This window comes from Pinus tabuliformis, chromosome J (genome assembly GCF_031772625.1).
Source record: "Pinus tabuliformis cultivar Carrire ecotype Pingquan chromosome J, CPIR1, whole genome shotgun sequence".
In the NCBI taxonomy this organism is placed as follows: Eukaryota; Viridiplantae; Streptophyta; class Pinopsida; order Pinales; family Pinaceae; genus Pinus; species Pinus tabuliformis.
In genome coordinates, this window is record NC_142295.1 from 515,044,248 (window position 1) to 515,116,336 (window position 72,089).

Here is a 72,089-nt window from a genome sequence, read left to right on the forward strand (position 1 = left end):
CTTCTCAGACCAGAACTTGCTACAGACCAAACACATTATAAATTTTTCTATTTATGTCAAACAAAAATCAACAATAAGGAATCTCCTATACATTTAATGCACATGGTAATAGGTGTAGGGATTTTAGGGATATTGTATCCCTTTGAATGGGAATCTACTTCATTCATCATCGTTAAAAACATAAAAATGTCTATCATTATATTGTCATGCATCAATAGAACTGTTCAATCATGAAATAAAACTATATTAGGTTCTAATACATATATTTATCATGGACATAACATGTCAGCATCAGTTATTTCATCATCACATATGGACATGACCTCAAATTTTCATCAAGGGTTAGACTCATATGATTAGCATAGTTTTCAAATTTTTATCATACTTTAAGGATCATAATCACTTATTTTACATTTATTCAATCATCAAAACAAGGCATCCAATTTTATCATATGTCATAATTACTAAGACAAGGACAACAAGGAGATCTTGAGAAATAATATTATTGATACAATTCCATAATCATTCTTATCACAAACACTATCAATAGTATCAAGCTACCATATATAAGAATCAATGTGCTATAGCCCCAAGGGTTAGCTCAACTGGTCAAGTCTCCATTGTTAAGTACCTTGCCGATCAGGAGGTCACAGGGTCAATTCTCCTTGATGCTCTTGGGGTTAGGCCTTGCTAGTCTAGCCGATGGGATTTAAAAGATTCACTTCAAGGTTGATCTACCTAGATTTTTCCAAGGGAAAAAAAAGGAATCAATGTGCTATCCACCATGTCTAAAATGAAATATGCTTTCCAAATATCAAGAGCACCAATATATCAAAAATCAATGTTTCTAAGTAGCTTTTCCATGACTTAATAGAATGTAAGATACTTATTTAATACTAAGTGCACCATCTCATCACAAGTATCGTGAATCAAACTTTCATATGTATGATCCACGGGTGAAGGTGACATTCCCATCATACCATAGGGCTTACCTTGCCATCCAATATTGCATCTTAAACATAACATTGAAATAAAGCACCATACATACCTTGTAGTATTCAAATATCTATGCACCTTCTTATTTGACATAGGCAGCTCTTGCACTTTGTCGACTTTTCATCAAGTGCCTCTTTTCATTTTCCAATGATAGTTCTTCTCTTCTTTCACTAGTCATGATCCTCAAGAAGGATCCACTAATCACAACTCATCAAGAGCTTATAAGTATCCAAATACTCAAATATACATGCAGGAAGTATAAGTAATAATTAAAGAAATAAACTCAAACAGGAATAGAACCACAAAGAGGTAACATAAATCTAAAAGAACTTATATTCAATGAGAGGTGATCATATTTCTCTTGAACCAACCTCCAAGAAATGTGACTATCCATTGACCATATAACATTGATGCCTTCAATCTATTCATCAACTTCAACAATAATCAAGCCTAGATAAGACTATCCCATCTAAGGCTACATCAAACCTATCACAAGTGCTTGAACATCTTCATGTTGAACATGTTAGGGTTTCTAGAGTGCATATCTCAAACCTTTATCATAATCTAGGGTTTCTTCCAAACCCTAACCTTATAATATCCATCAAACCCTAATACACAAATTGCCTAGGGTTTCCTTCAAACCCTAGTATTCTTTTAGGTCTCCACCATCTTCTCTTGCTTCCATCAATGGTGTCTTCATAGGGGTGATCATCTATGTCTTTTCTTCATCCCAAATTTGATACCATGTTAATTTTTTCTTAGGGCTATATTTTTCTTTTCTTTGATAAATGCATTTCATCATTTACATATAGAATTCACCCTATAACATCATAACATTATTCAGATTTATAACATTATTTAGCAGCATATGCAATTATATAGAAATCAATGCAGCAGAATATAAAGGAACAATAGAAGAAAATAATTCACACATAGAGACACCAAGGTTAGTCGAAGACCAGGGAAAAACTCACTACAAGGAAAACCCTTTCAAATTCTTCTTCTTATCTAATTGTGATTGAATGATTCAACAAAAGAGAGTCAAATGATCCATATCTTCAATCATAATCCTATCCAACAAAAATAAACTAAACAACATCATGAGATGCCCAACAATTTTAATAATCACAACCCTCTTCAGAAGCCTCCAATCAACTATCATTATCTACGGTCAACTGCCAAACCCTGTAGTCAATGAGTAAAATATGTGGTCCACTGATAAAAACAAACCCTAGATCCCAACCACACAAATGATGTGATAAGTGTGCAGCTAAAAGGCTTCAGCAACATGGATGAGCCAACCTGCATGCGGTCGTAGCTAAAAATTGCATGTGAGAAGCCTATAGTTGTGACCCAAAAACCCTAGACATAAGCGAGCTTCAGACCCTAAAATTTCGGACCTGTGCGATCCAATCTCTATGAACTGCCTCAAACCTGTGCGAGCCAAAACCAAAGAAGAGAATAGAAGAGTTCTTCATGATGATCTCAAATAAGGGGCACTTGACTTGTATTTATAGCCATCCATGGGTGTTTAATTTATCTTTTTGGCTAACCTAATCAAATATGCACATGTGGGGCTTAATTCAAAAATACACTTTCCTTTGTCGAAATTGAGCACTTCAATAGTCAAAATTGTTCCTCTCAAAAAGAGGAATCTCGACCCATGGTTGGAATTTGTCACCGATCTGCTAAATTAACACCATTACCAATCATATCTATAGAATCGTAAAAGACTCGAGATTTAAATATTGATTGATCAATCATTAACATTATACAACCATAAGAATAAGACTAAAAAAATGGACAACAAGGGGCTCCCAAAAATAGCTTCAAAATCTAGCCAAAACAAATAATGCCTTTAGTGAGGATGGCATAAATATGTCAAGTCTTAGCTATATCATTGAGGAATAAAGGAAGAAGTCATTTTTTAGAATACCAATACTAATAAAAATATTATTACAAATAAATTTGAGAAGAATATATGGTGATTTAAAAAATTAGAGGATTAAAAAAAACTAAGATATTATAAGGAGTGGTCATCCCTAATTTACATGATCAAAAGGATCTCTCTATTTTAGCTGGTTTAAAAGAAGAAAATCAATATTGAAGAAAAAATTCTCATGAGCTACATAGTGATGCTAGGCATTGAAAATTCCCAAAACATTATGGGATGAAAGAACCTATCATCTTTGTGACACTAAGAGGATTGAATATGAAAACCACTTTATCTAAAAGTTCTCCGGGTATACTCAAATTGAATCACAATTTAAAAATATTTCTCACAACATCAGCTAACCAAACCTTATAAGTTAGCAATGTTATAATGATATTGGAATTTTATATTTTTTGAACACATAAATAACATTGTAAATAAATCCAAGTTACTATGTTACATTTCTTAAGAGTTGATACGCAAATTCTGAGGTCATTGAACATCATCATTGTTGTCATCATCATATATATGGTAAGTTCTTTTGGACATAAGGATCTTCTTAAAAAAACTTAGTGCCATTTTTTATTTGCAAAAACATATATTATAGGTGGTAGTATATGTTGATTTTCTTGGATGTTTATGATTGTCGAATTACTTTGAATTCTAGCAAATAAATGCATGGAGTGTAATTTTCTATTCTTGAAATATTGGTTGTGTAAAATAAAGTAGCTAAAATTAATCCATCACACTTGTGAGAAAATACAAAATATAAAGGAAAGAGTGCATAAATGACTCCATTAAAAAAAAAAGAGCGAGCAATTACATAAAACCTTGGCTTGAAAATGGGTTAGAGAAAGGTGAAATATGATGAGATTAAACTATAGGACTAAGTTTGACCAAAATCCTACAAAGGAAATTTTGGAAAATTTCCCCATAACATTTGAGGTCAAGAAATAATGAGTATTATGTTGTAACTCTTATTTAATGTGAGTAGAGCCTGTGCTTTAGATTGTATACAAGATATTATTATAAAATTTCCCTTGAAATTCATCATGATCTATGTATCTCTTTTGATTAGCTTATATAATGGTGTACTAAGACAAGAGGACTTGTACAAAGACGAACTTGTGATTATGTCACACTAGCTCGTTCCAAAATTAAGTAATATAAATACTAAGGAAACACGCATTTGGTATAAATATTGAATCAATAATTATGGTGAATCTAAGATCTCAACGTCTAAGGGTCTCTAAATAGGAAACAATATCTACTGCAAATATCATAATAGACTAGACGAGAAAATACACTAGTCAAAAGGTTTGTAACGGTTACTATTCATACTTGGTGTTTAAGAAGATACTCTACATTGCCAAAGACGAGAATGAAGGATATGAGAATGTTGACTCCTCAAATATATTTAAGATAGGATGGAATCATTATCAATACAAAGATAAGAATAGTAATACTAATGAAGTTTAAGAGGAAGTTATTTTATTGATTAATCCAAGTATGCATTTTATATGCTTTATTACCCTTCTCCATAATTACTTTGTGTATATCTCTTTTATTTTCCCTAGGATTAGTGACACGTATAGTAAATGGTGTAATATTTTTAACCTATGGGTTAAAGGAGTGCATAAGATTATTAACTTTTGCATACTAAGAGTGTCATTGATTGCGCTTACTAGATCCATGAAAGACTAAAATGCAATAAAATAATATCTCTACATGCCTAGACTATAATAAGCTAGGAAACAAAGATGGTGATGGAAGGAGTTGATGTGAAATAATACCCTCCAAAAAAAGAGGTTAAACCTCAAACCTTTCAAATCAATAGCATGAGGGACTAACCTCTTTGCTTTGATTAATTTAGAGAAGATAAGGACTCTCTCAATGCATGACCATTTGTTTATCAAGATATAATATAGAAAATCACATCCATATAGTAGATTTAATGATAGAACTTACTGGAAAGATTGATCCTATACCTGGTAGTATAAAATTAAAGATAAAAATATCATCTCTCTAGCCGGGCTTATGTGAAATAACCCTTGTTGATGAAAATAAAACTGAATTTAACTATATAATATGACAGGGAGATGATTTCAAGAGAATATGGGTGTCTATCACCTAGGCATAAGTGGAAACAAGCTCACAATCATGATAGCATGTAAGAGGGAGTTGAAGAGACGCCAAGTACCATTACAATTCAACCCTTCCATCCAATGAATATTTTCACACTTAGCATGGTAATTAAACACTACCCTATTGGAATGATGAATTCACATGGGTGAGGTCCTATGAACGACAAGTAGACTATTAAATACCTAAAGAGGAATCCTATTCAAACCCATTAACTTTAGTAAAGTTCATTTTATTTTGTATCTCTCGTGTGTTTCCTCTATGCTTTTCCAATTCCTTTCAAGTAGAGAATAGACCTCCTTAAGCATTATCAATAGGTGCAAGGGTTGGCTTGAAGCTTTCTCACCACATCTTAGCCATACCCATTTGAATTCTATGTCCATTGGCATGGTAGGAGAAAATCCCATCTCCTCTAGTTTTATGGAGTTGAGGATAATACTCTTCTTATTATATTAGGGTCAACTACACATTAGTATGTGACTAATAGAGCGGTAGAAGGAAATCCTCATTTCCTATTCCTTTCAGTTTTGTGGATAGAAGGTTGATCGATAGGGAGTTTGTTTGGAGTTAGCTCATTTGAACATTGTTGAACTTATATTCTTCAACTTATGGTAATGAAAATGGAAAAAGGCATATAGTTAACATGAAAAAGCATTGGAGAAAGGAAGAATATAGTTGATGGTAGCAAAGACAAGTGTAGTTAGAAGGAGAAGGCATGAAGCCTATAAATTAATTAATGAGAGGGCCCCTCCACATAAGCACACCCATGCAAAAATGGAGGAAATGGAGGTTGTAGAGATATATAATAGGAAGTTTCCAACTTTAGTTAATGAGGAGGCGTGGTCAAGGAAAAGTGGAAATGCCTCCTCTGAACCCATAAATAATGAATCTCTATATTAGATTCCAAACACAAGGTTCTCCCACATTAAAGGCACTAAATACTTCAAGATTGCATAATTATATTGGCATAATAAATCTTTCATTTCATAAATGGTGTAGGAATGAGTGACTTGACACTAAACTATCTTGGAGAAACTAAACTTCATAGACCATAAGTATGAACCTCTAGTCAAATCCATCTACGGATTTGAAGCTATGGTGGAGGAATAAACCTTGAGGACTAGATCAAGCACCCACTCAATTGGTCTACATCTATGTGGACTCAACTTTAGAGGTTGAGGATTAGAAACTTCATTGCATTGTTTTGGTCCCTTTCATCCATATTTTATGATAATTTCATCATAGGATCTATCTTACCTAATTTCATAGAGAAATCCTATGCTTAGAAAAATTAAATGTTATGGATTGTTTATGTTATGGAGTTATAGTGTTGTATCAGAGACTATGAGGATAGATTATTTTGTTAATAACACAATTAACTCTATTAGTCATTTTGAATATCATAGATAAAACCATCATAAATGCAAAATATAACATGAAAAGCATAAGCCTTTTATATATCATTAATGAACGAATAATAAAATTATTTAAAGAGAAAAAAATAAAAACAAAAAATGGACAATAAACAAGCAAACAAGCAAAAACTAAACAAGAAAGACAAACAAACAAAACACAATTCAAATTTGTGATTTCATTCCAATATATATATATATATATAGATAGATATCTATATATATAGAGATAGATAGATATAACAAATTAAGAAAATATTAAAATAAAATAAAATAAATATATTTAAAAATAAAATATTAATATTATACTAGAGGGCAACTCAATTGATGATTGGAGTAGTGTGAGTTTATGGTAACTAAGAGATTCAAGGTTCAAATCCCCCGATTTCAACTCAGTTTACCCAAAGGACAAGTCATAGACCCAAAAGTTTAAGTGTAGCTTATTGTAGCTTGTATCACACAAGTTGCCAAGTTCCTCTAGGTTAAAAAAAAAATAATAATAATATTATAAAATAATACATTACCTGCCAAGTTTCTTTGAGTTACAATAAAAATATTATTACATAATAAAATAAATAAATAATATTATTATAATAAAATAATACTTTACTCAAAAATTTATATATAACTTGTATCACAAAAATGAGTAAACATTATTATTATAAAATAAAATAAATAAATATTATTATTATAATAAAATAATACTTTACCCAAAAATTTATATATACCGTATACCAAAATATAAAATATCATTACCATAAAATAATATTTTTTTATAAAAAAATAATTAAACTTTATTTATCAACTTAAATTAATATAATTTATTATTAATCTATTATTTAATTAAAAATAATATAATTCATTATTAATAATTTATTTTATTAAAATATTATTTTATTTTGTTATAATAATAATAAATTTTAAAATATTATAATAACTTTATAAATTATATTAAAATAAATATTCAAAAATTATATGACAACTTCTCGATATTTAAATATTTATAACCCTTTTTGCCTTATCCCCAGCCAGTGATCAAAACATTGTTTAAAAAATTATTAACTTTTATTTTTTAATTATGTGTTTTGGTAAGAGGTTTAGTGGTAGCTTGTGTCACACAAGCTGTCAAATTCTTATGAGTTATATATATATATATATATATAAAATAATATTTTAAATTTTTTTATTAATTTAAATTAATATAATTTATTATTTAATTAAAAATAATATAATTTATTACTAATTATTTGATTAATTAAAATAGTATTTATATTGATTATAATAATAATAAATTTTAAAATAAATTATATTAAAATAAATATTCAAAATATTATTTTATATTGGTTATAATAATAATAAATTTTTAAATAGATTATATTAAAATACATATTCAAAAATTATATGACAACTTCTCGATATTTAAATATCTATAACTCTTTTTGCCTTATCCTCAACCAAAGAATATTTATAATCATAATATTGTTTAATAAAAATAGACTTTTATTTTTTAATTATGTGTTTTTGATAACTATATGCTTGAAGATTTTTTTGAATTGTGTTTTGTTTGTTTGTCTTTCTTACTTTGTTTTTACTGGTTTGCTTGTCACATACATCTAGTACAAATATTCTATACATCACATACACCTATTACAAATAGCAGTCATTTCCTAACTATGGTTTGGTTATTTCAGAGTATATTTTGTTCTATATTTATATGTTGTTTTTTTAAATGCAGTTGGTCGACAAGCATAAAAGTTGACTAGTATTTTATGGAAATTATATTATATAAGGTAAAATCAATTTTTTAAATTTATAAAAGTTATTAATAAAGTTTATGGAAATTAATACAATATCATAAGAAATCTTCAGTTGCACTGCATTTTAAGGAGGGATAAAATAATGGTCATTTAAGATAATATATATAAAACTACTAAATTTTTTATCTTAAAGTTTTTAAGTCAATCATCTATCCATATTATTAAATTCATCATAATTTTCAACTATTTGATACATAATATAAAACTCTCTCGTATGTACAATGGCATTAACACATTATTATTATAATAATTATTGTTGGAATGTGTGCCAGTTATGTAATTGTTTTCAATAGTCAATATTGTTATGTTTAATATAATAATTATATAATGAATTTTCATAAAATATTGTTGCTCTTTTTTCATTTTTATTTTGCAAATATAAAATTATGGAAAAGGTGTAATATTTATAAAAAGTCAAAGTTAATATTTTAATAGATTTAAATGATTGTGTGGATTTTTAATTAATAAGGTATCAAATTATATAAAATATTTTTCGATATTTATATAGTTTCTATTACACCAAAATGCAATAAAATATGTGCTGTAGTGAATATCTTGGTTATTTCAAGAGCTATTTTGGGTGAGCTAGACATAGTAGTTGAATTTCTTCACTCAAGGAAGAATGTAGGGTATATTTGGAGTAATTTAGAGTACTTTGGAAGAATATGGTCAAGATTTGACATGGAACTCAACCATTTTCTCTTTTAGGAAATTATGGAAATGAAGAGATTTTCGAACTCAACCATTTTCTCTTTTACGAAATTATGGAAATGAAGGGATTTTCTTAAGAAGTTCAATGAGAGTAAGGTTATGTTGCATTATTTTAATTTTAAAATGTTAAGCTTACTTGCTTGAATTCATCTCATTTTTCTTTGTGAATGATTGTGTTTTCAAAATTTTCCATCTATTATTAATTGCATAAGGGGAAATGCTTCTCAACTCATTCCCAAAATAATGAGAAAATCATAAAGAGAATAGAACCCCCCAACAAGAGAGATGGGAGGTCATTTCCATCGCTCCTTCAATGTGAAAGATGTTAACTTTCATCTTGTTCTTTCAATTGATGTTCACGCAAACTATTGTCTCTTTCCTTGAAAATATTTTTCAAATGGTTCGCATATGTCTTATTCTAATATGTACCAGTTATTTGGTTGATTAACCTTGATGTAGAATCGTACTTTTAGTCTTTGTTTCCGTTGTTTATGGGTTTATTGAGAAGATTCTTCATTTAAATCCCTCTAATTTTTCTCCATAACAAAGCCAACTCGCCAAGCAGCTTCTATCAAGGTTTGTTTCACCTTTCTTCATTGATTAGTTGATGTTTGGGAAAAAGTTTTAGTTTTCTTTGCTTACTTGCACATCTCACACATTTTAATTTATCTCTATATTAATAGATCCATCCTATTTATTAGTGCTCTTTAGTCACAATGTGCACCTAAGCTGTATACATCATAATAGAAACCATGTCGGGGAAGAAATCTTGAACCTTTTGTTAGATTTTGTACCTTTCCCTTATCATTCATTGCTTTCTAATAGTCAAACATAAACTATATGTTTTTATTTTTCCCAAACACATAATTATGAAGAATGTGAATTTCAAATATTTAGTTTTTACATGGTCTCAAAAAATGCATCTATTGAAGTTGTTTCTGAATAGCTACATGGGTCATGATTAACAGAGTCAAGTACTTTGGGAGTTGTGTTGCATAGTGCATGCAAGTGTACAGTCTGTGCTTTGTCTAACAATCTATACCACCAAGTTAATTTTAAAATTGGGTTTCTCGAGACTTCCTACTTGTTGGGAAGGTTATATATAATAACATAATTTTTTCTAGAATTGTTGATTTCTTCATTTTTGTTTACTTTCTTAAAATTGCAGCAAGATAAATCATCAGAATTGATAAAAGAAGAATGTGTGTACTTCTAAGAACGTATTATTTTTCTCATTTCCTTTCAAGCAATTTTTCAAGTTTATTAACTACAAATCACTTTTTGCACGCCAAAGTTGCCAAATTAATATCAAGTAATCTTATAAGTTACTCATAATATAATATGTACTTGAGTGGTTATTTAAATAAATAATTAATTTATGGCCCCTACATTGGTATCAACTCACAAGATGGTGCATTGAAAACAAGGCTATCAAATCTCATTGAACAACACCCATAATTAGATTATAGTAGGAATTTTGAGTTAGGCACCCAAATAATACTCTAAATTTGTAAAGGTTTGAAACATAGAAGTTATCATAGAGAGCTTGAAAGTCCTTTCTAATTAGTGTGATTTACTAGCACAAAGAGCGTGACATTTTTTTGGTGTTAATGTTTAGGTTGGACTAATGGATTCATGCAAGTTTTCCAACTCATTCAAATGTATGTATTTCTTAACCCAAGAGGTCGATAACCCCTTTTCCACAAATTGCAAATAGACATCACAATGGCTACTCTCATGTTTATCATGAAGTCACTTTCTCATGGCATTACAAGGGCACCCACTATAGATAATGAGAGACTCCTTAGATTTCATCACCACTCTTTGAGACATGTTGATGCAGGAGCATCCTTGGTCTCAGGCAATCCTCATCAACAAAAAACAAGTTTCTATTGAGTTTGTAATAACGTTTTTTACTCTTATATATATTTTAAAGTTATTGATATACCTAATAAGTTAGTTGTTAATACATCCAACTAGTGGTTGTTTCTACTACTATAAATATAGTTTATCAAATAGACGACAGCTCTCGAGTTTCTAACACTCCCAGGGTTGCATGTTGATACTACTCCTGCGCAAAGTTGTTTATGCATTCAAACTTGACAGTTATTTAGCTACGTTGATATAGGACAAACCCTACAAGATGCACTGCCAAAACAAGTCATAAGTTACAAAAGCGATTTGTCCACAAGCTGGAAGGAGGTCAATCAGATTAGTTTTTGAAGATGAAGAGTTCAGCAACATGGGAAGTGATTTGTTTCAGTTGGAATGAAAAGGTCAACATCGTGAAGATAAATTGCGAGAATAATGAAGTAAAGTAACTTGTTTCTCACATTCATCCTTTTTCTTTTGCCTCTTGACTCTTAGACATTTGGTAGTTGGATTGTTCGAATTGGTTGGTTATTGCATGAATTTCATAGAGTGTGATTGGCTACTATGTGAATCAGGAAGGTGTCTAGTTGCTATGCATGGTGTTGTTGTCTAACAACGTAGGAAATTCAAGTGATCTGATGGTGTTTCTCTCTAACCTGAATTCTTTTTTGTAACAACACATTTGAATGAATAAAATATTTGAAATCCTTTTCTTTTTCTTATGAGTAGACTCAAATTATTCTCTTTGGTGTATTATGTGATTTTGTCATTTGAATTAATTAAATTAGTAGCCAAACTCCAATGCCCTGGGTTGTGCACTTTATTTCAGTGATCTAGTTTATGTAGGTGCTGTGAAAGCTGCAAAACTTGGACAGTGTAAAGTGGTATCAAAGTGGGATTCATTTTTGGATTTGCACCTTGAATTTCTTTGTGTAATAGTGTACTAGGAAACCTTGTCAGTGGTTTCACAATTGGAGTGTTGAAGGTACAAGCTGGGTCACAAAACTTGGCTTGAGGTATGTGGATGTTGGTGAGACATTTATAGCTTGTAAGAATGCCACCAAGGAGAATAGGAGTAATATGAGGAGATGCAGGAAATCGAGAGCTAGAAGAATTAAGACAAAGAATAGAAGATTTGGAGCATATAATAAATGGAGATACAAAGGTAGATTCAGAGCATGAAGAATAAATTGATGAAGAACAAGAGGTTGACGAAAGAGACCCAACAACGAGGTTGATTTCATATTTGAGAAATAGAGGAGGTGAAAATTTTGAAGTTTCCTGTTGTGATGACAATCTGAGGGTTGATGTGCTCATAAATTGGATTAGAGAACTCAAAAGATACTTCAAGTATGAAAATGTCTAGGATCCAAATCAGGTGAAATTTTCCATGACGAAGTTGAAAGGTTATGTTGCACTATGATGGGATATGATGTAGAAACATAGAGTAAACAATTAACTAGGAACTATCAAGACTTGGAAGAAGAAGATCATAAAGATCAAGGAGAATTTTTTGCCTGTTGATTACTAGCAGAATTTGTATAGACAAATTCATATTTAAGATAAAAGCAAACCTCTATTCGTGAGTACACCGAGGATTTTTTCAGACTACAACTTCGATCAGGTATAAAAGAACCAGAATTTCAAAGAGTCGCAAGGTATGTGAATGGACTGAAATACTTCATTCAAGATGAAATGAATATGAAATATTTTCAGACTATAAATGAAGCCTATCACATTTCCCTGAAGGTGGAGGAAAATTTGAATAGGAAAGAACAACAAAAGGGTAGAGGAGGAGGTTTTAGAGGGAAAGGTAAAGCAGGGATTTCCAGAGGTAGTGAAAAGGAGGAAGAATCCACTAGTGGTCAAGGTGGTAGAGGTGGAAATAGTACTGAAAGAGGAAGAGGAAGTTTTGGAAGAGGAAAGGGGAAGTATATGACTACTTATTATTACTATGGAGTTGAAGGACATAAGAAATATGAGTGACCAGAAGGAAAAAATTCAGGGAGAAGAAGTGAAGCCAGAACAAAAGTTACACAAGCTAATGAATCTTTTATTGCTGGAGAAAATGTGATTGTGCTTCAACAAGAACATGGAGGGAATTTGATGCTTCAGAAAGTATTGTTAAAGCCTTAGAATAAGATAGTGTAAGAACTAGAGTAGAGAAGGAAAGTTTTCAAAACTAAATGTAAAGTCCAAGGAAAGTGTTGTAACTTGGTCATAGATGGTGGAAGTACAGAGAATTTAGTGTCCACTGAAGTCATGGACAAGCTGAAACTTAAGAGTTTAGTCCATCCAAACCCTTACAAGGTCTCATGGTTACAAAACAAATAACAAGTGGTTGTGACTGAGATATGCTTGTTGAATTTTCAAATTAGTAGCCTTTAGGAGAAAGTATTGTGTGATGTGATTGGCATGGATGCATGTCACATACTTCTAGGAAGATCATGGCTATTTGACAGGAAAGTTGACCATGATTGTCGAGAAAATACATATGAGTTCAGGAAAGATATCCAGTGATACAAGCTCACCCCATTGTTGGAAAATCCAGTTGTAACAACAAGAAGTTGTCGAAGTACCAACATGTTTAACAACAAGATCATATTGGGTTTAGCCAAGTATTTTTTATATGAGGAACAAAAGGAAAAATTATGCTTAGCAGTGATTCCAAAGGCTATGTCAGAGAAAGTGAAATTAGGAACCATCTTGACAGAAATCAAATCCTTGTGAGATGAATTCAAGGAGCATTAGAGAAATTTTGAGGTAAAAAATGGGCTTCAAAACAAAAATATGCAACAAAAATCAACTTTATAAGAACCAATAGGATTCAAGATGATGATTTCAACCATGGGGGATGATTCACCATTTTTGGAGTAAAAAAGTAAAAAGATTAAAAAAATAAAAATAAAAAACTACATTTTCAACTCGTATTTTCAACTTATCTGCCTATGATTTCACTTAAATTTCAAGCGGGAGAACTCGTTGAATGCAAAATTTAATTTTTCATCCAAGGAGTACCCATGTTGCACACTTTTAATGATCCATGAGAAATACATGAAAAACGTGATTTCAATCATGTTTTCCCCGTATTTTACATTTTTCGTGTAGTAGGTTCCATCAAAAGTATGCAACATGGGTACTCCTTGGATGAGGAATTATATTCCGCATCCAACAAGTGCTCCCACTCAAAATTTGAGTAAAACCATAGGGAGATAAGTTGAAAATACAAGTTGGAAAAGTAGTTTTTTCCTTTTTCCCTCTAAAATTTTATGATGTAATATAAACTTATTTTATTATTTCCACTATTATTTTACAATATTCCTTATGAGGCTCATTTTTACCTCAAAATTTCACTAATGATTGTTGTTGATTAATTTCTAGAAGGGTTACCTCCAGTGAGAAGTATTTCTCATCAAATTGACTTGATTTCATGATTGAGCTTACCAAATAAGGCACCTTATAGGATGATTCCAGCAGAGAATTAGGAAGTAAATAAGTAGGTACCTAAGTTGCTTGACATAGGATTGATAAGGGAATGTTTGAGTCCATGTTTTGTACCAGCAGTATTGAATCCAAAGCAGACATGTGAATGGAGGATTTGCTCAGATTCTAGAGCCATTAATAGGATAACCATTAAGTATTGATTTCCTTTACCAAGGATGGAGGATATTATGGACTGCTTGAGTGGGGTTGCATATTTCACCAAGACTGACTTAAAGAGTGTTATCATCAAACCTGGATCAAGGAAGCTGATGACTAGAATATTTCTTTTAAGATGAAGGATGGATTGCTTGAATGATTGATTGTGCCATTTGGGCTGAATAATGCCCTTAGCACATTCAAGAGGCTCATGAATAAGTTCTTGAAGCCATTCTTGGGAAAAAAAATTGTCATGTACTTGGAAGACATTTTAATTTTTTGCAAAAAAAAGAGAGGAGCACTTGGAAGATGTAAGGCAAGTGTTACAATGGTTGAAGGAAGAGAAGTTGTTGATCAATTTGAAAAAATGCACATTCATGCAGGATGAGTTAGTGTACTTGGGATTTTTTATTTCTAAGGAAGGTTTGAAGATGGATTCTGAGAAGGTGAAGGCTATTTTGGATTGGCCAACACCTCAGTCTACTTTTGGGGTGGGGATCTTTCATGGATTGGAAAGCTACTACCATGAATTCATTAGGAATTTCAACCTAATTTTTTCACCTCTTATTGAGTGCATGATGTTAGAAATTAATTTACGGAGCAATGAAATACACAAAATATTGTGGAAACACAAATACAGAAACACATAAAACAAGAGAGACACATATATACGTGGTTCACCCAATATGGGCTACATCCATGGAGAAACAACCACTCCTTCCTTTTATATTATCCAGCAAATTGAAGAGATACAACCTACAACATATTTGTTGTAATTTACTCTTCACTCTCACACAATCTCCTCTCTATTTCTTTCTCAACATAATAATAATTCATAGATGCAATACAATTCCCTCATATAAAGCGAGGGTTTTCTTATAGGGAAAAAAACCCTAAATTAACATAACTTCTACCATCATATCATCCGCCTAATGAATGACCCAGATTGACTACAAAATTATAACATTTTACAAGGAAAGTTTTCATCTATATTTAGCTTCGGGGGAATTGTCCCCGAAACCTCGCTGGGGGGGGCGCTCATAAAAGTCATCATTTCCCCCCTGGACTACCTTGATGGGGATTAAATGGCCAGCATTGTCACCCTGTTAGGAATAGGGATCCAACACAACTGGAACAAAAACCTCTGAAAAATCAAGAAGATAATCAAGCTCTACACCCAACACATGAAGAAGGGGAATTTTAAATGGACGTTAACAGCAGGAAAAAATTTACAGATATGAAAAGGAAGGAGACAAGGAAACCTTTTTTGGCACTTCCATACTTTGATAAATCATTCCAAGTTGACTATGATGCAAGTGGGACAATAATTGGAGCAATTTTAAGTCAAGAAGGTAGACCAATAACATTCTTCAATGAGAAGTTGAACGATGCCAAGAACAAGTATTCCATATATGATTAATAATTTTATTTTATTGTCTAGGCCTTGAAGAAGTGGAAGCACTATTTGTTTCCCAAGGAATTTGTCTTGTTTACTAATCACATGGCATTACAATATATCAACAATCAAGGTAAGTTGAATCAAAGGCGTTCTAAATGGGATAAATTATTGCAAAGTTATACATTTGTTTTAAAGTGTAGGTCTAGAAAGTCAAACAAAGTTGTAGATGCCTTGAGCAGGAGAGTGTTGTTACTCAACACTTTGTTAGTATATTTGGTAGGTTTGGAAAGCATGAAGGAACTGTATGCAGAGGGTTTCGATTTTGGAGAAGCCTGGACAACTTGTAAAGCACCTTGGAGCATGGACAGGATCATGTTCTTGGATTACCATATCCAAGAAGTGTTTTTATTTAAAATTCAACAATTGTGTATTCCTCAAGGGTCAATGAGGTTGAATCTTATTTAGGAGTTGCATGGTAGATGCCTAGGTGGAGATTTTGGGATGGATAAGACATGGGCGCTTCACTCAATGAACCCATGGCATATCATGTGCATTCACGACATTCTAAACAATACCCTTAATATGACTACATATTGGAAAATACGTATAAAAATCACATTATTTAACCCCCTACCAATATTTATGCAATACACCTTCCCAATAAATAAAACCCTTATTTTCACTATATATTATAGGTATCCATTTTTTCATTAATAATTTTTCTACCGCGTTTTATTTTTTCATTAACTTTGAGCTGCATTTTTTATACTTGGAAATATAAAAATACTTTTCCCCCTATATATCCCCCAATATATTATGCCATTTTTTTCTCAATATATATCCCCCAATATGAATCCATGTGGTATGATATTTCTCCCCCAATGAAGCCTATGTGGTATGATATTTCTCCCCCAATGAAGCCCATGTGGGATAAGACTGCAATGTTGTTAAAGGAGAGGCATTTTTGGCCTAGCATCAACATGTAGTCCAAAAACTTTGTTGAATGTTATAGAGTTTGCAAACTATCCAAAGGTAGAAGTCAAAATGCAGGGTTGAATACTCCATTGTTGATACCAAAAAGGCCTTGGGAATATGTGAGCATGGAATTTTGTCTTGGGAATTCCAAGGACACAAAGGAATCATGATTCATTGATGGTTATTGTAGATAGGTTTTCAAATATGGCACATTTCATAGCATTCAAGAGGAAAAGTGATGCTACTAAAGTGGTTGTTTTATTCTTCAAAGAAGTAGTGAGACTTCATGGGTTGCCAAGAACCATTAATTCAGACAAGAATACAAGATTTCTGGGTCACTTTTGGAGGATGTTGTGGAAGAAGATGGGATATAAACTATTATACAATTCATCCTATCATATATAGATAGATGGATAGACTGAACTAATGAACATGAGTATTGGGAATTTGCTAAGAAGTTTGAGTGGTGAAAATCCCAACCACTAGGATATGGTCTTGGTGTAGGAAGAGTTTGCATATAATGACTAAGTGAATAGATCCAATCGTAAGAGTCCAATTCAAATTGTTTTTAAGTTTTCATCAAAGGGTGTTGTGGACCTAATACAATTTTCATATTTGGAGGAAAGGAAGAGTGTTGATGCAATTTATTTTGAAAACATCATGCAACTAATACATGAACGAGTGAAGAAACGATTGTAGCAAAGTAATGACAGGTATAAGGAGAAAGTAGAATTGAAAAGAAGAGAAAAGGTTTCCACTGAACGAGAATTGGTAATGGCACATTTGTGGAAAGAAATATTTCCCATGGGTACCTACAAGAAGTTAAAATACAAGAAAATAGGTCCATGTAGAATTCTTCGAAATTTTTCTAAAACACCTACAAGCTAGAGTTGCCAAGAGATTTAGATATCTATCTGACATTTAATGTAGTTGGTCTATACGAGTTTAGTGAAGGAGAAAGTAATGATGAGATAGGTAAATCCATTGAGTGGAAGAAACAATTACCAATCAAACCTATCAAAGAAAAGGAAGAAATTCTAGCCACCAAGGTTGGAAAGAAGACTCAGCATAGAGAGTATATGGAGTACTTGGTCAAATGGAGAAATAATGGATCTGAATATGTGTCGTGGGTGACTAAGCAAGAGCTAACATGCATACAAGGGACTTCAATATCTGAAGGAAATATCACATGAGCTAGTAGCTCATATTTTCTTACCAAGGGTGCCTGATGCAGGAGCATCCTTGGCCTTAGGCAATCATGATCAACAAAAACAAGTTTCTATTGAGTTTGTAATAAGTGTTGTTACTCTATATATATATATATATATATATATATAGATATATATTAAATTTGTTGATACACCCATCTAGTGGTTGTTGCTACTCTTGTAACTACATTTTATCAAATCAATGGTTGCTCTCAAGTTGCTGACACTCCCAGGATCGCATGTTGATACTCTTGTTGTGTGGAGTTGTTGATGCATTCAAATTTGGAAGTTATTTAGTTGCACTACTATAGGACAAACCTTACTAGACGCACTACCAGAATGAGGAATAAGTTACAAACTTGTTTTGTCTACATACTGGAAGGAGGTGAATCAGATCAGTTTTTGAAGATGAAGAGTTCAATGGCATGGGAAGCGATTTGTTTTAGTTGGAATGTGAAAAGGTTAGTAGTGTGAAGATAAATTTTTGGAACAAAGAAGTAAAGTGACTTTTTTCCACATTTAGGATTTTGCTTTTGCCTCTCAGCTCTTAGACATTTCGATGTTAGACTGTTAGTGTTGGTCGACTACTGCACAATTTTCAGAGAGTGTGACTAGTTGTTGTGTGAATTAGGAAGGTGTCTAGTTGTTGTGTGTGGTTTTGTTTGTAATAACATAGGAAATTCAAGCGATCTGAGGGTGTTGCTTTGTAACCTGAATTCTTTTTTGTAACAACACATTTGAATGGATAAAATATTTGAAATCCTTTATGTTTTCTCATGAGAAGACTCAAATTATTCTCTCTATTGTGTTGCATGATTTAGCCATTTCAAATAATTAAATTAGTAGCTAAACTCAAATGGCATGGGTTGTGCGCTCTATAGCAACGATCCTAATTCTATAGGTGTTGCGAAAACTACACAACCTAGACTGTGTCACATATTGAATTCCCCTTTCAACTCTTATGTATTTGTTATCCTTTATTAGTGATTCTTGGGGGTGTTCTTATTTTTATTATTCTTCTATCAAGAAAATTTATCACCAAAATTACATTGTGTCATGTCGGAAACAAACTTGAAAACCAAAATTTTTTCCACTTAAGTACATTTTTCCTTTAGATACATGTATTTGGGACCCATAAGAGGCTCATAGATAATGTTGAGAGGAGAATTCACCAAGATCCTCACATTTTAATTTTCCCTTATCTTCTTCTTCCCAATTTAGCCAAATTAGGCCTCCCATAAGATCCAAGTCAACCACCCATTGAATCAAAATAAGTATGCACAATATAAGAGCTAAGGGACTGATAGAAATGATAGTAATGCTAAGGGAACTCAAAATATCCACTAATACCAAGATTAAACCTAACATACATGTGACACCCATCAATAGTTTTCTTACTCTTATGCCATTTGTGGGATCTAAGGTCATGACACCCTTCAATGAAATAATCTCCCATAAATCCATGCACTTCCTAACTTATACCCACATCAAAATCAACTTAGTAATGGCCATTATACTACGTCACAACAACCCATTTTTCAGAATGAACGCATTGTTTCAAGCACTTCATCCCTCAAACATATCATTCACTAGAAGGAAAATATAAATATACCCCCTCCTATTTTTTAGGTTGTCACCTTCATTTAGGATCAACATCATTTGTAGCTCATTTTCATTCTTCCATGTCATTCCAAATATGGGTCAATGTTATAGAAAACATTGCTAGGAACTTCGTTGTATATTGATATTTACTAAAAGGGCCACTTCTTATTAGACATGTACCATGTCCTTATTTACTTGGTAGCACCCTAAATCTCCCATTCTCATGCCACCAATAACTATGTTATGAGCCTTTGATGATGGACTTTTTAACCCAAAAATGATTGTGCCCAATCCCCCAATTGATTTATATGGTAACACTATCATGTTCAATGCCATAATCATGATCAAATTGGTGGACCACAATATCCTTCTTGGTCATGATTATATATGTCATGAATAATGTCATGCCTTTGCTCATTTGGGTAATGAAATTCCCTCATGAAAGATGCACCTTCACCATTCACTCAACTTGGAAATTTATGGTTCACACCACATCTAATGCTTGAAAAAGCATTTCCTTTTGTCACTCACACCAAGCCAGTGGAGTATGTGGTCACTTCCACTATTTTTATAACATGTGTTGTCACTGAGACCATATTTATTAGCCACAACTTTTCCCCCTTTCAACCAATGAAACCTCTTGTGCTTGACAATGATTCTTTAGGGCACATGTTAAACCAAAGGCCGTTGATTTTTCCCCCACATGAGATGTTGTCAAATATTTTAGTTCCCTAAACACTCCCACTAATCTTATAGTTCATTGATAATTTGATATGCTTTTCCAAATCCTCTTATGTGGATATCTAGTTGTAGATTGAATATTGTTGTACCTTTGGCTCCATATTTTTGGTACTTGGAAATAATTATTCCCTTAATCTATATCCACTAATGTTGAGGGTAGTTTTTCTACCCATCCAAGTCACACAAGACTAAGGTCACAACAAAACCCAAACCCACTTTTTGCTACTTGCAGGAACAATCATTACCCCCACTTGTGTATTGTGCTCCAAGACATTATATTATTGAAAGACCAATTGCTTAGTTAGATTGAACCCCTCCCATAGTGGTTAATTTTTGCATAAGAAGGATCCATTTATTTCAAACCCTAAGGTTACCTCCTTTTGAGTGACCTCTCCTTCTTACCCATGTTTCCCTTTCACATTTAAGAATGACAACTCCTTCACAAACAAACCCTATGAATATGTATAGAATGTGCTGTCACTAAGAATGAGCCTTTGGATTATAAACCATCAACATACATATATTTATTTTAAATACTTTTTGAGAATTTTTTATTTGTTGAATATTAAATAGGAAATCTATTTCATTCCCTTTCATGGTCATTAAACCATAATTATGTAAAAAAAATAGCAGCAAATATGCAAGTAAATACATTTTATTCTTCAAAATTACTAGTAAAATCCTTCCAATCTTAATTTTTTTATTCAAATATATTACAAATGTATATCAGGTACTTAATTTATGCAAATTATAAGATATTTTAACTTAATCTAACATTATTATTTCATCTAAATCATGTAGATTAGTCAACATCATCTTTCCATTAATAGTTGCAAATTGAAATAGCCTTCTAGGGTGGTTAAAAGTTGTGAACTTCATTATAAAGTTTTGACAACAATTGTATATTATATTAAAAGGAAAAATGGGTTTCTAAACATTTTAGAGGGAATTTGATTATATTATATGTTTTAAAGTTGTTTATAACAAATGCAAGAATAAAAGGAAAAAAAAGTGTTTGGAATTTGATTGGTGAACTCATTTTTTTCTATATGCACTGTTTCACATAAAGAGAAAACAAACAAAGAGAATTTCTTTGAATTTTGGTGCGAATAGATTTAAAAAGATAAGTGAAAAGATTTTTACCATAACATTAACGAGTGTGGAGACTTCATTATTTGGCCATAGATTTGGAGTGCAGATTGGATCACCACAAGGACGTTTTTCTACATAACAAAGTTAATCACAACCTTCAATCTCCTAGATCTAGGTCTTCGTGGTGTTTTGGATAGGTCTATTTCCTTGTTGTTGGGGCCTTCATTTTGAGGTTTGAGAATAAAGGAGCCAGTGGCAAGGGGAAGGGATGACCGTTGGGGTTGCAGAGCTAACAAAGGAGGGTGGAACACGAACTGGAAGTGAACCGACAGTTGCGGAAAGGTGGCAAAGAGGAGCAGGAACAACTGAGCAAGGGGAGAACAAAGGTAGCCGAGGATTAAGACATTCAAGTGGAAGACAAGAATAACTGGCAGTCCGAGCATAGGGAAGAGGATAAAAATCAGAAGGAAATGTCGTTGTTGGTCAATTAATGAGTCAGGGATCATTAGAGATTTTTTGTGTTGCGGAGGAGTGTGAAGAACTCTTGGGTCTTGTTCAAGTCTATTTATGCTAGTTATGTTATTCATGTTATTGATGATCATGCCTTGAGCCTCTTTGTACTACTTTATGCTATGTTAATGGAATATACGATTCAGACTCACATTGTGTTCTTATGCTTAGTGTTGACTCTTTAAAATTTTGAATGAATGCATCTGTTTATATGGTTTCTTGAGATGGTAAGAGTAAATCGTTGTGATTGGGTTAGTGTAGATGATGATTTACTATGTTGTGATATATTTTGTTTGTCATGACTCCCTTGGTGCCTAATTCCACCCTCATTTAACTTCAGTCATGACATGCCTCGGGTGAGACACCTTACCCTCTCTAGGTAAGGTGAAAATGTTGGTGTTTCTATAGACTACAGCAGAGCCCTGTTGGCCCCTTGTGCCCGAACCGAGGGTCTCGACCCTACTGTCATTTTCATGCCAACAAATGGTTTCATTTTCGGGACCTAAAATTGAAAAGGGGAGTTTAGAATATGGTATCAAGGATTTTTAAGAAGGAAATATGAAACTGGAGGGATGACCAAGTGGATTGGTCCATATCCCAACAAGCCCTACTTCGAAAACCAAGTTGTTGCTAAAGTGAATGACGAAATTATATATTTAGAGGTTGTAAGTGGTCAGTACGAGATCTTCTGGAGTAAGTTCCCAAAGGAACTCTACAACTAGTTGCAGAGACTACAAGTGAAGGGTAGGATGGGAGGGCAGACACTACTTCGTCACGACTGGACTCCCGCGGATCTCAAGGAACTCCACCGTCTTGACATGGATCTGACAAGAGAAGTATATTTTTGGGTGCATTCTACACTAGAAGGGTTTGTGGTCGAGTTCAGAGCAGAAAGCTACCAATCCTTTTCAAAATTTGACGTTGTGTTCTGAGATGGGCTAAGAGGGAAGTTGCTGAAAGAAATACATCTCTAGATTAAATTTTTAAAGGTGGAGGAAGGTTTGCTTCCAATCCAAGGGTTAAGCATGGCATCGAAAACCCCCAGTACTCAGGGAAGGATCTAAGGTGAGAAATGATACCGAGCGAGGGATCATGAGGCCATTAGAAGGATGGACACAAAAGATTCACGAAGGGCTAGGGAAGTGAGAGTGCAGAGGAGGGCGCAGATAGCGGTGAAGTGGCAGGAAAGGACCATGTAGGTGCTTAGAAGGAAATGAGAGGGACTACACCAAGCAGGAGCGGTGTTGAGGAGTACAGAGGAAGAATATGGAATGGAGGATAATTTGATAAAAGGGATAGAGAGAACAAAGACAACTGGAGGTCAAAAAGGTGATAGGATCCCTCCCTAACCAGTTGCAGGGGAGGGGTCCATTGAAATTAGTCGCGGTAACCCTGAAGAAGACATGGAGGATGAGACGTGTTTTTTTATGAGAAGATTGTTCGCGGAGGATGATGTGTCCGAAAGAATCAAAGATCCAACCCCTCGAGGCTCAAGTAGCGTTCCCCCTAACCTTCCCCTAGTACTCTACGATAACCCTAGTAAATTTGCTTCTAAGTTTCTTAAGACAATAAGAGTGCATATTGTGCATGTTAATTGTAAGGCTAGTACTGCTAATAGTAGTGGAAATAGTAGTAACAGTAATATGGGATTACAAGGATCTTAACAACCAAGAACCCAAGGCTTTGTGCTTCTAGCATGAATGCATTCCACAATGGCAAGGTCATTTACAAGATATCAAGAATTATCTGGTAAATGAAATGAAGATATAGAACAACATTGGTACTTATGTGAGGCTATATGGAGGGCTCGTCAGATGCCTAACAATCTGAAGATGATAGAGTTCTATACCACTCTCAGGAAAAGAGCCCTACCATGGTTCATAAAATGGGTGAAGTTACATCAGAACCTAATAGTGGATGAGATTAAGAGGAACTTTGTACAGGAGTTCAAACTTCCCTAGACGGATCAGTAAGGGTTGTGGGAGTTGTGGGAGATTAAGAAAATGGAGGGAGAAACTACCTAGGAACTAACCCTGAGGTTTAAAGACACAATTCATAAGCCCAGATATACCATAGAACAAAATCACCAAAGGGATTTGTTCATCAAATCCTTGCTACCCCTCACTAGGACGCCATTAACACAACAAAAAATTGACACACTACATGATTCCCTAGAGCAAGAAACCCGCATAGAGGTTATGGAGGGGCATCCACATGAGTATTGGGGGGAAGCTAATTCACATGATCCCTCTATTATGGGCCTCCAGTACCAAGTTAAAAGCTTAACAGAAAAGTTGAAATATCTACAGTTGGCCCACCCAGCAAGGCGGAACATGTGGTGTACCAACTGCCTAGTGGAGGGTCACGTTACAACAGAGTGCCCGAGGTTGAGTAGCATGGGTTCCGCATCAGGGCTAGTGGGACCATCATGAGCCCCGCTTACAACAGGAGTCGCCTAAGTAGGATCACAAGGCACATTCCCGAGGTGCAACCAACTAGAGTACTGTGAAGTGTGTAGGGGATATGGACACCCACCTCGCTTATGCCTGATATTGCAGAAGTAGTCGAATGTCCCAAATAATAACTATTTTGAACTCTGTGCATCTATGGTCCACCACAAAAACCAGTGTCGAGCACTGGATGCACTAGAAAATCAACTATACCTTTCAACTTTCAAGATCAATGAGACTTCTCATGGTGGGAAAGGAGGAGGAGGAATGAGAGGAGGAAGAGTAAGGGGCAGGGGACCTATTCACTGCTATAATTGTGACCAGGAGGGACATTTCGCTCGGGACTGCCCCCTACCAAGGAGACCCTGGTGCTCACAATGTAGGGTCAATGCCCACGCAATAGAGGATTTCCCAGAGCTAATCACAAGATGGGAGGAGCAGACCAAGCAACAGGGGACAAATCTGATCAATGTGGAACCCAGGGTTATAGAGATAGCCTCGTTGTCCAACATAAACATAGATACTTGCAGCAGAAAGAAGACTGGGGCTTACCAAGGTACCCTGAAACAACCAACAATAATTCGTATAGCCTCACCAAGGCGGTCATACAACCCTGGGCAGCAAAATCAATACTATCAGAAGGTAGCGAAATTGGTTGAAAATTTAACAGATTCTTAGAAAGATAAGATGCCCGACCTTCCAAAACCCACCATTGCTTGCCCTATTGAGGAATGGTTTAGACTATTCCTTCATATTTTCAATAATGATTAGATGCTAGGGGAGCTTCACAAAAGCCTAAAATAAGCCCTACCAGAGGAGGAGAATGGAGAAGGGAATATATCTACATATTTTCCTAAGAAGCACACAAGGAGAGTCAAAAGAAATAGAAAGAGAACGGGTAGGTAGTTTAGGATTGATGCACAGGTCGTAGTATTTCAAATCAAAGATATTATGTTAGACCTAGGCTCCAACATCAATATTCTACCAAGAAATACGTGGGAGGTGCTAGGGAAACAACAATTGAAGTTCTCACCAATCAAATTATGGATGGACAACCAATACTATACACTACCGATTGGAATACTGGAAGACATAGAAGTAGATCTGGCAGGGGTTAAGACACACATGATTTTGAAGTGATCTATATTATGGGAGATGAAAATCCTTACCTGATATTGTTAGTCCTATGAAAATTACACCATTATCGATCTAAATAAGGAGTTGATGATCATTGAAGTAGGAGGAGTATGAGTCATCCAACCATTGGACCCGTACCAAGGACCCTCATTCATAGAACTGGTAGATGATAGAGATGATCCAGGGATGTTAGACCAACTATACATGTTAACAATGGGAAAGAGAGAAGATTACATCAACCCAACAACAAAAGGATTGGTCAGCTGGAGGAGTATCTATAGCTTTGAGGTTGGCTCAGAAGCTACATGGGATGCTTGGTAGTAATGTGGATATGAAGTTGACACCAGATGATGTTCTACGATATGCCATATCAACTGGATCAGAACAGAGGTAAGAGACTTTCCCACTTTCAATGGCATAGATTCAGTAGATGTATTTCTCAACAAGGTTGACAGAATTGTAAGGGAGAGCCATAAAATACCATTGTTAGGCATTGCACTGCAAGCAACCCCGGAAAGTTGGTGGGGGGTCCACCGCAACCACCTCCAAGATTGGGAGAGGACCAAGAGGGCCATGAGGGAAAGATTCAAGCATGTGGTGGATCAACTGCAAGAGATTGCAAAATACAGGGGGAACTCAGATCTTCGACAATACCTGGATAGCTGCAAAGACATATGGAATAGAGAAGCAGTTCCAAAGGAATTATGGGCACACATGTTCATACACACCTCAAGCATAGTCCCTCAAGCATGGTACATATAGGAAGAGGTAATAAGGCAAACGGGAGATTGAGATGCTCTGGATGAATAATTCATTAGTAGTTTCTTGTTCAAAGATAGTGAAAAATGGCTGACTGAGGCTCTGTATGCTATAAAAAGGATCCTCTTTACATCATACCAATTATGGGAGGGATGCATCAATGACAGGATCCTACAGTGCTTTTATGAGTTGGGATACCAAGAAGCCATGGCCTGCGGGAAAGTTAATGCAAATCTAGAAGAGGATGACCTAGAAGGGTTGAGGCACCTTACATTTCATGAGACCAAAGGGGAGAGGGATATCTAGGAGGTACATGTAACAAATGCTCCACACTTTCTCTGAGTAAAGTTGTGGAAGCACAACATTGGAACGGAGGACAAACCTAAGATGGCATCAATAGGGGACTACTAGGATGAGCACACGACAAGAGAATTTTTTGATTTCTTACAGGAGTACGAGGATTTATTCCCATCTTTAGTTTTAGAGTTAAAAGTAATTAAGGGAGACATAGGGGAAATGAAGATTGTATTGAAGCCTGACGCCAAGCCGGTGAAGCAAAAACCATACAGGTTGAAGCAAAGGGTCAAGGAGAAAGTCAAGAAGGAAATAGACAAAATTTTGGAAGTGTGACTTATTTTCCTGGTGGACGAGGCAGAAGGGGTCAGCCCGATAGTGATACATAGAAAGAAGGATTCCACAAAGATAAGAGTCTATGTATATTATCACAACCTTAACAATGCTTGTGTGCATGACCCATTCCCCATATCCTTCAATGATGAGGTCCTAGATAATGTTGCGGGGAATGAAGCATATTCCTTCACGTATGGGTTTTCAGGATACCATCACGTCAGAATAGCTGAGGAGGACAAGAATAAGGCCACTTTCACTACAAAGTGGGGGTCGTACGCTTACCACGTGATGTCATTTGGCCTTAAGAATGCACCTGCAGTATTCTCCCAAATTGTCATTGCAGCATTCGGAGACTAAATTCTCAGGTTCTTGGAGGTATACATGGATGTCTAGACAATATAAAGCTGGTTGAAGAAGCATGCCAACCTACTCAGGGTAATGTTTGATCACTTCTGACAATTACAGATATCGTTGAACTTGAAGAAGTGCATATTCGCCGTTCCATTCGGCACACTTCTGGGTCACAATTTATGTAAGGATGGAGTCTGCATATATCCTTCCAAGCTTGCACAAATTATTAATAATGGACCCACCATCCAATGTGAAGCAGCTAAGATCGACGTTGTGCCACATAGGGTACTACCTTAGATTCATCCGCAACTATGCTTCCATCACTGCCCCAATGGAGAAGTTGCTTAGGAAAGCAGAATCATTCACATGGTCAGAGGATTGTCAAGATGCATTGAATATATTGAAGGAGATGCTGGTAGGTGCTGCAATTTTAGTATATCCTGATTGGAATAAGCAATTCCATGTACATATCAATGCATTCGTCATTTCTCTGGGAACAATATTGGTGCAACAGGGAGAAGGAATCTTGGAGCATCCCATCTATTTTTCCAACAGAAATTTGTCCACTGCATAGAAAAACTACACCACGACCGAGAGGGAGGCACTAACTATGGTGTATTCTATTCAAAATTTTAGGCACTACTTGCTTGGGGGCCCGTTCAAATTCTTCACAGATCAATCAACATTGAAATACCTGGTCAACAAGCCGATATTAGAAGGGAGAATTTGCAAATGGTTGCTATTGTTCTAGGAGTTTACATTCGAGGTAATCATCAACCCAGGTCGATTAAATGTTGGGCCTGATCACCTGTCAAAATTGGAATTGGGGGAAAGTGGGGGCTCCCTAGATGACCAGCTCCTTGACGTTTATTTATTCAGAGTGGAAGCGATACCTGGTTAATTAGAAGAGATCGAAGCTTTCCTGGCCAAAGGTAAATGCCCAGAGGAGTACACGGCAACACAAATAAGATACATGGTCATGCAAGCAGCTAACTATCATCTTATTTTAGGAAATCTGTATAGTTTGGGGTTAGATCAAGAGTTGCAGTGATGTGTCCTCCAGCACAAGCATCAAGATGTCTTATGGGAATGCCACTCAGGAGTTGCGGGCAGCCATGTAGGGGGGAAGGAAACTGTACATAAGGTTTTCCAAGTAGGGCTATGGTGGCCAAAAATATATAAGGACACTAAAGAGTATTCCAAAGGATGTGATGTGTGCCAGAGAATTTGAAAACCATCACATCGCAATGAGCTCTCACTACAACCAATACACGCCTTGTAGATATTTGAAAAGTGGGAAATTGATTTCATCAGTCTGATCAATTAGCTGACACGTCACACTCAGGCCAGGTACATCATCATGACGAAAGAGTATCTCATAAGATGGGTTGAGGCAACACCAGTGAAAGTCTATATAGCAGACACAACTGCAAGATTTATTTTTGAAAATTTCATCTTAAGGTTTGGGTGCCCAAGAAGCCTAACAAGCGATCAAGGAACTCACTTCATTAATGAAACAATCACTTCTTTGTTGCAGAAATTCCTGATATAGCATCACAAGAGTAGCCCATATCATCCACAGGCTAATGGAACAGTAGAAGCATTTAACAAGATACTTGAAAAGGGCTTAACAAATGTGTGTTCGGAAAATTGGGATGCCATGCTATGGGAATACTGCACAACAATGAAGAGGTTACATAAGCATACACCATTCAATTTGGTATATGGATGAGAAGCCTTTGTGCCAGTAGAGTTTGCAATCCAAAGCATCTTCATCGTCCAGGCCGCAAGGATGACAAAAGAAGCATCACTACAGAAGTGATTGGAGGATCTATTGGAATTGGATGAGGCCAGGTTTCTAGCAAAATTTCACCAATCCGTCGAGCAAAGAAGATAGAAGGCATGGCATGACAGACACATCAAGAAATAGACCTTCATAATAAGAGGATAGGTGTTGTTATATGATAGTAAGTTACAGAATTTTTTGGTTAAGCTACATATGCAATGGTTAGGGCCATTCATAATTGCAGAAATTAGGGAGTTTGGAGCTATGAAGCTCACACAATTGGATGAAATATTGCTACTAGATTAGGTGAATGGTGCACGCCTGAAACCCTTCCACCAACCAAAAATTCATATTCAACATTGATTGGGTCTCTATAAAGAGACCGTAGGTAGGATTAGGAAAAGTTAGTAGGATTTAGTTAATCAATTCATCATTCAGTTTATTTTCAATAAAACAAACCCAGGACGTCAAGTTCAGTTGCAGCTTACATGTCACCACAACACAACTGATTGTGGTCGAGGGGGTCATTCACAAGTACTAGGAGTCTTTTCCATAATAATTAGACAATAATATCGTTGTCAAGCCGGATTTCCATAGAATCTTTCCCATTATAGAAAAAATTAACTCATAAATGGTTGTCATTACGCTAACATTGTTACCCATCTACTCCACCTTGTCTTTTCCAGAAGTACATTAGCCCAGCCAGGTCCATATCAGTTGACGATGGATTAACACGTTCAAGTCTGCATAAGGAAAGTTTTCATAGTAATTAGTTAGAAATTCTTGTCAGAAACATCATGTCGAAGCTAGTCTATTTATTTTGCATGGATATGCCGAAGTTATTATAGTTTGGAGTCCAAGCAATAGAGTCATCTGAGTCGAAATATGATTCTCAGTGTTGTCGCTCAGGAAGTAGTTATTAGCCTCCAGTGGTTTTAGTTTATCAGCAACTTTTTGAGATAACAAAGGCAATTGTTTCAATTCATAAAGATGGGTTGGATGATAGAATTTCCATCAAAGAGACGCTCTATGGTAAATATGAGAAGGCCACGCTTGTGGACAATGACTTGTCAGATTCCTTTCAATTCCCAACACTGAAGCGGGAAGTGTACACAAAGATGATCACAAAGGAAGACGGAGAAACAACGACCAAGGCCAAGGTGGTATATGGGGGAATTCAACGTTCAATGCTGCTAAATTTGAGAAGTTTAATCAACATGAATACGATGCAATACACGAAACTTTTAATCAGCAGGATGCATGGTCAGTCGCTCTGGCTGGAAAGGTTATATTCAACAGCTCACAGGTTTATCGGCCATAAGGGATTCGGTCCCAACAACATTCAATACAAACTCCAAAAGAGTAAAGAAGGAAGGTGATAATGACTACTCTGACAAATAAAACACCAAGCGAGGTGAGAAGGGAGCAAAGATCAACCTTATCAAAAAATAGCATATTAAATTTGCCTGCTACATAATCGCAAGGGAGTTGATGCATCACTTTTCAAGGAATGAATGCGCATTGGAAACCATTTCAGTTCTTGAGCACTACGCAGAGGGTGCCTAATTGAATTAGTGTGCATTCTTGTTGAATGAGTTGTTCGAAGCCTGCAAGGATGTCTAGAAAAGGAACACATTATTTTTGGCTATTTGATAATGACTCTGGTAATGTGGAAGTGGTGCCCCCTAGCAGGTAGAGACTTGGCGTAAATCTCTGAAGACTAGCCCTTGGTTGTCTGGTACACACCATGGTGGATGTCATGGGACCCAGGCAACAAAGAAATCAATGAAGCTTCTTTTAGAGGGTGGTATGTTAAGATGCTTGAGGTAATAAGGGCCGCTAAAAGAATTCCCAAGGCATTTCTCAATGAGTACTCAACGTCTATATGGTTTGGGGTCACTCACGGAAATATTTTCCTCAGGTCGCATTGCATCCACCCACTCACTTTCAAAATGCCAACACAAAAATTCACACTACTCGCTAAAGCATTCCATGCGAAAGTTAGGTCGTGGTCGAGAGTTGCATGCAAGATCAGAGAAGGAAGATATATATACTTGTTCGGGGGGATGGTAGCGCAGTCATTGATAGGTGAGGCAAGCATGGACACCAGGAAGTGGATGGCAAAGTAGGACTTGTAGACTATGTTCACCCAAATGAAGAAGTAAATGAACTCTCTCAAGCAAACCATTGCGAACTTAACTGGCTCATCAGGTGAGGTTCCTAACTCTGTTGAGTTGTAAGGCTTTTCGTAGCAGAACCCTCTCATTACTACACCTCTTACTATTTCCATCCCACATATAATACCCCATTGACACTCCAAGCCGACAATTCCCAAGCCGAGGCAGCCAAAAATAACCAAGCCTCAAGTTGTAGCAATGAAGCAAGAATTCAATCAGTCATGCCTCTAGTCAACCTCACTAGCGAGGGACCATCGCGGCCTCCCCGATTGTAGAAGAAATCCCATCTTCCACTTCCATAGTTTCTCCTAACTCGGGAGATCCATCCCCACATACAACATCAACTTCCGCAACACTGTCGGATCCCATTCCCTCGGGAACATAGATAGACACCGAAGATATGGAGGTCGACTCAATCATTCAGTTTGCCATGATGCTCCCTAGTGGAGAAAGCAACACCACATCCATGATATCCCTGCTATTAGGGTCGAGACCACTACTGAGTGCAATGCCCACCAGATCGCAACCATTGGTTCTAGCTATTGAGCCCTTTAAGTCTTCCCTTTCTTTAAGTTTCTTATTGTCCCAAACCCAGTTTTTATCCTTGCAACACCCCAATTTGCAGAACCCTTGCAGAAAGCCGCCTCACCCCAAGGTCACTTTGATAAGGTCCATTTATAGTGGCCAACCATTGCAGAGAAGATTCCCACACCCATCCTCTATGCAGCAAGATAGTCTTCAGAACTGGTCGTCCTCACAATTGTTTGGGTTCATATGGCAGGGCACGCTGCGGACATAGAAGATTCATAATGACCTTGTTGTTGATCACAAGCAGCAAAAGCAGCAAATCACCGCCCTCACAGACGATAAAGACCATCTCTGCCAGAGAACTCAACAACTATGGACACAGGTTGACAAGATAACATCGCGATTTCAAATCCTTTGGCCTGCCATTGCTGATGTGGTCATTGAAGCTCCGGGGGGCTTTTCTACATGCACCTTGGTCGAATGTTGCAATCACATTTAAGTTGTGTGCACCAAGTTTATCTCCACCAACGGAGAACTCAAGTAGAGCCTCGATGCCGTGAGAAAGGCTCTTCCCAATCCATCCACTATCTACATTCATGAGATTGAAAAAAATCTCACCACCACTGCCGCTCTGAATGAGGTGTACATTCTGATGGACCAAGTCCATGACTGGTCCAGAAACCTGGCCATGAAAAATCAACTAGTATACCCACTTCAACAGCAAATTCAACAACTCCTCCTCGACATTCGAAACTCCAAGGAGAAAGACCAGTTGAAAAAGTTTGAAGCAAAGGTAGCCTCTCTAGAAGTTAGGGTTCAACACATTGAAGACGATTCGGCGAAGACTAAAAGGAAGATCCAAGACCTCTGCCCATTGGAGGAGCAGTGGGTTTCCCTACGAGAACTTTGTGATGAAATGGAGGAGCAGTGGGTTTCCCTATTGAGCAGTTGACCAGACCATCCAAATTCTAGCACGACAGTAGAGCTCCTCAAACAAGCTGATGCAATTACCGAACCTTGGAAATGAGCCCTCGATGACTACACCCGATTCCACGAGGATACAATTCTTGTGGTGCAAGAGTTGGGGCCCTCATTTGGAAAAGAAGGTCAACAAGAAGCAGCAGCAGCACCGCAAGAAACAACATCAGCACGATAGGAAACAACAATAGCGTCAACAGAACTACTAATGACGACAACAACAAAAGCATCGGCTTAAACATCAAAAGCACCAACAAAAACAACACAGGCAACACCCAGGGAAGATTAGCTTGGGGACGAGTCAATGGGCTATGGTCGAGGCCTGTTGGGGCATTCGTTTTGAGTTTTGTGGAAAAAGGAGCCAGGGGCAAGTGGCAGGGATGAGCGTTGGGGTTGCACAACTGAAAGCCGAGGGTGGAACAAGAATTGGAAGTGAACTGGCAGTTGTGGAAAGGTGGCAGAGAGGAGCAAGAACAACTGAGCAAGGGGAGAAAAAATACAACTGAGGATGAAGACAATCGAGCGGAAGATAGGCAAAACTGGCATTCCAAGCACATGGAAGAGGATAAAAAGCAGAAGGAAGGGTGAGGAAAGGTTGTTGTTGGTCAGTTAAGTGAGCCAGCGATTGTTGGAGCTTTCCTGTGTTGCGGAGGAGTGTAAACAACTCCTTGGTCCTATCTGAGTCTGTTTATGTTGGTTATGTTATTCCTGTTATTGATGATGAGGCCTTGAGCCTCTTTGTATTACTTTATGCTACGTTAATGTAAGAGAGGGTTCAGACCCACATTATATTCTTATGATCAGTGTTGACTCTTTAAAATTTTGAATGAATGCATTTGTTTATATGGTTTCTTATGATGGTATGAGTAGATTGTTGTGATTGGGTTAGTGTAGATTATGAGTTACTATGCTGTGGTATCTTCTATTTTTCATGACTCCCTTGGTGCCTAATTCCAAACCTCATTTAACTTCAATCGTGGCACACCTCGGGTGAGACTCCTTACCCTCTCTGGGTAAGGTGAAAATGTCGGTGTTGCTCTAGACTACAATGGAGCCTTGTTGGCCCCATATGCCCGAACCCAGGGTCTCAACCTTGTTGTCATTTTCGTGCCAACAATTTCATATTTCTATAATAGATTGGAATCTTAAGCGAAAGCTTAGATTCAATTATTGACCATGCTTTATCTTATACATTTAAAATTAGTTTTCAAAATTGACATTTATTGGCAACATGAAATATTCTGGTCATCTCTTTCAAATTTATGTGCCACTTTTGTGTTGGAGTATGGACCTCAAGGTACTCCTTTTTAGATAGTGTGGTTAATATGTAGGCTTACTAATCTAGACAACATGGTATAATGTAGTGTGTTGAGACCTATTCTCTTGTGAGCATCCATCACTAGTGCCATAACTCTAGTATTACAATTAAGTGTCACAACTTTAGTGTTACAACTTAGTAAAGACATTAAATATTTCAAGATACTCGAAATTTATTAGCATAATAAATATTTCATTGCATATAAAGTGGAGGAATGAAGGATTTAACAGTAAGCTATATTGGATAATCAAAGTTCATGGACTAGAATTATGAAGTTGTGTTCGAATCTATTTAAGGATTTGATGTTGCAGTGGACAAACAAAACCTTAAGGAATAGACAAAAGAAACAACAACTTAGACACCCATTAGTCTACATTTTTGTGGACTTAGTTTTAGGGTGTGAGAGATGGCAACTTGATTACCTTAACTTGGTCTTTTTTGTTTTTTGTTATCTTAGTCTTTATTTGTGTAGTTGTTATGGTAATTTCAACATAGTTAACTCTCTTACCCAATTTCATAGAGCAAATGGCTACGTAGCAATTTTGGGTCTTGTTGATAGTTTATGTTATCTCTATAGTATTGTAATACAGCTTGAGTAGGTCTAATGGTTAAGGACACATGTTTCCTCTTAAGAGGTCACATGTTCAAATCTAGAGAGAGATAGAGTATGTACACATCTATAGATCTTAATAGTCAAATCGTTCCATGAAGGGGATCCCTTGTCCCATAAACAAGGGGGTCTCATGCACCAATTTGGTGTCTATCTTTGTTGTGAACTTAAAATTAGATTATTATTATTATTTTATTAGAGCCTATGAGGATAAATGATTCTATTATTAACATGATCAAAGCTAGACCGAATAGTGGACACCCTACACTAGAAAGCAATTGTTGACTAATATTAAAACCCTTCCCAAGTTTGAAACTCAGTTAACCCATTTAGCGTGCTTGAGTGGTTATGTAAGGTTTAGGAGTATAGGGGCAGGGCCTCCAACTCGACCCTAAGTCTCCTCAATAATAAATGACAAGTCTACAAATTCTCATAAATATAATTTACCTAATGAATAAAACTAACAAAAAAAAATTCAAATTATAACCTAAAAATATATACATTTTACATGTTATTAATAAACAAGTATTGGATTTCAGAGATCTGTGGTTTTTGTTATTTGAATTTTTGATCGGAGAACCCACAGTAATAGAGTTTTTACACCAACGTTTCGAATCCCAAATGGGATCCATCATCAGGGAAAAGAGAAAGATGATCAGAGAAAGATGATAAAAGAAGAAGAGCCAGATGGAGGAATAAATACTCATGAGGGATGAAAATTACAGGCAAAGCACAGGTCGGCAAGAAACCTTATTTTAATTTTAATTTTGATTATAATTTTAATAAATTAATCTTATTTATTTAATATTTAAAACCTTATAATTTTAATTTTAATTTTGATTATAATTTTAATAAATTAATCTTTATTTATTTAATATTTTTAAACCTTATTTTAATTTTAATTTTGATTTTGATTATAATTATAATTTTAATTTTGATTATAATTTTAATAAATTAATCTTATTTATTTAATATTTTAAAACAGAATTTTTTTTTTTTAACTAAAATCAAAATAAATATAATTATCTAAAAACTAATATATATAATAATATTAATATTAATATTATTATATATATTAGTTTTTAGATAATTATATTTATTTTGATTTTAGTTAAAAAAAAAATTCTGTTTTAAAATATTAAATAAATAAGATTAATTTATTAAAATTATAATCAAAATTAAAATTATAATTATAATCAAAATCAAAATTAAAATTAAAATAAGGTTTAAAAATATTAAATAAATAAAGATTAATTTATTAAAATTATAATCAAAATTAAAATTAAAATTATAAGGTTTTAAATATTAAATAAATAAGATTAATTTATCAAAATTATAATCAAAATTAAAATTAAAATAAGGTTTCTTGCCGACCTGTGCTTTGTCTGTAATTTTCATCCCTCATGAGTATTTATTCCTCCATCTGGCTCTTCTTCTTTTATCATCTTTCTCTGATCATCTTTCTCTTTTTCCTGATGATGGATCCCATTTGGGATTCGAAACGTTGGTGTAAAAACTCTATTACTGTGGGTTCTCTGATAAAAAATTCAAATAATAAACAAATAATTAAAAAAATACAATAATTTCCTATCTATTTAGTAAAAAAAAAAGCTAAGTAAAATTTCATTTTCAAGTCATAAACGAAAATTGAAATATGATAATAAAATAAAAATATAAAAAATATGTATTTGAAAATAAAATATTATTACATTAAAATAAATAAAAAATCATATTTTTTATGCAATATAGTTAAAATTTATTAATATAATTTAATATTTTGATATAATTTATTAATAAATTTAATTTAATATAATTTAATATTTATATTATTTTTACATAATTTATTATTTTTTTATATATAAAAAAGTACTTGAAATTTATTAATCAATTTAATTTCCTATAATCTACTATTATTTTATCATTTCATTAAAAATTCAATATAATTTATTATTAATTAATTATTTAATTAAATTAAAATATTATTCCATATATTATATTAAAATTCGCTTTCCTCCATTAAATTTTTTTGCTAATAATAATCGACAAACAGGAGGGACAATAACTTTATAAATTATACTAAAATAATTAGTCAAAATGATATGAAAACCCCTCCATACTTTAAATATTTATAACCCTGCTTTATCCTCATCCCAAAATATTTGTAATCAAAAATTTGTTAAAAAAGTATTGGCCTTTTAATTTTTTTTAATTGTTAAAGAAATTATTGACCTTTCATTTTATTTTTTAATTGTTTAAAAATATTTGGAGTATGTTATGGTATATTTATGATCATTTTTTAAATTTACAACTCTCTGTTAGAGGCACAAAAGTTGACTAGTACTAATGACCATAACTCAATGCAAAAGCATATTTTTTTTATTTAATAAGAATTATATTTAGTAAAAATAATACTATTTTTGAGAGAACGCGCGCGCGATAGGGAATGCGTTCTGCTAGGTTTTCGACCAGCTGCCGCCGCCATGGCTGCTCCAGGGGGTGCGGAGCCCTCTCCCACCCCTCCGATTTCGCCTGCAGAAGCCTTCAAGAAGATCCTTACGCAGAGAGGGAAAAAACGAATGCAGCCTGAAGCTCCGAAGTTTATCAAAAAATTAGAAGAAATCCCAGAAATTGCTCTGCCAGAAGACCAGACAATCAAAATCGCCCTTGCCCTGGCTGACAGAGGTTTAGTAGGGCAGTTTATGGGACGATGGCCAACAACCAAATCGACTGATGAATGGGTGCAAAGAAACTGGAGACCCCTGCTCCCAAACAATGTAATCAGCTACTCGATTGGAAGGGGCTACTTCATCTTTGAATTCACTACCAAGGAAGACCGAGATTTGGTGTTCAGAAATGGCCCATATTTCATGGGAAACCAAGGTCTCTTTCTGAATAAATGGACACCCGACTTTGACCCCTCAGTCGATGTCCCAAAGGAGGTCCCTGTTTGGGTTCGGCTCCCCAATCTTCCAATACACTGCTGGAGCTACCAAGCACTGCAAAAGATAGGAAATGGACTGGGAAGATTCATCGACAAAGCTGATAACAAGGGCCAATACACCTGCGCCAGAATATGCGTGGAAGTGGATCTCAAAGCTGGGCTACCGGAAGCTATCAAGTTGATAGTGGGAGATTGGCATCACTACCAGAAGCTAGACTATGAGCAACTCCCATTTAAATGCAGGATCTGCCATGAACATGGCCATTTTCAACGAAACTGCCCTAAAGCACCATCAGGGGATAAAGAGGAAGAAGAAGGATGGAAGGAAATAAAAAAAGGAAAGGTAGTCTCAAAGCCAAATGAGAAGAAGTAGACAGAATCAAAGGGAAATCCCCAGCCCAACGACAAAACCAAACCAGTCTCAAATGAAGGCCCATCCACAGCTGAAAAGGGGGAGGCCTCAGAGAAACATGAAGAAACTGAAGGTCAGCCGAAGGAAAGGAAAGAATCCGAAGAAGAATCAAATCCCCAACTAACCAAGGCAGATCAAGGGGGAAAAGCAGGCGATGACGAACACATTAGTCTTGCCTCCGAATCAGGAGAAGAATCAGAAGAAAGAGAATCTGAATCAGACAGTTCTCAAATCTCTCCTATCAAAACATCCAGGGGCCGAAAATCCAAGAAGAAACAAAGAGAGGAGAAAACCTACATGGATGTTCTCCAAGGTTCCCAGAAAACCCTCAAGGGAATGATGAATACCAGATCCGGGCGCAAGAATAACAAGGCTCCAAAAGGAGCCACTCCCCCCCTCTCCAGTAAATAATGAAATACGTCTCCTGGAATTGCAGAGGATTAGGTAGCAGGCTGAAAGAAGAGGCCCTGAAAGACATTGTAAGGTTGCATATGCCTGAAATCCTTCTCATCCAGGAGACAAAGATGGAGGACTCTCTTCTCCTCCAATCCAGCAAAACATTCTGGCGCAAAGGCCCTGGAAGAGCTGTCAGTGCTAGAGGTGCCTCTGGTGGGATCGCCTCCTTCTGGGACAGCTCCAAATACGACTTGATTCAAGAAGAAAGTGGCCAGCACTGGATTTTCACTCAACTCCTTCACAAAGATTCTGGTCAACAAGTAAGTTTATTTAACCTTTATGCTCCAGTCTTGCCATCGGAGAAAAAAATTTGTTGGGACTCGCTCCAGTCCTTTCTTGTTTTGCACAATCCAGGAAATATCATTATTGCAGGGGATCTGAACGTTACTCTAGCTGCTGAAGAGAAAAAAGGTGGTTCACCTGTAAGGGACCCTGCCAGAGAATGGGTAGAAGACATCATGAACGATTGGGATTTGGAGGACATCAAACCTTCAGCCGGGAAATATACTTGGTCTAATAAAAGACTAGGTCCCAGCCATATAGCAGCTCGCTTGGACAGATTCCTTGTCCAAACCTCCTTCCTCACTAGTGGCCTAATGACCTCATCCAAAATTCTGCCCAACTGCACCTCTGACCACAAACCCATAAGTCTGGAACTCTCCGTGGATAGATATCTTGGACCCATTCCATTTAGATTTAGTCCGTTATGGATTCAGCAAGAGGGGTTCAATGAGGTGGTTGCTGAAGTCTGGAACCGGAAAATTCAGGGTTCCCCTTTCTTCGTGTGGGAAGAAAAATTGCGGGCTCTTAAGAGAAAGCTCAAGGAATGGGCAAAAGCTTTGAAAACTCCTGCTGCCAATCGAAAAGAGTCTATAGAAAATCTTGCTGCCCTCCAATCCTCAATGGAGAATTCAGATATTACTCGAAGTCTGCTCCAAAAAGAAGTTGAGTTACAAAAAGCCTTTCATAAAGCCAGTAGGGACGAAGAGGAGTATTGGAGACAGAAATCTAGAAACTTATGGTTACAAGCCGGCGACAAAAATACTAGTTTCTTCCACAAACATGCCGAAGCCCGAAAGCAATACAAAAATGTTTCAGAAATCCGATTCCAAGACACAGTGGTTAATGATTTTGAGGGCATAAAGAGAGCAGCATTCTCCTTTTTTAAAGATCTCTATTCAGCTCCTGATTACCAGCCTATAGATCCCCAAGCATATCCGTACAATCTGATCCCCTTCTGTGTGCAAGACCCCGTCAATAATATGCTGACTGCCCCGATCAGCATGGATGAGCTCAAGAAAGCTTTGGATTGCATGGACCCGGATAAAGCGCCAGGGCCTGATGGGTTCACTGCCAGGTTCTTTCAGTCTTGCTGGTCAATTATCAACAAAGACCTTCTGAGAATGGTAAGGAAATCCCAATTTTGTACTAAGATAGGAGGCAGCACCAATTCAGCCTTCCTGGCTTTGCTTCCGAAAGAAAAAGGAGCTTTTGAGTTCAGTAGATTCCGCCCCATTTCGTTGTGTAATACTAGCTATAAACTTATTACCAAAATAATATCCATGCGCCTCAAGAATATATTGCCGAACATCATACCGGAGAACCAAGGAGGCTTCATCAAAGGGAGAAAGATACTGGATAATATTGTACTGGTTCAAGAGGCAGTACATTCAAGTGTCCAGAGAAAAGAGAAAGGAATGGTAATAAAACTAGATCTGGCTAATGCCTTTGACAGGGTGCGGCATGACTTCCTGTTTGCAGTTATGACAAAAATGGGCTTTTCAACAAAATTCACAAATTGGGTGAAAGCCTGCATCGCCTCTCTTGGATCGCTCCGCTGGTAAATGGAAGATCAACTGAATTTTTTACAGCTTCAAGGGGATTAAGGCAAGGCTGTCCGCTGTCCCCGCTTCTCTATGCCATTCAAGCCTCAGTGTTGAGTTTCCAGCTCGACTACTGTCAGCAAATCCAAATTCTGCCAGGTCTCAGAATGGTGCAAAATGTCAAAGAAATAAACCATGCTCAATTTGCCGACGATACTCTGCTACTAGGTGGAGCGAGTATTATTTCGGCCAATTCTTTCAAAAAGGAACTGGACATCTATAAGGAAGCATCCGGCAGCAAGATTAACTACTCAAAAAGTACAATCTATGGCTGGAATTGCTCAGCTAAAAACCTTGCTGATATAGCTAGGCTTCTTGAAATGAAAATCTGTCAAGACTGGGATTCTTTCAAATATCTTGGGATCCCAATTTTCAGATCCATCCCCAAAGTTTCCCATTGGATGCCCCTTTTGGACAAGCTCAAACTCAGAATTAATGCCTGGGGAGCCTCCTGGCTGAACACTGCTGGGAAAATTATCCTTATAAAATCTGTCTTAACAAGCATGCCTCTGTTTCAGCATTCCATTCTCCTCGCCCCCAAAACCTTTCTCAGTAAAATGGATGGTATGCTGAGAAGATTTCTGTGGGAAGGGGGAAAAAACAACGAAAGAAGGCTTCATTTAGTAAATTGGGACACCATTAAGAAACCTTTCATAGAAGGAGGTCTGCAAATTAGAGACTCGGCTGCCCAAAATCTCGCTCTTGGCTCAAAAATATTGTGGAATATTGTGGCAGGAAAAATAAGCTGGAGCAAGAAAGTGCTGTGGAAGAAATACTTTCAAGGTCAACGATGGAGATGTCTTGATCTTCCTCCAAAAAATTCCAAAGGCTCCCCAATATCCAAACTTTGTATCGCTGCTCTGGACAACTTCAGCCTCAACCTCTACTGGATCCCAGGTAATGGGAAAAAAATAAGAATTTGGAATGATCAGATTCTTGGAGACCAGCCTCTTCATCATATAAAAGGCCTGGCAAATATTAAGCTATGGTTGCATTCCAACAACAAGGAAACTCTATGGGACATAACCAACTGGACGGAGGATGCTGAAAGAAGATGGGACAGCTGGAACCTCGGGGAGGTACCACACCATTTGCAATCTGAAGCTTCTTTACTGTTAGACAATCTGCAAGGGAAATCACCATTATCAGCAACAGCCAAGGATAAAAGAGGGTGGGGCTCCCATACTGGCTCCTACTCGGTAGCTGAAGGATACAAAAGTTTAATTGCTGTCCCGAATGTCCCTCCAGACCCAACGCAATGGAAATTCATATGGAACTTTCCTTCTCTCCCTAAAATAGACTTTTTCTGCTGGACACTTGCTCATAATAGTATTCTCACAGGAGACAATCTGAGAAAACGGGGAAAGGAAGGGCCCTCCAGATGTCCATTATGTATATCAGAGGAAGAAACAGCTGATCACCTGTTGCTGCTGTGCCCCTTTGCCAAGGCAGTCTGGAAAGGGGTCCTGAGTTCAAGGGCGGACAAGATTGAGCTACCAAGAAGTGTGCCATCCCTATTCTACGAGTGGGCCAAGCTTCCTCCAATCTGCACCAACAATAAAAACCTCCTTAGGACTGCTTGGATGTGGACCCCTAAATACATATGTTGGAAATTATGGCTGGAAAGGAACAACAGAATCTTCAGAGGAGAAATCTGCACTGTAAACAATGTTATATCCAAAATTAAAGCTTTATTGGGAGAGACTTTGGAAGCTAAGCCAACCCTAAGGAATGAAGTAAAGCTGGACAATGAGGAGGAGCTGTGGCTAAAAGAAATCGTTCCAAATAATCAACCCATCCCTACTATTCCAACCACTTGCCATGCTAAGTGGGAAATCCGTATGGAAGAACAGGAATTTCTAAAGTGGAGATCGGCACTAGATGACCATTGTCTTTTCTTCGACGGGGCCTCTAAAGGCAATCCAGGAGCTGCGGGTGGAGGTGGAGTGCTGCTGAAACCCGATGGGTCTACTTTTCTCAAGTACCATTGGGGTCTGGGAATCGAATCAAATAATAGAGCTGAGGCTCTAGCTTTGTGGCAGGGGCTGACTCTGGCTCTAAAACGGAACATTCAAACATTGACGGTCTTCGGAGACTCTCGACTCATCATTCAAGCAATGAATTCTCCTTCGAATCAGTGGCAGATTCATTTAGGCCGAATTCTAAAGAAAATAAGACCCATGCTGGCTAAGTTTCAGAAAATCTCCTTCTACCACATTATGAGGCAGCTTAATTCTCAAGCTGATTTTGAGCTCCAACCTTGGAGCTGCCAGAAGCCAAAGAACCCTATCAGTCAATTTGGAAGATTCTCTCTGCATCATCCCATAATCGGATTAACCAGTAATTCTGTTTTAACACAGAAAACCCAGAAATTTGCTTGCTGGAAATGGTGTTTCAGCAACACAGTTATTTTATCAGTTGCTGAAACTGGTGTTTCAGCAACGCCGCTCGTGGTGTTTCAGCAACGCAAAATTTTGACGTCAGGCTCTGTACATTCAATCGGACAGCTGCCCATTTTGCACGGCTCTTTCTGCTCCAGGGGGAATTGCTTTGACAAAATACTCAAGCTGATTTTGAAGCCAACCTTGGAGCTGCCAGAAGCCAAAGAACCCTATCAGTCAATTTGGAAGATTCTCTCTGCATCATCCCATAATCGGATTAACCAGTAATTCTGTTTTAACACAGAAAACCCAGAAATTTGCTTGCTGGAAATGGTGTTTCAGCAACACAGTTATTTTATCAGTTGCTGAAACTGGTGTTTCAGCAACGCCGATCGTGGTGTTTCAGCAATGCAAAATTTTGACGTCAGGCTCTGTACATTCAATCGGACAGCTGCCCATTTCGCACGGCTCTTTCTGCTCCAGGGGAAATTGCTTTGACAAAAATCAAGGCGTTGGAAGGTTAGAATGAAGACTAGAGATGGAAAACGATTTTCATACTCCCAAGTGGAAATAGCTCATATCCGATTAGCTCCTCTGGCAACAGAGTTAGAGGAAGGCTCCAGAAAGGCATACTCAGGTTGTCAGAATCAGCTGGTAACATCAAGGTAAAGAACCATCCGGCAGAGATACAGCGTTGCTTCTCCAAAAGACGACCCTGAATCAAAGATTGATCATGGATTCGTGGACTTCATGAACTCAGAGAGAAATGAAATTGAGAAACTCAATCCAATGTAAATGCAAGCGGCAGCTGTTTTGCCGCCTTTTAAATAAAAATCTAACCGTTAAAGTCAAAAAAAAAAAAAAAATAATACTATTTTTTTTTAAATTAGTAAATTTATATAAGATATATCATATGTAGTATAAAGGATTCAATGATTCATAAATTATATAACATGAATCGACTTAATAAAGTGAATAAAATCTCCATCATTTAATAAACTGAATAAGATCTTCATCATTTAAAATGACACTTTTAATTTTTTTTTTTTCTTTTATACTGTAATATTTAAAAGAGGTTATTTTTTAAATCGACCAACTAGGGTCATGTATTCATATTATTAAACTTCATCATAATATTCAAAGGAGAAATAAAATATGCAACTAATGATACAAAATGTGCACAGATGCATAAACGCATTATTATTGTAATAACTATTAGTTGAATATGTGGAAGTTGGGTTCATATATTGTTATAATAACTATATAATAAACTTTGGTGAATGATAGTTTTCATTTTTTTATTTTTATTTTGTTTACCATAATTGTGATGATGTGTAATTGTTTTATATTAGATATATTATAATTGAATATGATGATTAATATTTATTAAAATTAATATGGTTTATCGAATTATAAAAAATAAAAGATTAAAGGAATTTTTAAATATTTTATTTATATATTTAAAAAGAAATGAAAGAAGCATTCTCAAGTTAAGAAGGTTGGTATTGTAACAAATATTTTGAAAATAGAAGGAATGTGAGTATAAGATGGATAATCTAAGAGAAAGTGTTTCATTTTTAACCCTCTTAATATCATACAAGTGACAAACTCTTTCATCCCCTCACATTTTGGGAACCAACCAACACCCAACTTCATTATGAAGCTCATGAGAATTAGTTCTTATTTTAGCAATGGGCATTTTCTTCTTAACATTAATCAAGACATATAATTTTGGATTTCTAGATTTGGGTTGATCACCTCCCTATAATATCTTTGTTTCCTTTTTCCTTTTAACTCTTTCTCGCCCCACAACTTCTCCTTAAATTTGGAAGTAATAATATTTTTAATATTATCCTTATTTTGCATTATGATTTCCTCCTTTATCCCCCTATGTTCTAGCAAGACTAGGCATCCTTATGCCATCCTCGCTTGAGCTTAAGGTGAGGTTTTTGGTTAGAGTTAGAAGCAATTTTGGGAAGCCTCTTGGTTTCCATGTTGTATAACTTATTCTTATACATGATATACCTAGTCATAGATATGATTTCAATGGGGGAGAGGCTAGCTTCAATAAGGAGGATAGGGTAGGCAAATTTCTTTTAATCTTGAGGTTGTAGGTTATAAACTTCTTTTGGATATGCTCAATCTTCCTCCACGACTCTCTAGATATATTGCAACTCTAAACCTCACAACCATAGAAAATAACAAGGGTGACAAGAGTCTCAAAGATGAGCTTTCGTTTAATCACATATCCAAAGATATGTCAGCTTACCATGTTTTTAAGCCCATAGTAAGCTTTCCATCCTGCATTTATCCTTTTCTCAATGTTAGAATTCCAATTGAGTTTATGATGGTGAAAAGTATAAAATTATGGAGAAAAAGTATAAATATTTATGGAAATTGAAATCACATTTTATTTGATCTAATGATTGTGTATATTTTTAGTTGATAAAGGGCATAGTTGTGCAAAATATTTTTTGATATTCACAAAGTTCATATTACACCTAAAATGAAATAAATTATGTAGCATGTTGAATGCCATGGTCACTTTAAGAGCTAGTTTGAATAGGCTACACCCATAGCAATTGAGATTTTTCACCTAGTGAAGAGTATAAAGACAAGCTTGGAGTAATTTAAAGCATGTTGGGGGAGAAGTTTCAATATTTGACATGGAACTCAACAAATTCCTCTTCTAAGAACTTTATAAATGGTGGAATTTTCCATACATTTTAAGAAGCTCAATGAGAGTAAGGTTATGTTGCATGATATAAGCTAGATATTTTTAATCGTGCTTGCTTCAATTCACCTCATTGTGCCTTGTGAATGATTGTGCTACCAAAATTTTCCATCTATTATTAATATCACAACATGCTCCTCAAACTATAATGAGAAAATCCTAAATAGAATAAAACAACAACCATCTTCAAAAGAGAAACCAAAATAGGTCACGAAGATGCTAGGTTATGAATTTTAAATCATCTAAAAAAAGAGAAGGAAAATATAGTGACATACACAATTTCAAGGAGAGAAAAATACATTTATGCCTTACCTTCTATTGTATCAATTTTACAAGTTGATTGGATAACAAAAGTAAGGATAAAAGGAAACATGACCATAATATAAGTAAACTCAATTAATAATTAAAACAAAACCCTAGAACATCATGTAAACTTGTATCAAAGAATGATTCGCTTTGTTATAAGGATAACTTATATTCATGTTATAATTCCTAGCTCAAACAAAAGGTCCTTGTAGAACTATACACTTTACGTACAATGAAATATTCATTATGTTTGGAAACTTATCATGGGACAAAGAATATTTTTTGGAAGGGTCTTAAAATTGATATTCAAAATTTTTTGGTGGAGTGTTTGGTTTTCCAACAAAGAAAAGTATATATGATCAAGACCATAGGTCTTTGAGAACTAATATCCATGTCAAGTGAGAACGTTGAAGAGGTATCAATGGAATTTACTATGAGTCTACCAAAGTCCAAAGCAAAGACTACCATCACGGTAGTGGTGGATAGTCTCATAAACTATAGCCATTTATGTGCACTTTATCACCATTTTACATTGAGTATAGTAGCCATAGTATTCACAGAAATAATTAAGAAGCTACATGGAAACCCCAAGATGATTTTGAATGATAGTAAATCACTTTTCGTTTCTTTTTTTAACAAAAGCAGTTGAATTTTATTAATAAGAAGAGGTTGGGCATGCCAAACAACCTCGAGTACATACAAGTGCGAGAATTCAAGCTCAAAAGAGGTCTCCTATCCTTGCTTTGCTATGGTCCTCTTTTATTTGATACTTTGGTACTTTCCTGGGTTAAGTTAAAACCCACATAAACTAAGTTCCATGAGCCATATTACAAACCCGTATAAATTAAAATGATTTTGTTTAAAGCCTGTCTTGTCGCCTGTACCCGGCCCCACTACAGGACTAACCCCCACCGATCTCGACACGCGACAGTCGTCAGATCTTCGCCTGCCCAGATCCGACACATATCGCAGCCATTGCTTTCCGAACTTTAATTCATCAGGAGCGCGCAATATGGGCAGTTTTGTATTGCCATGTGTTGGCCCCTGAGTGGAATCATGTCCATTTCATAAAAACTACCAAGCAGCCAAGAGTAATGCGATGAAACCCGCTTACCACTCCCATCGGAATAACTTCCCTTCTTTTCCAATGCGCGATGGCCGTTAGATCAACTCCACCCAGATTCGACGCTTATCACGTCCCTAGCAGACCGAGCTTTAATTGGACCCATCTCCATACCTGGTCCCACTGCAAGGATAAGACCCTGCCATGAAAAGTGCGCAATAACCGTCAGATCTTCCCCTGCCCAGATCTGATGCTTATCGCGTGGAATTGCTATCTGACCTTTATTACCTCAAGGGCATGCGAAATGGGCGGTTTTGACCTGCCACGCATCAGGCCATGAGTTGCATCACGTCCGATACGAGAAATACTGCCCAACACCCAGAAGAGGTGTGATGAAAACCACTTACCGCTCCCCGCTACTTTAACGCCCCATCTTTTCCATCTCGCTATGACCATTGGATCTTCCCCTGCCCTGTGTCTTCGCCTCTCATCCATCAAAATCGTCTTTTGAATGAAATCCATTCTGCGCCCTGTTTTTACTCCTATCACAGCTGGCCCATGCGGAAAGTCGAAAACCTGTCGAGAAGTGATCTCGCCTTTGTTCTGCGGGATTCTATCCTTGAAAGACTCTCCTTGCCTGTTAAGGGATTGGGTGCCTTTCCGTGTCTTCATCATTGTTCACCAGCATACCTTGGGCTAGAAGACATCCTTTGTTGGCCATTATGTTGGCTTCCTTATTCTGAGCTCACAAGACATGGTAGAATGAGCAGGATGTGAAGTTTTGAGTCAACTTTCTTATTCTTTCTAGGGTCTTGTTTAGAGCAGGGTTGTTGAGTTGATCGCTCTTATTAAGGGTTTTAATCAGGATTTCAGAGTCCCCGAAGATTTGAAGGTTTTCCCCTGTGTTCCTTGGAGCCAACTAACAAGCTTTTAGCATACTAAGGATCTCGGCCTGGTTGTTGGTGCATTGTCCTAGACCCTAGCTATATTTGTCCTATTTTTGTTCATATATGGAGTAAATTATTCCTCCTGCCCTTGATATCCCTGGGTTTCCTTTGGAGGCTCCATCGAAGAAAATCGTGACTTTTCCCTGATTTAAACACCATTTCTGGAATTCCACCTCAAAGATCCAGAGATGTCACTCTGGATTATGGCTAGTCAAGGAGATATTCTTCTTGATGCTTTCCCATCTCAGGGAATCCCCTAGCCAGCTGAGCTCTTCAGGGAGTAGGTAGTTGTCTAACTTATGAGGTCTATTTTCAAGAGTTTCCAGCAACAAGGCTTTGGCCTTGGCAGTGACTGTGTTGGTGGATTGAAGTCTATTGTTGAATATGGCTTCACTCCTAGCCAACTAGATTCCCCAACAGATATATTTTGGGATTGCATTCTAGATTTTAGTCCAAGTTGATTTGTTGTTCAAAGAGTGTGGGTAGCGATCTTTCCAAGTTGCGAAAAGACTAACCACTGAAGGCTGTTGGGGGAATTAGACGTTGAGCCCCATGGTAGGTTGCATCTAGACCTCTTGAGAAAAGGGGCAATATATGAATAGGTGATCGATCATTTCCTGATCCTTGCAGCAGAGAGGGCATCTATGTGGACCAATGATTCCTCTTTTCTCTAGGTTTTCCCCAGTGAGGGTCCTTCTGTGCATGAGAATCCGACAGAAGAAGTTGATTTTTGGGATTCCAAATGGGTCCCATACATGTTGCCAAAGCTTTGTAGTATGGAACTGATGTTGTTGTTCTTAGAGGGCTGCAAAGCCCAACCTAGATGAGTAAGATCCAGACTCCCCCTAGCCCCACTTGTCCCTCGAATGCAGGTGCACAAGAGCCAGACCAGTGAGTTTATACAATAATTGATGGAGTTGAGGGAGCATCCATTCAGGGGGTGATGTAGGTCCCGGTTACTCCAATTCCCTTATGAATCCCATGTACAAATGTCAGCAAGTTTGTGGATACCTTTTTGGATGAGCCAGTTACGCAAGTTTGCTATATTTGGTGCAAGCTTTAGGGGATGGAGACCCATGATCTTGTCCTCCCACAGTCTGATTCTTTTCCCATTTCCTGGAATTTTGTAGAGCTTTTCTTTGAAGAATTTCCAGCCTTGGGTGCACAACTTCCACAACGTGGTTCCTTTGTGAGAAACACCTTCATCCATATTCTTTATTGAGAGCCTGTGCATATATTTTTTAATTAGAACTTGACTTATAGGGTGTTTTTGGTTTGAGAAGATTTTCCAAAGGATCTTCCCTCCCATTGCCAGATTGGCCAACACAGGATCTCTTACCTGAAGTCCACCTTTAGGTATTGGCCTTTTCACTATGTCCTAGCTTACTATATGGAATTTTTTTTGGTTCCCCTTTCCTCATTGCCATAGGAAATTTTGAATCATCTTTGCTAACTGATCGGTGATAATTTTTGGAGCTAAAAGGAAAGAGTCTTGTTAGATAGGAAGGGATGAGAGGACTGACTTGACCAGAGTGAGCTTCTCGGATGAGGTAAGCCACTATCCTCCCCAAGAAGTCATTTTTGCCTTGATTTTGCTGATAATTTCCATCCAGTGAGGGGCCTTAATAGTGCCCGAGGTTAAAGGGAGGCCAAGATACTTGAATATTTCCCAAGAAACATATCCAGTGAAGCCTAGAGCTTGGGCAATCCTGAGAATAGATTGCTGGTCTATAGCCCAGCCGTACACTTCTGTTATTGACCATAGCTCCGGAGACTCTGCAGAAGATTTGGATTACTCCGCTAAAGGCTCTTGCTATTTTAATAGAGGCTCCTCCCAAAAGGATAGAGTCGTTTGTGAACAAGGCATGGTTGATTGGGGATGTTCTGGGTATCGCCCTAATGCCAAGAAGTTTCCCATTGAGATTCTCATCAGAGAGTTTTCAGCTTAGAGAGTCTACCATCAGAATGTATAAGAAGGGGGACAGAGGGCAGCCTTGCCTGATTCCCCTTGAAGCTTTGAAGTAGTTTGCAGGTCTACCATTTACTAGAGGGGCTATCCATGGTTCTCCAATGCATGCTTTAATCAAATTAACAAATTCAGGGCTGAAACCAAATGCAGAAAGAACTTGGAGAAGGAAGGAATGTCTTACTCTATCGAAGGCATTCTCCATGTCCAGTTTGATGAGCATACCTTGCTCTTTGCACTGGTGGTTGGAATGGATGATTTCCTGCACCAGTATCACATTGTCCAGGATATGCCTTCCTTTGAAAAACCCTCCTTGATTGGGAGAGATGAGTTTGTCCAGCAGAGGTTTTATTCTATTAGCAAGTAGCCTGGTGAGAATTTTGTAGGATGTATTACAAAGTGAGATTGGTTTGAATCTGTTGAATGTCTCCGAGTTAGCTTCTTTGGTAATTAGGGCTAGGAAGGTGGAGTTTGTGCTTACTCCCACTTTGGCTTTTTGAAGGAATCCTTTGATCATTCGGTGCAAATCAGCCTTGGTGATATCCCAACAGAGTCTATAGAAATGAATTGAGAAACCATCTAGTCTAGGGGCTTTGTCTGGTTCCATCTTCCATATGACATTGTTGATTTCTTCTTCAGTGAATGGCTTTAGGAGATATGCATTGTCCTCCTCATTAACCATCCTTGGAACGTGCTTAAGGAAGTCATGAGCTTCCTCGTTATCCTCCATGCCTTCTTCTTTGAACAACAACTGAAAATGAGAGGTTGCCGCATCTTTTATCAAAGTTGTGCCTTTTAGAACAGTCCCATATGGCGAGGTGATTTCAGCAATGTGGTTTCTAGAGAGGTGGGTACGAATTTTCTTGTGGAAGAAGGTTGTATTCTTATCTCTAGACACAAGCCAGAGATTGCGATACTTGAGCCTCAAATATTCTTCCTCTTCTCTAAATGTTCGGAGGGTGTTGATTTGGTGTTCTTGCTCCCTATGAATCTCTGCTCTAGTTATGTATTGAGTCTCCAGGCCCATTTGGAGATCTAGCAGCTGCTTTGTGCTTTGTTTTCTTTCGGTAGTGGGAGAGACTATGGGCTTTTCTATCCATTGCTTTAGGGTTGTTTTGATGGCTTTTATCTATTGCTACCAAACATAGTTGGGAGATCCTTAAACATGAATGGACCAAGCCTTATTCATTGTGTCCAGAAACCCTTCCCTGTTTTCCCATAGTGGGCTGAATCAGAAGGGGATTGGTCCCAGGTTTTCTTCTTCTTCAATCAGAAGGAGGATGGGTTTATGGTCTGAGTTCCACTTTGGAAGAATTTTTTTGGAAATGATCATTTTCTTAGAGAGGAAGGAACTCTGAAGAAGGAATCTGTCCAGCCTGGCTGAGATATGCTCATCCCCTATTTTTTTATTTGTCTAGGTGTATAGCCCTTTTTTTGGCTTGAAGTCCATTAAATCCCATTGTTGAATCAGGTTTTCCACTAAGGGTAGGAAGTAGTCCCTGCTACTGGTTCCTCCTATTTTTTCCTTTGGGTCTAGGATGAGATTGTAGTCTCTGGCAATAATTATATTATTAAGGGAGTAAGCTTCCAAAAAATCAGTCAGGGTTTGCTAGCATTGTTCCTTTTCTACATAGAGTACAAGAACATATAGATTAAAGAGAGCAATGTTTATCTTACTTGGTAGGTGATGAAATTCAGTGTAAATCCAATGCTGCATCTGAAAGGAGCTTTCAAGTTGGAATTTGTCAGCTTCCTAGAGAGTGGCTAACCTACCGCATTTACCTCTAGCACTTACCGCTTTTCTAGCTTTTGTTTTCGATTTTGCTTTGCTGAGATCTAGAAGGGCTTCTCCTTCTATTTTAGTCTCTTGGAGCATGAGGATCTCGGGGAGTTCTGACTTTAATAGGCTCTTGACTGGTTTAGCTTTTGATGGGTTCCCCAATCCTCTGCAATTCCAAGAGACTAATCACATTATTTACTGGTAGGGGTTGGGGCAGCACCTCCCTTGGGAGGCCTGGTTCTAGTATTTTTGCCAATAGACATCTCTATAGTGGCCTGACTACCTTGCATTTTTTGTCTCTCTGCTTCTTCTTCTCCGGCCTCTCTGTGAGATTTCCTCCCCACTCTTTTCAAGGGCCTCTCAAATGTTTCATCTTTCGAGGATCCCGATGTCTCAGGGGTCTTCTTTCTTGTCATATCTACATAGGAAGGGGAAGTAGAGGCACCTTTTGGAGTTTGGACTGGTTCCTCTTGCCTTTTTCTTTCTTCCATGTTGTTTTCCTGCTGTTCAATCTCTTTTTCTAATAGATCTTGGAGTTCTTCTGGTGTGCTGAGAATATCAAAGGGGTTGGTTGATATGTCTGCTATTAGAGGGACTAAACATCCTTCTGCTTGGAGTTCTGGAGGACCAACCCTCCCAATGGAGGTGGCTTTCCCTTTATTCCTGTTGCTCTGCTTGGTTGGTCCTGATTTCTGGACCTGAGTCCATTGGTATCCCTTCTCTTTCTCAACTACATCCTCTGATTTCTTTTTACAATGCTTGGCAAAGTGCTTGTAGCCATGGCAGTGTCTGCATTTAAATGGTAGTTTCTCGTAATCTAGCACTTGTATGTGTGACCAATCAACCACCATGAGTTTAATGGCTTCAGGGAGACCTCCCTCCAGGTCTACTTCTACACAAATTCTAGCACAGGAATACTGGTCTCTTATTTATGCTCAGTCGGTGTATTTGCCTAGCTTTTTACCTATGGTTTCCAAGGATTTAGGGTTCCAGCAGTGAAGAGGAAGGTGGGGCAATCTCACCCAGACTGGAACGGCTAAGGAACATCCTGGGTCAAGTCGAAATCTGGGGTCCATTGATTAAGATATAGTACTTGAGGCCCCATGAAATACGGGTCATTTTTGAATATTAGGTTTCTGTCTTCTACTGCTTCAAATACAAATACAAAGAAGCCTGTGTCGACGAAATGGCTTTTTATTCCCTCTATGACTAGTGAACTCCAGTTCCTTTGAACCCAGGATTCTACCGCTTTTGCCGAGGGCCATAAGCCTATGAACTGGCTGATAAGTCCTCTTTCTGCTAGGTTTAAAGTAGCATTGCAAGGCCCTTCAGTAGGTAGAGCAACTGTGGGGATAGTTGCCATTTTTTTCACAAACTTCTGTTGGTTTTCGGATGCTGGCCTTTTATTGCAAGCTACAACTAGATCCTAGAATGCGGCTAGCTCTAATGGCAAGGGAGTTTCCTTTTCGCGGCCCCCTCCTGGGGCGATGGCTCTGGCACTTCACGCAGTCTCGAGGTTGGCTGTGTTTCTTTGCGCGCTCCCTTGGCTTCCTCCTGCCGGACAGGGGTTGCCCGAGGCTCCCGCTAACTGGTTCCTCTCGTGAAGGTTACTCCAGGCTCCCTCACCAACTCCACCCAAAATGACCTATCGATAGTAAATCACTTTTCATTGGTACTTTTTTTACTCATTTATTTTCTTTTTTGTGTACTTGGTTTATTCATAGCTTCTCTTACCATTCAATCTGATGGGGAAAACCAAAATTGTGAATAAATGTCTAGAAGCTTATCTATGTTTCTTTGCATATAATAAACAAACACAATGGGTCAAAGTGGCTACCATTTGAAAAATGGTGGTACAACAGTATGTTCCATACATATCCAAAAATGTCCCTTTTTATGACACTCTATGGGTATTATCCTCCATCCATCACATCAACCTTCAGAGGGAAATATAAAGTTCAAGTAGTGGATAATTGCATATAACACCATTAAGAGGTTATCCAATTATTTAAGCAAACTCGGTAATAGCACAACATATGATGAAACAATAAGCATATCAACATTGAAATGAAAGGAAATTTGAAGTGGTGGATTGGACATTGTTGAGGTTTCAACCATGTAAAAAAATGTCCATGTAAAAAAATGTCCCTCAAGCAACAAAATAAGATCAATATATTAGTATTTCATACTCCAATTCATGTAAGGTGTTGTAAAGGATTGAGAATGTGGCTTACAAATTTGATTTTCCTCCCTCTTCACATGTACATCTAATCTTACATGTTTGTTATTTAAATAAAGTAATTGGCGATGAGTTTCGATTTCAAAATATTTTTTCAAAAGCTTTATGGAAAGGAAAAAGTCATAGTAGAAGCTAAATATTCATTTAAACTCCGATCAAGCAATTATGAAATAGAGAAACTATGAAGTACCTCATCAAGTGGAGTAATTTTCCCATAGAATATGTCGACATTACATAATGAGTTATTCATACAAAACATCCACAAATAATCAAGAAATGAGGGAAATTATTGTTTGAAGGGGTGAGGCATGTTAATCCCTAGTTCTTAGTACACTAAATTGCTATTGTTATAAAATTGTTAGTTAACTAGGCCCATTATTTGTAACAGTACCTTTTGCCTCCTATATATAGAAAGATCATCCCTTCTTCTACATGTGATGTATTGTACAAAGAGGTTTCCCCTTGAAAAGGCTTATTATTCATTAGCTCTGTCATTCTCAATGCATGTAATTTATTTTATTTTTGTTTTTATGCTACTTAGTGTATTTGGACCATAATAAAATTGATCCTATTCATCTGCAAGTCTTGTTGAGCTTTCAGTACCATCCCACTGAGGTTGTTACCATGGCCCTTATCAGGAAATTTATTTACTTAAATTGCGTAATATTTATTATCAATATAGATTTCATATTTTTGAATTGCAAACATTGTATGTGCAAAGTTACATTATTTATAGTATGATATACAATTCTAAAACTATATCTTTGTGTAAATTTAAATTAAATTCTAGTGCCAATGTGAAATGAAATCTAAAAAAATAGTCAAGGTCTATTGTAGCTTCAATGGTAGCAATATAGGTCATATGGTTTCATATGACTCTATGGCTAGATGTCTCTTGTGACAATACTCTTTTCACTATTCCAACCAATTATTAGAATAATTTTCCTAAGTAATCATAATCCATACAAAACACAATCACAATTTAAAATAGTGCATTCAATTCAAATTCTAAACTAAGGAGAATATGAAATGCATAAGAGAAAAGTTAAAAAAAAAATGATAAAACAAAAGCAAGCCTAATCACCCCTAGCAATTTTCATGTATTTGTCATTGATTAGGCTACTAATACTATTGTGACCATGGCATCTCCTTGCATCATTTCCCATGAACTATTTCTTTCGTTGTTAGCAAGATTTGATAAAAGGAAACAATAAACACTTGAATCAATGTAAGAACTAAATAAGAAATGAGATTGCATAAAATAAATAAGATAATATAAAGTGAAATAAAATGTCACCATGTTATATTTTGAGTGGCTTAATTCTCCCAAGAAGAAGATAGAAAACTACTCTATAGTATCATAAACTAAATCAAAGCATACTACATCTAAAACTAGAGAAAAGAACAATTTATGTGAAAGAAAATATCAATAAGTTTATTATATTCCATCATAAATTGGACATATGATCCAAGAGTCCTCCCTTCAAAATGGAGCGATAAATCTGATTTATACAAAACTAAGATAATCATTAATAAATTTAGATCCAAATATCTTTCATGTGGTTATAAGCATTTGCTAACAAATAACAAGTAATATCTCAAAAATATTCCCACATATCTCTCTAAAGTATTTGATAAAATATCTTCCATGATTCTTCTCCATCTAAAATACTTGAGTGATCCTCCCAAATCCTCTTCAAATATCCAAGGGTTGAAGAATAAATTCGAATTTGGATCTTAGTGGTAAAAAATTGCATTGTTGGAATCTCCAAATATACCCGTAACCATCACCAAACTCACCCAAATTTCAAATACAACTGAAAACATGATATTTTTCTAATATTTGATCATAAACTCACTTAAAATACTAAAATAAATTCACTAGAAATTATTGAGCCTGATCCCACATATAGGCATAAAAATGGAGTAAAACAAGGTTATGGAAGAGAAAAAAAAATAAAGGAAAGGGAAAGGTTAAGAAAATTCGGTAAAAAGGGTTTGAAATATGGTCACTTTCATGACTCAATATCCATTAAAGTCTCAATTAGGACATCCTTTTATGTTTTTCATGTGGTCATTGAATCGCACTCACACCTTTAGTCTACCTCTGTCTCTCATATCTCTAGTACGCCCTTAGTGTTACTCACCCAAAGTCTCTATATTGACATTTATTTGAGTTATCACATTATGGTTTATGATTGCTTCCCTAGTCAACCATCATGTATTTTCCATTTAATTGAATTTATATGCCCCATACCCATCATTGCCTTACCCCATTCTGTCAAGTCCAGCTCATATTTTATTTATGAATGTTCATAGTAACTTGTGTTGGTTTCCAAGTAATCATCATTTCTCTTTCTCCAATGGATTTACCCTTTCCAATCATAAATATTTCTTTTGAGGTTTGATTTAGAGGTCAAACATATTATTTACTATTTTCAATGTTGGTATTTTACCTCACAAGAAGCATTGGATACACGCCATTGATCTTTGACTACCTAGATCCTTCTAGTGTTCAAATTCAAAACATCCATTCACACCACATTGATTAATATTATTACCTTGGTACCAATTATCAATGGGAAACCTCACCTCTATTACTCACTCCCATCATTTATTCTTGAATAAATGATTTCTCCCATTCTTTAACACCATTGATTATCACAATGTGTAGATTCATGCATCTTGATGTTGATGTTCCAAATCAAGTTGAACACCATAATTGTGTGCTCCCATTGGGTGACATTATTCTATCACATATTCTAGACAAAAGCAACATTCATTTTTATATGTATCTTGACCTAGGTTCATATGTAACATCTTATAGATCCTTGGTCACATTTTGTAATCAACTTGAATATTATATGAATATGGCTATCCCTACATTAATTGAAGATATTGTACATATATTTCACCTCACCATTTTGTGACTTGCATGTGGCCTCCTTTCTCTCCCTTTGGGGTTCCTCCCTCTCTCTCTCTCTCTACCACAATTGAAACATATGACATATTTCAGATATAATATGCACTTGTTTCCTCACACATCAAGGGATATATTTTATCACACCACTTTAGTATGCTTGAAAATTAAGTGATTTACATTGAATACATTACCAATTAGCATTAACTACCATATAAAATAATAAAACTATAGAGAAAAGGTTAATTATTCATGGAGGACCAAAGACACTCTTTTGTTGGCCCAAGTGAAGAATATCATGACTTCTCAATTGATGGGGCACAAAAATTTATGTGAACTCCTATAATACCCATGCAATTCTTATTACACAAAGCACAAATGAACTCGACAACATTTTGAATGTCATGGCTATTTCATGATATAGTTTGGTTAAGATAAGCCCATATTAATCAAATTTATTCACTTAGTGAAGAGTATAGGCCCACATCTAGAGTAATTTCAAGCACATGGATGACAACATGGGCCATATGGAAATCCATTTTCCTCCATTTTCTCATCCATGGAACTCTATAAATCAAGGCCTCACACATACATTTTAACAAGTTCAATGAAATTATGGTTATGATAAAATATTTAGCCACTCATTTTTATGCCCACTTTCTTCAATCCATTCCTTTGTTCTTCATAAGTAGTTCTACTACTAAAAATATTTCCCTATTGTCCATTACAAAATGGGAAATTCTACTCAAATCAATCCACAATTTATGAGAGATTCCTAAAGAGGATAGTATTCCTAAAGAGAGAGATTGGAAGCCATCTCCATCACTCCCTTAAGGTAAAATATTTAATTTTTGTATCTTGTTCTTTCAATTGATATTATTACAAAGCATTCAATGTCCCCAACAAAAGAATTTACAAATGATTTACACATATCTTCTTGAATTTTGTACTAATTGTTTGGCTCATTAATATTGTTGTAGAATTGTGCTTTTGGTTATTTTTTGTCATTTTGTGAAAGTTTGTTGAGAAGTTCTTCATGTGAATTCTTATCATATAGCTCCACAATAAATATAACTCACCAAGAATCTTGAAATTTTTATTCTCTTGCCTTCATCATCGTTTTTCATTCATTTCATGCTTGATGATAAGCTATAAATTATTATCCACACATCTCACATATTTCAATTCTTGTTTTCCATTATATATTAAATCTATTATTGAGTTTATTTGGTCATGTCACATACAAAATCACACATAGAAACATTATCATATTGATAGAATGTATTCATATAAAAAATTTGGCTCTCGGAATAGAAGAAAAATATATGCAAATAATAAGGGTTTGGGACTACAAGTTCTCTTGCTCCTTTTAAAAACTTAGTAATATCAATATTCTTTATGGATGTGAAGTGTTAGGTCCCTATAATACTAGTGATTCCCCCATTACTATTGTCATTGTAGCCCTTATTGTTATTGTTGTGCCCCTATTGTCCCCATATTGTTATTATTGTGCCCCATGGAAGCCCACTATTTTTATTTTTGTGCCCTTATATTATTATTGTTATGTCGGCTTTGATTATATTGTGACCCCTTAGACTCCTATATATAGAAATGAGGTTTTGACATTTGTTTGATCCAAGAATTTTTCATTTCTGTAATGTAAATGAGTTTTCCCCCTCGAAGAGGTTGATTTCTAAGTCATTGATCTATCTTTTCTATACTTTTCTGAGCTAGTTTCATAACATTTGGTATTAGCACTTTTGATTCTAGGGTTTCGCTACTCCAAAACAACTCATCATGGAATTTTTGCTATAACTTTTTTCTGAAACGTTTCAAATGCTAAACAAAAAACTCATTTGAACCAAAATCTCAATTATCCTCCGCTTCAAATTTCAGATCTTGTATCTCTATATTTTTAAAGATATGATCCAAGGAAGTTAGGGTTTTTGTAGGCTCCCGAATTACAACCCAAACAGGTGACCTTGGAAAAATCATCATAACTTTCTCTTTGAGTATCAAATTGAAATTTCCTAAGAAGTTACAAAAAGAGGATGGACTGTAGTTTTCTATTTATTGTTTTCAGGTTCAAAGGTTGAAATAGTGACATGTGGCACTTCGTACAAGTTCTCTCTACTGAAAAAGTGTATAATCAGGTCATCTTGGGAGATTGGGTATAACACTTTCTTGGAGAATCCAATTTCGATCAGTTTGGTGGCGTTGGAAAGAGGACTCGGAGAGCTACCATATTTCACAATTTCATACCTTGGAGATCTGAAATTTCAAGATACATTAGCTACAATATCGAGCTCCTACAAAGTGAAAAAAGGTGTGTAGTTTTTTAAAAATTTGCATAAGTTTGGTTTGAAAAATTAGTTTGAAGGAATTAAAAGGGCATAGTGACGCATAATTATCATTAATTGATGCCTCTAAGAAAGAAAATGGAAACACCTAGTAAGCAACCTTAAATCTATAACATCACTCATGAAGAAGAGGAAGAAATGCAACATGATATATCAAAATTACGAGACCAAGTACAACAAAATTCACTCTCACAAAAATTAACGGAAGCTAATATGGGGGGTTTAAATAAAGGCATAGAAGCTAAGATGAATGACGTAGAAGCTAAGATGAATGATGTGAAAGCTAAGATGGATGGCGCAGAAGCTAATATGGATGGTTTAAATAAAGGTGTGGAAGCTAAGATGGATGTTTTAGAAGAAAAACTTAAAGGAAACATGGAAGAATTGAAGACATAATTGACAAAGTTTTTACAAGAAATTCTTACTAATGGAAAAAGGGTAGTAAAGGAAACTCATGATGAGAACAAAATAAATGTTAATCATGATTTCATAGACTCTAAAGTTGAATCGAAGACCCACCATGTTCCAAATATCAACATGAGAAAGTTTGATGGAAATGATATCGTAACATGGATACTATAAATGGAGCAATATTTTGATCTCCATAATGTGAAAAACACACAAAAGGTACGCATTGCAACTTTATATTTAGAACCAAATCAGTTTGTGTGGTTTCGATGGCTTTTCTCTCGTAAACAAATTGTCACTTGGTCAATTTTTACAGATGATATGATAGCACATTATGAGGATACAAAAGGAAAAACTTTTTTAGCCAATTGATAAATTTCAAACAAAAGGGTTCAATGATGGAGCACATTTAGGACTTCCAAAAATTGAATATAAGGGTAAAATATATTCCAAAGGAGCATAGGATTGATGTGTTCATAGGGACTTTAAAGGATAACATCCAACATGAGGTTCACCTTTTGGAACCTGATTCATTGGAGAAGGCATTCAAGTTGGCAAGAAAAATGGAAAGAAAAATTATGGCAACAAGGAAGCCTACCACTCACAATTATAAATATGGAAGTGTTGTTGCCCCTAGCCTTCCAAAACCTACAAGGTTTACAGCACAACAATTGGAAGAAAAAATAGCAAAAGGCCTTTCATACAGTTGTGATAGCAAATACACTGAAGGTCATAAGTGTGTTGAGAAGAAATTATTTTACATAGATTGTAAAGAGGCGGAAGAAAAGGAATAAGAAACATCAAAAGAATAGGATATACACCAAGAACAAACCATAGAGAAAGAAGAGATGAATCTGACCATATCTTGTAATGCATTTGCTGAAATTACCACTCCTCAAACTATCAAGATAGAAGGACATATCAAGAAGAAAAAGGTAATAGTGTTGATTGATTCGGGCGGTACCAATAATTTTATTCATTGTAATATAGCCAAAGAATTGAATTGCTTCCTATATCTAGCACCAGAGTGTCAAGTGATGTTTGAAAGTGGAGGAACCATAAATTTCTTTGGAAAGTGCCATAATATCAAGCTATCCATGGGAGAATATGTTTGAATATCCCAATTCTTTCCATTCCAATGGGTGGTGTTGATGTTGTACTAGGAGTCCAATGGCTACAATCCTTGGGTACAATAGCTTCTAATTTTCAAGAACTTTTCATGAAATTTTATTAAGAAGGAAAGGAAGTTGAATTAAGGGGTATCACAGGGAAACCTGGAAAGATAACCAACTCTAACAGAATAACAAAGATTCTAAAGAAAGAACAACGAGGCATAATTGCACAATTATGTTCGCTAGAGGTTCCCACATCGAAATCATCTAGTTCTCAAGATCTCCAAAAAGTCTTGGACAATCATTCCAAGGTATTTGAGACTCCCAAAGGCCTCACACCTATTCATGATCTTGATCATGCTATTCATTTGATTCCAGGGAGTGTTCCTCCAAACATCAGGCCTTATAGATATCTTATGCCCAAAAGAGTGAAATTGAACGTATGGTTGTAGAAATGCTAGAGGCTGGTATAATTCAACCTAGTCAAAGTTCTTTCTCTACTCCAGTAGTATTGGTTCACAAGAAGGATGGATCATGCCACATGTGTCCAGATTATAAGGAGCTCAACAAGCTCACTATTAAAGATAAATTTCCCATTCCTGTCATTGATGAATTATTGGATGAATTACATGGATCAATTTACTTCACCAAGTTGGATCTTCATTCAAGATATCATCCAATCAGAATGAAGACTGAAGACATTCTGAAAACAACATTTAGAACTCATTAGGGTCATTATGAATTTTTGGTCATGCCTTTTGGCCTTACCAATGCATCTTCTACATTTCAAGGTTTGATAAATTCCATTTTCAAACTTGTGTTAGTATTTTTTGATGATATACTAATCTACAACAAGCCTTGGAAGGATCATGTTCAACATGTTGACAGGGTGCTCAAACTATTGGAGGAGAAACAATCATATGCAAAAAGCTCCAAATGTTTCTTTGGAGTACAAGAGGTGGAATATCTGGGTCATATTGTATCTCATGAAGGTGTTAAGGTAGACACTAGAAAAATTAAAACCGTTAAGGAATGGAAAATCCCCACATCCATAAAGCATTTGCAAGGATTTCTCGGGTTGATAGGGTATTATCACAAGTTTGTTAAGAATTATGGGAGAATAACAGCATCTCTAACAACATTATTGAAGAAAGATGCATTTTCATGGACTCCAAAAGCAACAAAGGCCTTTGAACATCTTAAAGAGGCAATGTGCTAAGCACCGGTCTTAGCTACCTCGGACTTCAAAAAAACATTTATTATGGAATGTGATGCCTTAGGAAATGGAATTGGTGTTATTTAAATGCAAGAAGAAAGACCCATTGCTTTTGAAAGTCGTCCAATCAAAGGAAAGTATTGACACAAAGCTATTTATGAGAAGGAAATGTTGGAAATACTACATGCACTTAAGAAATGGTGACCCTACCTAAAGGGAAGACACTTCAAGGTAAAAACAGATCATGATAGTCTTAAATACTTTTAGAACAAAGATTATCTTCAGAAGAGCAACAAAAATGGGTCACAAAGATGTTGGGTTATGAATTTGAAATCATCTACAAAAAAGGGAAGCAAAATGTTGTGGCAGATGCATTCTCAAGAAAGGATGAGGATGTGGAAGCATTTCTTTGCGCCATTCCTATTATCCAACCAGATTGGATAAACGAAGCAAGGGATGAATATAAGAATGACAAAGAAGTGTGGGCACTCATTCAAAAGTTACAACAAAATCCCAATACATCTGATACATTTAGCTAGAAAAATGATTCATTATGGTACAGATATCGGTTATACCTATGTAATAATTCCCAACTCAAACAAAAGATTCTTATGGAATTGCACACCTCTCCCTTAGGAGGGCACTCAAGATTTCTAAAAACTTACCACAGGGTTAATAAGGAATTTTTTTGGGATGGCCTAAAATCAGATATTCAAAAGTTTGTGGCAGAATGTCTGGTTTGCCAAAAAAATAAAGTTGAAATAATTAAGACCCCTGGTCTATTACAACCTTTATCTATTCCAGGCCAACGTTGGGAAGAGGTTTCTATGGATTTTATCACAGGTTTACCCAAGTCCAAAGGAAAGAGTGCTATCATGGTGGTAATTGATAGACTTATCAAGTATGCACACTTTTGTGCATTAACTCATCCATTTAAAGTGAGTACAGTTTCTACTGCATTTATGGAAACAATTCAAAAGCTACATGGAAACCCAAATATTATTGTAAGCGACAGAGATCCCATTTTCACTGGAAATTTTTGGACAAAATTATTTTCTTGTCTTGGTACCCAGTTAGCTCATAGATCATCTTATCATCCTTAATCTTATGGGCAAACTGAGATTGTAAACAAATGTTTGGAAGGATATCTTCATTGCTTTGTATTTGATAAACAGACACAATGGGTCAAATGGTTGCCTCTGGCTGAATGGTGGTATAACGCTCCCTTCCATACTGTAGCAAAAATGACCCCATTTATGGCACTTTATGGATATCATCCACCATCCATCACATCATATTTAAGAGAAAATTCTAAGGTTCAAGCAGTGGAAGATCACATCAAGCATCAACAACAGGTTCTCCAACTCTTAAAGGATAACCTCACTTTGGTGAAGAATAGAATGAAACAATAGGAAAATCAACATCACAACGAAAGTTCTAATGTAGGTGATTGGGTATTCCTACGACTACAACCATATAAACAAATTTCCATCAAGAAAGCTAAGAAGGATAATAAATTATCACCAAAGTATTATGGTTCGTACAAGGTGTTGCAAAATATAGGCACTATGGCATACAAATTGGAGCTTCATGCAGCTTCCCGAGTGCACCCAGTTTTCCATGTTTCATGCTTAAAGAAGGTTATAGGTGACAAGCTCCAAGTTTAAACAATATTGCCAGAACTTGATGAGGAAGGAAAAATCATATTGGAACCTGAAACAATCACAGAAACAAGAACTCGATGAGGTTTCCCCCTTGATGAGGTTGATTTTGAAGTCATTGATCTATCTTTTCTATCTTTTTGTGAGCTAGTTTCATAACATGAAGTATGAGAACCAAGTTTATCCCAAAATAGAGGGAACTAGATTAACCAATATATGCTAAAAGAATTGATAACAAGTTGTCTAAGGCTAAAAAAAAACACGCCTTATGCAATATTCTGAGTTAAAACAAGACCTAGTATAATTTATAGCACTACGAAAACCAATTTTGTACATATGGGAAATATTATTTATTGATAATGATAGTGTTTGGGTTAAAATCAACCAATATGAGCTAAAAAGTGGGAAGAAAGCATGGAATTGACAATTCAAAAAATGGTTTGAACAATGGGATATATAAGAAGAAAGGTTCTCGATGGACATAAGATATTGAAATGACATGTACAAGAATTCTACAAAAAGGGGGAAAGGAGAAAACACATCAAAAGAAAACAATAATATTACATAAGTAGTTTTGATAATCAATATTAGATAGGAGTGCGGAATTACTTGAAATTTAACATCCCATGGCATGAATAACATGTGATAACACAACTAATAACCAATTCACACAATCTCAAATGTGAAACAAGAACATGGGAATAACTCAAGGAGTCATGTTGGCAGAAAATGATGAACAGGTTGAGACCCTGGGTTCAGGCATAGGGGCCAACAAAAGCTTCATCGTACTCTAGCGTAACGCTGAAATTTTCACCCTTTTCAGGAATAATAAGGCATATCGCATGAGACATGTCATGACTTTACTTAGTTAGGGGGTTGGAATCAAGTGTCGGAGAAACCACATGGAATCTATCAATAATCAGTAAACCCAAAACTAGAACATTAGAGGTACAATCATAGCAACTCGAGCATTCAAAGAGAAAATATAATATGCATGTGCATTCATAATAAAAAATTTAAAAGGGCACATAAAGTCACACAAGAATACTCTCATATAACCTTGTAACGTCTTCTTCCATTAGTTTAAGCAACATTACATCAATACATCTGGTTCGAAGGTCTCATCTACAAAACATAAACTAGCATGAAAAGATAATACATGAGCAAGACAATACAAAATGGTGTGGGCTCAATAGGCTCCACAACAACATTTTGGTGCACTTCTTGCCTCTCTTTTCTTTTTCGACTTTTCCCTTCATCCTTCTTAAACCCATCACTTGCTTGGACTGCTACCTCTCCCTTAGATACTCTGCCTTTTCCATTTTTGGTTGCCTCTATTGCTTGGCTACATTTGCTTCCTCGGCTATCAACAATCCATTTAGCTTGAATGCCACTGCTTGATTCCTAGTTTCTCTAGCGAGTCCTCCACAACTACTAGTCTTTGGCGGGTCCATTCTCCTTCTCCTACTATCATTTACATGAATTCCCAATGGTTACCTCTGGTCAAAATGTGATCAACCTCAAAATATGTCAAAACTTAGCTCTCAAAATAAAGGACCCAATAGGTCCCGACCACAGTCCATTGAATCGTACCTGAGTCAATCATTTGTCGCTGTTGGTGGTGTCGCTAATGCTACTGGTGCTTCCTGCTATTGTAGTTCTTATTCATGTGCTTCTCCTCCTTGAATGGTTCCTTCAAATGAAGAACCAAAATCTAGTACTAAATCAATGGTTATATTTTTGAACCATGTGTACTCAGTGAGAGCCTCCTACCATGAGCCTATGAGAGTGCTTTATTGATCGAGGAAATGTGTTGTGAGTTTAGCGGTCGGTTGGGCAGGGCAGATCATCAAGAGGGTATTCCATTAATTTTAGGTGTCCTCTCTAATCTACTGTAGCATCTCTAAATGAGCTTGTGTTTGTGGCTTAAGGTCATAGAGTAGGTGTTTTTCCTTGCTCAACTCATCCTCGATTTGTTGGATTTGGGTTTCGAGGGCATCCACCTGTGCCAAAATCTCCTTTTGTTGGGTTTTGTCCTTGGAGTTAATGTCTTGGTTGAAAAACATATTGGCCTGTTGACATAGGGGGTAAAATGGATGATTTATCTTGTCAAAGAAACCTGACCAGTTGTGAAATTGTGCTAAGAATCCCTTGGCTTCCTTTATAGCTTGAATGATAGAGGATTTTAGACAAGCCACTTCTGTGATTTTCTGCTCAATCTCGTTGGTATATTGGGAAGTAGGATCTGGTAGTGCCCTTTGAGTAGCAGTAATACTTTGTTTTAGCTATCTATTGGCTGAGATGAGTTCAGTGCAGGTTGCTTTGATGTGGTTGCGGCATTCTCAGAGAGTGCAGGCTGAGAAATATTTCCGGGCATCTATGACTATCTCTGCAGCCGAGGGCCATAGATCCTGGAACTTTTTAGTTATTTGGTTGACCTGGTTATGTAGATTCTACTTCTCCTAAATGATATGATCCTATTTTGTAGAAAGGAAAATAATCTATTACTGTTGTTTTTCATGTTTAGCTGCAAAAATGTTGTGCAACACCTCCAGTTGACATGCATACAATTCAATAGAATTAAAAAATTGAGCTAAGGACCAACCATAGAGGTCATCAAGGGTCATAATAGAGGGTTTAGGAAACTAACTATGCAATGGTTGGGGTGATGTTTCTCTCTACGAGGGCTCGACGTGTTGGCATTATGGCATTATGGACATGTGTTGAACTTGATGGCAACCCTCTCACAGATAGACATTTTTCTTGATGGGGACAAGAAGAGCCAAAAGGAGAGAAGAGGGGTCATTTACATATGCTTATTGGAACCTTTGAGCCATTGGGAGCTTATCGGAGCAATAGAGGCTCTTTCTCATATATAAAGAGCTTATCGGGAGTGATCAGGCCTCATATGCATGTATTAGTGTTATCAGGAGATGTTTGGGCGCTTAAAACCCATATATGTATGCATTATCACTATCGGGAGCTATCGGGCTTATTAAAACCCATATATATGCATTACATCCCCTTTTCGGCGGTTACATGAATAATATCATTGCGGCATCGAAGTTTCGGCATATCGCATAACAATTATATATATATATATATATATATATATATATATATATATATATATATATATATATATATATTAATATATATATATATATATATATATATATATATATATATGTTTCGGCATATCGGCGCATTGGGGTTTCAGTGTTAACCCGGAAGCATATCGCAATGGACCCGATGGTGGCATTAACTTTGGCTTATAATAATATCGCATCCGCAGTTCGGCATATATGCGCGTCGGACTTCGTTGAAATCCTCCGATTGCGATAAGAGGGGTCGGACCCGATGAAGGAATTAAAAGCATTTCATATTAAATCGCATCCGCGGTGTTCGCCCATAAGCCTCCCACTTCAAATCTCCGATAGCGATGAAAGGAGCGGACCTGATATATTAATAAAGGCTGGTTAATGGGGCATATCGCATCCGATCCATCGGATCGGACGTCGGGCATGTATTGTTAGCGATGAGAGCAGACCCAATATATTAATAAAGGCTGGTTAATGGGGCATATCGCATCCGATCCATCAGATCGGACGTCGGGCATGTATTGTTAGCGATGAGAGCGGACCCGATATATTATTAGTGTGGATGCATTATGTTAAAAGTTCGCATTTGTGGTTTTGGGACCATTTTCATAGTTTTTCCCGCTTAAGCCTATTCTTAAGAGATTGGTTAAAACAGTTGCGCCTCAGGTTTTTGGATCCTCTGGTTTCAATTCATGGTATTATCAAAAGCATGATTATATAAAGAAAAAGGGGATCCGGTGGCAAAGTATCGATTATGAATTGAAGATCTTAAGGAAACTGTGCAGCCGCAGACACGCAAAAGACAGAAGTCTCTTCGGGTGTGGAGAATCGCTATTCAGGAGGTGATGTGGGAGCGGTCAGCCACAAGTTCTTTTTAACAAAGCTACAATCATTTCTTATATATGCTCTAGCCGCTTCTGCTGTTTACTAAAGGGTTCTAAGTGTGCAATATTAAGTTTTTTCTTGTTTAGCCTTCGGGTGTGCAGCAGTATGTAAATCCTCTGTTTGGGTCTTGATATCAACCTCTGTTGTCTATATCGGGTGATAACTGTCATGTATATGGATCTGGTGCTTGGGTTGGCCCTTGAGTGATTCTGATAGATCTGCTGTTTGGGTAATTCTGAAGATTTGTTTGTACTTGATGACCATTTTATCTTCTTGGATCCAGTCTAAAAATTAATGAAACATGGTCCTTGAATGAAGTAGGGGGTTGTAGCTCCCTTCCAGGAGAGACTGGAGAATGAGAGAGAGTTGTATCTCTCTGCAGGTTGCAGCCTGCGTACTGGTAAAGGACTGCACCAGTACAAAATCATTGTAAAAGAAATTCTATTTGAAAGAAGATAGAGACATATTGCTGATGAGCCCCAATTTTTGGTACAATTTGGGCTCATTTGGCCTACTTGCTTTGCTCAAACCAATCATTTTTTATTGCTTATGCATTCATTTCTTGGTTTATTCGTGTTGTTTGTAGGAAGAAGGGTAGGCATTCTATCTACGTGACTAATACATGATGATTTCAGGATTTTGGCATGAAAAAGGGAACAAAGACCACGAGAAAGGAGACAAGGAGACAATGAGGTGGCACTGCTGGTTTTTAGGAGAGGATGTCCACAGTCTTGGGGACCTTCCTCGTGATTCCCACCATAGCTCCGAGCTCCAACCAATCTCCCCACTGAGCTTAGAGGCAGCCAACTATTCTATAGGAACAACAGTTATAACTGTTCTACAGGATCAGCAGTTTAACCTTCAGTTGGACAGCCGAGCTCCACAAATCAAGGAAACCTGTTGGATTATCATTTTGCATAAATACTGAGGCTGTAGCCTTGGATAGAAGCTTTTTGAACTTTTGTATTGCTCTTGTAATTTGGAAGTACGAGCTACAGCTCTGTGTTTGTTCCTTTTGTAAGCCAGTTTTGGCATGACATCTGATTTTTGGTTATGAATAAAGGCAGTAGATTTTGATCTCATTCTGAGTTTCTAAGGGAGCTATAGCTCTCAGGTTAGGGCCCAACCTGAGAGCAATAGATCTCCTCGGTGTTGTAATGTTATTTGCATTTTGTTCCAGCACTTCGTTTCTTTACTTTGTTATGCAATTCGAATTTACAGTCTGCTAATTTAGTCTTTTTTTATGAGATTGAATAGGATTAGTTTATGGTGAATTTGCTTCCAGTTGCTTAGGTTAGAAGAGGATAGACATAATTCATTGGAGCTCCAGAAAAAGGTTGTTAGAGCTCACTGCCATCTCTGCTTAGGGATTGGGGTGCAGTCCATATCAACCACCAAAAAGAAACGCAGTTCTTCTCACGTTCATGCAAGCTGCAACATAGTCATTTTCGTTGAAGATCCATCCATGCACTTTTGATATTGAACCATACTTCTACATTCCACTTCCATGCACGAGTTTCTTTTCTTGGTTTTCCATTGCTGTTCATAGGTTTAATGGCACAGGTATCATAGGTTAATGAATTCTCGTTGTTGGTGCAAGACATAAGTCATTTGTTTCATTTACGCTGCTCCATATCATTCCACTTCCTTCTTCTTCTTCTTGATCTCTCCTCAAGCCACCTACTCGGCCTCTGTCCAGCTCATTTACCCTCCAACTCATCCATTGCCACGTAGCTTCATTTACTTAACCTTTCGTTGATCCCATCCTTCCAGCCATCAAACCACTGCATGCACTCTTCCTCCATCTGACTCCTCTGCTCCTGAGCCATCACTAGTTCCATCTCCATCTCACCTATCCTCCCACACCACTCCAACACTTCACCATCTCTCAAAACTTCCACGGTCAAACATCCTGTAGAATTGCACAGACTTCCTGTAGAATCCCTGAGTTTCCTGTAGGATCCCCTGCAGACTTCCTGTAGAAGCCTGCAAACTCCGTTGCTGAGCATCTGAACGTCATAGACTTCTGTGGACTGATGCTAGAGACCCTCTGGGACCTCCCCTAGTCATCCTGACCTTGCCCATGCTTTCCTTCCATTCAAACCGCTCCTGCACAACCAAACCCTAATCAAAAGCATCATCACAATAAATCCAACCACTTAATGAAAAAATACAAAAACATTTCTTTTCAGATGCAAGTAGCTTAGATGCATGTATTTCATTTCACTAGGAGTAATGGCATTATTGGTAGTAGTTTCATTCACAGTTTTGCATTGTAAGGGTCTAGCTAGTCAAATTAGGGTTTACTAGGGTTTTCATGCTTTGTTGACTTTCAGTTTCTTTCTGCAACTAGATTAGTCTTCTTTAAGTTAGCTTTCGTCCATCACTCATAAAGCTTCTTCTGTGAGCATATAGAAGTTGGCTTGAGCCCTAGCGGACTTGTGCCAGCTGACCAAGTGACAGCTGCGACAAGAGCTAGTACTTGTGCATACAGCACCGTCGCTTCCAAGTTTGTATGAACTACCGGGTTGATAAAATTAGAGATAGGAAGCTCCAGGAGTTGTAGCATTATTGCTACAATACTGGAGCCCACCATCTTTTTGGCGCCGTTGCCGGGGAAGCGTCAGAGTATTAGTAATTGTTGCTTTTCTTCTACTTTCTTACTCTTGCCTTCTGCTAAGTAGGTTACTTCATTTCCATTCTGCAAGAGTAGCATAGACATTTCCTGCTTTCATAGATTAGCATTTCCTGCTTTCATAGATTAGCATTTCCTGCTTTCATAGATTAACATTTCCTTTCTGCAAGCGTAGACTAGCATTTCCATTCTTGCAATTTCATTTGAGCAAAATAGATTAGTTCTTTCTTGCTTTCAGTTTAATTTTGCATCTTTCATAGTTAGTTGTAGATCAATTTGTCTCAGTTTTGCAGGTACCAAAAGAAAAGCAAAGCAAAAACAATCAAAAGAAAAAGAAAGTCTTTTCCATTTCATGCCTCGTAGGAACCGAGATAGATCAGGCAAATTCCTACCAAACACCCCCACCACATCACTGAGTCACCCTTCTCTCTTCTTTGGTGACAGTGACCCAGAAGAACCTATAGGTGAACATCCTGAGATATCCAAAGATCCTATAGTAGAAGAAGAGTTAGAGACCACTCCATCTGAAGCTATGGCTGACAATAGAAGAGAAGATGAGAGAATAGAAGGTGCCTTCCCCATCCGAGAGACCAATGGAGAGATGAAAATGAAGAACATTAGCCCCTCCACCTTACCTCACTTCCATGGGCTGACTACTGAAGATCCGGATACCTTCCTGTTTGATTTTTCTGTCCTTTGTAGAACCTATGACTATACTGAAGATGAGCAAAAGCTGAAACTTTTCCCTTCCACTCTTAAGGATGCAGCATTATGCTGGTTCATGGGCTTACCTGGGAATAGTATCACCACTTGGGCTCAGATGCAGCAAGCTTTCAATACCAAGTACCGAGATTACTGTAGGTCCAAGGAAACAAAGGGGGAAATCTTTCGGATGACCATGGGAAATGATGAGTCCTTAGAGGATTATGAGGAGAGGTTCCAACTAAGCTATAAGCGGGCCAGGTGCACACTTGACCCTGAATCCCTCAAGTTGGTCCTGATCCGAGGAGTCCCTGAAGACCTCTTAGATACCCTTCACATGTTAGCTGGGGGGGACATTTACCAACTGCCTTATGAGGACATCAAGACTGTATTTAGAAACCACTCCAGGGCAGCTCGGAAACGAGGTAGAGGAAACCACCTCTCAACTAGTGTCCCTTTCTCCAAACATGAGCTTGCAAATCAATTAGAAGATCTTAAGAGTGAGGTGAGACAAACCATTGCCATGCAGCTTGACACATTTAGGATTCAGCAAAAGAAAGAAGAAGCTGAGAGAGCCTTGACTGTCTTCTACCCTAGGTGCACAAGGAGACACCCTAAGAACGAATGTCCATTGCATTCGGTTGAAGTGTGTTTCGTTTGTGAGGAGGACCATCCCACAAATCAGTGTCCAACCTTACCTGGGTTTAAAGCCATGTACCAAGGGACAGAAGCTCCCACTGAACCTCTCTATTACCTCAACCAAAGGAGGCCACAAGGATCTAGACCTTATCAGCAGGGGATGCAAGGGGCATCTCAAGCTTATTATAGCCCCAACCAATCGACTCCTATGCCTTCCTGGGGTCCCCCTGCTCATCCTTCATGGTCCATGCCTCCCCCATGGTCTTATCCACCTCAGTACCCCACTCAACCTACTTCTCATTCATATCACTCACATGCCCAGCCACAGCCTCAATGGAATGCACCTCAGTCGGGGTGGAGGCCCCAAGACAACACTCCTCCTGCCATCTTGCCTCCACCACCAGTTCAACCTCAGCCATTACCTCCTCCTCCTCCAAGGCAACCTCAAATTCCTGCTCAACCGAACCCGAACCCCAACAATAGACAGGCCCAGCAGGTATACACTGGGGAAACCTCATGCCCTACCTATGCTGTGGAGATCCAGGAGATCAATCTTCGATCTGGAAAGA

General features: G+C 36.8%; 1 protein-coding gene across 1 annotated transcript; it reads left to right on the plus strand.

Moving 5' to 3' along the window:
- Positions 1-38,280: 38,280 nt before the first annotated feature.
- LOC149228019 (uncharacterized) lies at positions 38,281-43,019 on the plus strand. The gene is made up of 6 exons (XM_089380651.1): positions 38,281-38,429; positions 38,563-38,735; positions 38,976-39,939; positions 40,344-41,017; positions 41,201-42,805; positions 42,928-43,019. Exons 1-6 carry the CDS (start codon positions 38,281-38,283, stop codon positions 43,017-43,019), a joined length of 3,657 nt encoding a protein of 1,218 aa, XP_089236777.1.
- Positions 43,020-72,089: the final 29,070 nt, after the last annotated feature.

Bases quoted from the DNA above. Each gene is read 5' to 3' on its own strand.
- LOC149228019 (XM_089380651.1), top strand. From the start codon at position 38,281: ATGACGAACACATTAGTCTTGCCTCCGAATCAGGAGAAGAATCAGAAG. The intron at 38,736-38,975 runs GTGGGATCGCCT...ACGTTACTCTAG, and splicing joins CAGTGCTAGAGGTGCCTCTG to CTGCTGAAGAGAAAAAAGGT. The intron at 41,018-41,200 runs GTAAAATGGATG...ATATTGTGGCAG, and splicing joins CGCCCCCAAAACCTTTCTCA to GAAAAATAAGCTGGAGCAAG.